We start from the raw sequence: 51,941 nt of genomic DNA on the forward strand, positions 1-51,941 counted from the left end.
ACCAGCCATTCCTTGGAACCCAGGGTTCTACCCCCTGTGGGGCCGTAAGGATGGGGACCTGATCATAAGTGGGGTCACGCCTTGCTTTTCCTCTGCAGGTGAAAACAACACAACCACTTAAGCAGCAGTCATGTTGAAACAGTTTCGAACACAGTAGCCTTTCAATAACACATATCATATCTACAACCTCCAACCACACAGTGAGTTGAGCCTTGCCGTGCTTACCAGCAAGGGAAACAGAGTATGACAAGGGCGGGCTCCAGGGTCAGTTTACCACCCATGTGGTCGGTAGGGGGTGCCAAAGGGCAGGAGACATGGCTTGCACTGGTTGTCACCTCCCAGTCAGCCAGCTGCAGAGTCCTTCTGCTGCCCCTTGGAGTTGCAGCTGTGCAGGAGGGGGGGAATGTGCTTCCCAAAGCCATTGGGAGCAAGCAGGAACAGCCACCCCATCCTCCTGCTGCTGCCATCCACCTCCAAAACAGGCCATCTTGGAGCTGAGTGAGTAGCAGCACAAGTGGGGTGAGGGAGAGAACACCTCTCCCTATGCCCCTTGGAACCACAAAATGAATGGAGCCTGGTTCTGGCTGGGTTCTCATGTGGTTAGAGCTGCTTATTCTGTTAAGTAGGAACAACGTGAGCAGGCGTCTGTTTGCACCCTAGGAGCAGAAGAACTTCCAGGTGGTGACTTCTCACATACATTTCTAAGGAGGCTCACTCCACTACATCATGAGGCCTTAGTTAGTACAAGGAAGGGTAGTGCCAGTTCATAGATTGCTTGACAGACTGTGAGTCAAGAACTATCACAGCAGGTATCTAAATTCTCAGGAGAACAAATTTGCTTCTGATTATTTAGCAGAGTAGGAAGCAAGATCTACTTTCTACCATCTTTTTGCTTGCTTGTGTAAGCAAGATACTTTGTGGGGATGGTGAAGCTTCTGGCATTGATTATGTCTCAGTCAGGAAGGCTCATTGCATAAGAATGGCCATGTTGGATCAGACCAAGGCCCATCAAGTCCAGCAGTCTGTTCACACAGTGGCCAATCAGGTGCCTCGAGGACGCCCACAAACAAGACAACTACAACAGCATTGTCCTGTCTGTGTTCCAAAGCACCTAAGATAACAGACATACTTATTTGATCCTGGAGATAATATGTATGAATCATGACAAGTAGCCGTGAATACCCTCACCTCCATGAACATGTCCACTCCCCTCTTAAAGCCTTCCAAGTTGGCAGCTATCACCACATCCTGGAGCAGGGAGTTCCACAATTTAACTGTGTGTTGTGTAAATACTTCCTTTTATCTGTTTTGAATCTCTTACCCTCCAGCAGTACTAGAATTATGAGAGAGAAAAGCTTCTCCCTGTCCACTCTCTCCATACCATGCATAATTTTATAGACCTCTATTATGTCTCCCCCTGAGTGCCTTCTTTCCAAGCTAAACAGCCCTACGCATTTTAACTGCTCTTCATAGGGCCCTGATCATTTTGGTTGCTCTTTTCTGTACCTTCTCAAGCTCTGCAATATCCTTTTTTAGGTGTGGTGATCAGAACTGTACACAGTATTCCAAGTATGGTCTCACCATAGATTTGTACAAGGGTAGTATGATAGGAGCAGTTTTATTCTTTATTCCTTGTTTAATTACGGCCATCATGGATTTTGCCTTTTTCACAGCAGCTGCACATTGGGTTGACATCTTCATCGAGCAATCCAGTACCACTCCAAGATCCCTTTCTTGGTCTGTTGCTGCCAGCACAGATCCCATCAGTGTATGTGTGAACTTGGGATTTTTTGCCCCAATATGCATCACTTTACACTTGCTCACACTGAATCTCATTTGCCATTTTAATATCCATAGTAGCAGGACCCCTAGTTGCCATTGGTGGAGCTGTTCAGATTTTAGGAAGGGCTGGTACAACAATCTGAAAAGGAATAGAAGCTGTGATGTAGGGAAGTAGGACTTTTAAAAAGTAGCAACCCAGGGAAAGCAAAGATTTAGGTCAGGTGGGGAGAGAATGCTCCAGAGAACTAAAGGGACGAGTCTGAGAGGGGGAAAAAACCTGTGTGAATGGGCTAAGAGGTGAAGTGTGCATGGCTGGACACAACAGGGGGTGAAGAACCATCCCATTAATTTGAAATAACTAGTCACATCTTTGGCTTCAAACTCTAATTTTTTTAAAGCTTTACTTAACTCCACATACCATAGTTGTAAATAGTAATCTGCGGTGTTAAAAGAGATGGTTTTTGCCAGTCCCAGCCAGAATTCTGCAACCCATTAGGCCATCAATCCTGTTTATGGCTGGGCAAAAAGTCAGCCAGCAGTACATATTTGGCTGAAGCTCACTGAAGATCTTGATGACAGAATCATTACTTGAGAACTACTAGGAGAACCACCAGGAAACCAGATATGAATTTCTTTATAGCTGGCAAATATATAAAGGAAATGTAAAAGATATTTTGCTTAGACTACTGTCCCAATCTTAAAGACAACATGATTTGTGCTTTACATGTACCACTTTTGTACAGGTATCATAAAAGCATAGAATGTATGGAGCATAATTACACACAAGTTAATTTAACTAAATCACAATAGTCCTGCTTCTCCCCTGCCAGCAGATTTTGGAGAAGGCAGCTTTGAGAAGAGAAGGCTGGTGTGTTAGAGCCCTAAGTTAGTGAGAGATTTCGGTAGAGAAAGGACTGTAACATATTCTCTCCCACCCACCCTGTTTAAAATCAGTGTCATCCCTAACCAATTTACAGTAATACTATTCTGTGCTAAGAAATGCCACTTAATAATCCCACAAGAAAAATGATGTTGTCAAGCTCCTTAGGGACCTCTCCTACAGGTTCCTAGCAGAATTCTGTGCCCTGATGAATGCATCAAGTTCACTTAACACATATCTATGCTGCCTTTCCACCCAATTCAGGGTTCTGAGGGTGACAACCATTTCAAACACCAAAACACATTTAAAATGCATGTGTGTGTGTGTATACACCAAAAAAACAAATGAAAGGCATAAAAACACACAAAGAGGGAGGAGGGCTAATAAGAGGGAGGGAAGACCAAACAAAAAGTCTTCATCTGCTGGCTGAAGACAACAGTAGAAGGAGACAGATGAATCTCCCTCTATCCCTGAGGCAGGAGTTCCAAAGTTTCAGCACTATGATCGAGAGGCCCTTTCTTGGGTTGCCACCTGTCTAGCCTCAGATGGGGGGTGGGGGTATTCGAAGCAGGGCCTCTGAAGATGACTGGAGTAGTCAGATAAGTTCATATGGGAATAGGTAGGTTCTTACATAATATTGATTGGGGGGCATATTATCAAAATAACTTCAGTTTAGGGCAGCTGTGGGGGAAGCCTAACCCATGCTGATTTCCAGCCACCACGTCATGACAGTTTGCGTCCACCAACACACAATGAATCCACCATTTGGCCCCAATCCAATTGCCATTGTTTAGTGGAATAACACCATTGTCATTCAATTTCTGCACATGGCTGGTTTGCTGCTCAAGCCACCCCACGTAGCTGTTTCAGACTGCACAATGAGGAGGGCACCAACATACCACAGGGGCTTTTGCTTGTTTGGGGCTGATGGTGCATAGGAGCAATGGGTGTCCTTTTCTTGTGGCTACAAATGATCTTGGACTGGCCTTATGTCCATACAAATCTCAACAAATGCCAGTACTCCCTTCTCCTCCCAACATCATCCAATTGCTCTCCAGAGCAAAAGTGCTCTGGAATTGCAATGTTCCAGCACATGGAAAAGCACTTACCTGGGAACAAGTTAACATAAGCAGCCGAATGTATAACCTTCCAAAAAGTTATGTTTTTTCGCCCTAGAGGCCCTGGACCCTAATACAAGGATAGCGACGGGTAGAAGCAAGTGCTTAAATTATATAGTAAGACCACAGTTCACATGTGTGTGTGTGTGTGTTAAGTGCTGTCAAGTCACTTCCGACTCCTGGCGAACCTATGAGTCAATGTCCTCCAAAACGTCCTATCATTAGCAGCCTTGCTCAGGTCTTGTAAACTGAGGGCTGAGGCTTCCCTTATAGACTTAATCCATCTCATGTTGGGTATTCCTCTTGTACTGTTCACATGCTTAGGAATAAATCTCCTGTTTTCTCCTCCCATCACCCAAGTATTTCAAGCAAAAAATAGCCTTACCTCAGAATGCAGGTAGGAGGTTGTGTGGTTGGTTGTTTCAAGCAGAATAGAGTTCAGGTTACCTTACAAAGAAGCTTTTGTAAAATGGAAGATTCTTCCACTCCTACCCCCACCCCCTCAAGCTGTTGATGTGCTGCAATTTAAGGGTGCTTTCACACATCCTGAATATTGCACTTTCAATCCACTTTCAATGCACTTTGCAGCTGGATTTTACTGTGTGAAACAGCAAAATCCACTTGCAAACAATCATTAAAGTGCATTGAGAGTGGATTGAAAGTGCATTATTCAGGATGTGTGAAAGCACCCTTAAATGTGTGAAAGTGCCCTTTAATGTAAATATTTGTGGGTAGATTGCTTTGTTTCAGCTGCTACCACCCTCCCTTTCTCAAAAGAACTTAGGGTATGGCCGGTGGATGGCAAGGATTTCTACTTGCTGCCTGAAGCCCCGTTGGCAAGGAAGAACTCTAGACCATCTAGAAGTTCTGGAAAGACATAACGAAGGTTCTGAATTTCCCCTCATTAAGTTGAGGTCCATTCTGAGACGGGCTCCTGCTTTTGAAGCAGGTCTGGCTGAAGCCGATGGTGAGTCGGGCACTCCCGAGTCAGCCGCTCTCTGCCATTACCCCCCCTTCCTTTTTCTTTTTCTCATTTTCTTCAAAAAAAAAAAAAAAACTGCCTGCCAAACTGCACTCGCAAGGACTTAACCCCAGACCATTGGTGAATTGACAGCTCCATAAATTTTTGAATTTTAAGGACCTATAAGTTGGAAGCTGTCTGCGATAAATGGGAGGAGGGTGATTCTGGCAGCCAAAAATGGAGGGACATCAAAATCGAAACTAAAGCTATCGTCTATTCAAGAAGTAACTGCCGGCTGAGAGTGTTTCTGCAAGGTCCTGCAGTTAGAACTTGTGCAAAACCTAACTTCACAAACCAAGGAGAGGAGTGGGAAAAAACAAAAGCTTACTGCTGCCAGGAGCAGGTCCTGGGAATGGTATGCTATGGTTGTGAGCAGCTGCTGTTGTGTTCCTCGTTCAAGGTCTCGCCTGATTCTCTGTTTAGACTTCGTGCTGTGAGAAGCACTGAGTGCCCCGTTGGTCTCCTTTGGTCTCCGGGGGTGGGGGGTGCCCTGTTATCAGTCTTCATTTTGCTACTGTATCTTCCTATCGCCTGCATTAGAGTCCATTTGACTTTTAGGCTTCTGAAACCTGTTGACTTTTCTGAATAAACCTGATTTTCTGGACTAAGCATCTCATGGAATTTATTCATGAAATTATCACGGGGCTAGAGCTGACGTTTGGACTCTAATGCCCTGTTTCTACAATCCTGGCGGGCTCTCGGGTCGGGGCGCAGGATGAGCTCCCCAAGGACTGCGACCTTCTACACACCGTCCTTGTTGAAGCCCTTCGGACTCATGCAGAGGCCGACCGTTTGGGCAGCTTGGCGGTGCGCTAGTGGCTTTGTATAGCTGCTGCAGCTCCTTGGCAAACGAGGGACGCTGACCTACTGGCCCGCAGCGAGCTTTTGTGGCTGGAGAGCTTGCTGGAGGATTTCTTTGCTCTCCTGATTCAGTTGTTCAGTGAGCTTGCCCTCCGAGAGGCGCAGTGCCAGCCCCAATCCAGGACTGCGGGCTACATTTCCAGATGGACGGGGCCCCAGAGGACATCCCCGATCCTCTCCTGTGCCAACGGGATGCACAGAATGTTGCAGCTAGGACTGTCATGGCTCTTATGGACCTGCCGCCGGCCACGGCAGCGGAGGCCGATATGGAAATTTTTTTGAAACCTATGTTTGGCACTGCATCCGCAGATCTTGCCCAGCAAGTTCGTCCATTGTTGGGCAGGCACAAGAACATCCTTCCGATTTTCGAACAGGCGGCTATGCCTCTAACAACTGCTGCCGAGGCAGCCAGACTCACGGCGTGCAAAACGCTCGCTGACCAACAGCGGGCGGAGGAGGAAGCCGCGGCTCGGGCTCGAGGTGCCTTTGGGATGCGAGCGGGGAGCCGCGATAAATCAGAATGGTCCTTTTCTTCATGGTCCCTGGAACCCCGAGATGCGGCCCATATACGGTGACTTGCGGCGGGGCTGCCACGGGATCAAGAGGACAACTACGAGGAGTGGAAGCCAAGCCCGATGAACTGGGGATGCTGAGGAAGAGATCCTTACTTTGAAGTATCAAAACCGAGACTTATTGGATCGTATGGGCCAAATGCAGAACCAAATCGACATCCTAGTACACGAAATTGCGCGACAGCATCAGGGTGGGCAGCAAACCTCTTTGAGCAGGAGTGAACAGGGACTCCGTGGGGCGTTTAACCTTGGTTGGATATTGGGGAAGTCTGGACAGAGCATCAGCCAGGACATTCTGTTTCCCTGGCACATGTTTCAATACGAAACGGAACTGAGCAAAGAAATCCGCCCAGTGGACTTGTTTCGCGGACAGTTTCCGGGCCCCTGTGAGCGCCTCCAGGTTCTTGTGATCACTCCATACTTCAAAAGGGACTTTAGAACCCTCCAAAAACTGTCTCCACACCGTAAGGGCATGGTGGACGGCAGCCGCCTCCTTTTCCCAGATTGGCCAGTTGAGCTGAGATTGCGCGAACCTCTTAGAGAAGTAAGTGCATGGATGCAGAAGACCATCCCTCCCCTGCTGTAAAAGTGCACCCCCCATTGCCACTTCGGAGGCGTCAACCTGAACTATAAACATCTGATCGGGATCGGGGTGCTTTAATACTGGTTCAGAGGTAAACAGTCGCTTGAGAGTATCAAAAGCGGTTTGGCACTGGGGGTCCAGTTGATTTTAGCTGAGGGCAACGTGGCAGCGCTGCCTTTTCCCTTAGTCTTAAGAAGATCCGTGATGGGGAGTGCGATTTGAGTGAAGTTGCGAATGAACCTCCTGTAGAAGTTAGCGAACCCAAGAAATTGCTGAACTTGCTTATGGGTGGAGGGGGGTTCCCAATTGGTTACTGACTGCACCTTGTCAGGATCCATAGTAAGTCCGTGGTGCAAAATTATATAGCCTAGGAAGGTTAACTGTTTTTGGTGAAATTCACACTTGGACACCTTAGCATAGAGCTGATTGTCTCCGAGGCGTTGCAGTACTTCCCTTACCAAGGCAACGTGTTTGTCCATAGTTTTAGAGTAAATAAGAATATCATCCAAATAAGCCACCACGCCCCTATACAACAAGTCATGTAGGATCTCATTAATGAATTGCATGAAGACCCCTGGGGCCCCTTTTAATCCGAAAGGCATCACTAAGAATTCATACATGCCAAAGCAACTGGAAAAGACTGTGAGAGGTACATCGCTCTCTTGAATCCTGATTCTGTAGTAGGCTTCCACCAAGTCAAGTTTTGTAAAGATACGCCCTTCCTTTAATTGTCCCAAGAGATCCAAGATCAAAGGAATGGGATAGGCATTGGATTGGGTGACTGCATTGAGTTTTCGGAAGTCGATGCATAAGCGCAAGTCACCCGTCTTTTTGTGCACAAAGAAGGCAGGGGCCGAAGAAGGGGCGGTAGATGGCCGGATGAAACCCTGCACCAAATTCTTGTCCAAGAATTCACGTAGCATGGTACGTTAGGTAGCGCTCATGGGTAAATCTTACTTTTAGGCAGTTTTTCATTTCCCACCACTTCAATAGCACAGTCTGTCTGGCAGTGGGGGGGCAGTACATCACATTCCTGCACATCAAAAACGTCCGTAAAGTCTCGATACTCAACAGGTAGAGGAAAGGACGAGGGGGGGGTCTGAGACTAAAGCCGAGGCTGACGGAGGTACAACCGCTACCTCGAGACGGTGTTGATCGCAATCAAGATCAGAGGATTTTATAGTTCCAGCCCCCCAGTCAATACAAGGGCTGTGCACCTTGAGCCAGTTAATTCCCAATACCACGTCGTATCTGATAGGGGCTATGGTAAAGTCAATTTGTTCCCAGTGGTGGCCAATGCCCATTGCCAATCCGCGAGTGCGACGATCCACTGGCCCCCCTTTGAAGTCGCTGCCATCCATCTGGGCGAATTGGATGGGAGCTGGCAGGGTCTCTGACTTGGCTTTGAGCACTTTGAAAGTGGTTTTGTTGATCAGGGAGTGGGCACACCCGGAGTCTATGAGTGCTTTAACTTGTAACTGGGGGCCCCCTTTATGGCGCTGTAACACTACGCCTACATACACAGTATCTTTGATCTCACTCACCTTCACTGGAGCTTTGGGTTTTGCAGGAACAGCTGTGAGGGTCCGTGGTGTCGCTCCACTCAAAGCAGACCCTGCCCGTTTTTTGACAGATCTAGAGGAGATTCGAGATTCAAGGCAGGGGAGTCCCAGTCCCTGCCTTCATCCGAAGACAGCGAGTTGTCCCCAAGTGGGGCACTTGTAATCCGGAACCCCGATGGGCTCGCTGGTGCAGGTTCGTGGGGCGCATCTCCGACGTGGAGAGCTGATGGCGCGGTCCGTCCAGGAGCAGTGCTATGGTTGGCCGTGGTGCCTCTGCGCTGAGGTCTCCCCCGATTCCGGAGTGGTCCATCCTGTCGAGAAGGGGCCAACCGGTCCGGCCGAAGCGGGCAGGCGGCTGCAAAGTGGCACATGGTTTCGCAAACGAGACAGGCTTCCCTCTGAAACCGAGACACGCGGTCTTGCGAGGGTAGAGCAGGTCTCTACAGTTAGGAGCTGCGGCCTTAATCAGGGGCTTTTGGTTGCCCCCTTCCCTGGCTCGACGGCGGGCCAGCGAAATGAATTGGCGATGACTCTCCACTTCCTCGGCTAGTAAAATCCATTTTTCAAGAGTGTCTGGGTCTCATTGCATATAAGCCCAGTTCAATATCTCAGGATGTAAGGCTTCCCGGAAATAATGTATTCGGGTAGCCTCGGTCCAGTCCACTATTTTACTGGCGAGCCTTTGGAATTCGTCCGTGAATTCCCGCACTGGTGTAGAGCCTTGTCAAAGTTGCAGGAGGGCTGCCTTGGCCTTTTCTCCCAGGAAAGGGTCCTCAAAACGTAACGCTCGCATGAACTCGTTGAGTGAGCGTATGGATCGGGCCCAAGTGTCAAACTGGAGGACCATCCAGTCGGCGGCTTTTCCAGTCAAGAGGGAGGCAGCGAAGCACACCCGGCTGTCTTCGGTGGGGAAGTGCTGCCCCTGTTCCTGCATATAACTGTCCACTTGGTGTAGGAAACAGGGTAGGGCTTCAACTGAGCCATCATAGGTCACTCTCAACTGAGGTTGTTTCCACTGTATGGGAAGGGGCGCTGGCGGTTGCCCTGGAGGCGGCACAACAGGTGCTCCGGGGACCGGCTGGAAGTCTTGGAAGAGGCTGGGCCGGTTGCCTTGGAGGGGGAGAGTTGGTGCCCTCAGCGGCGGAACTTGTGGCCGTGGAGCCGGCAGAGTTGGCTGAGCTGGCACCGGTTGGACTGAGGTAGTTTGAGCTCGTTGTAAATGTTCATTTTCTCTAAGTAATTGCTCCATTTGGTCTTGCAGACGGGCCACACGATCAGTTAACTCCTGGTTATGGCCCCGCAAAAGACGCATTTCGTCACCAGCTCCCCCCATGCATCTGGACTGGCTAACCCGGAGATCAGTAGCCCAGTGGGGTCCCTCCCCATACAGGTCCTCCTCATCCGAGTAGTCCGGTTCGAACGAGCGAGCTGCAAGCCGACGTGCACATTGTGTGTCACGAGACGGGCCAAAAGTCGGGGGAAATGGGATAAACCCAAATCCTGTGCTGTCTCTGGGATGTGCATCCATGACCGTGCGGGCTCGAACAGCGGCCAAACGTTGCTCCTCTTCTTTCTCTGCCCGAGCAGCCGCCGTATCCGCTGCCCACAACTGTTCCTCGGCTCGCTTTCGATCAGCAAGCACTTGGTCGGCCTCGAGCTTGGCAGTAATCGCCGTGGTGACGATCGGGAGAGCTTCTTGCTCCAGAAGCAGGAGGAAGAAATCTTGTAGGTCCAACAACGGTTGAACCCGAACCGCCAGAGCAGCAGCGTCTGTCCCAAACTCAGGGGTTAGAAGCTTTGTGAGTTCAGCCGCCGTGGCCAGTCCCACAAACAGCAAGGCCATCCAGGCCGCTACATACCGTGCTTCCTTCAAGCACAAGTTGGGATCAGGAGCGGTTGGGATGGAGACCTCTTCCGCCCGTGTTCCCACCATGGATCAGGGCAAAGCAGGGTGGATCAGGGCCATTGCTGGCTCCTGTTGCTTCTCACGTATAGTTAACCCCACTAACAAATGGGTCAAAGCTGCTAAATCCTCCTGCGCCAGTTGAAATTCTTCCACCAAACTGTCCAGTATGCTGAGGTCATGCTAGGCACTTTGATCTGCTTCGGGGGTTGTCCAGGGGGTCGCGTCAGCCAGGCGACGCCACTGAACTTGAATAAGTACAATTAGGCGATTGATCTCTGCATCTGTCCACAGCGCCTCCGGAAAAAATGTCATTCAGCAAAGAAGGGTCGTCGGGGTACTCGTCCGACGGTTCCAACGGAGGGTACCAAGGTTCAGGACCTCCAGGGTTTCGGCCAGAAACCCTCTACTCGGGGAGTGCTGTCTCCACTCCCACCCGGGACCTAGGCGAACCCTCCGAGGCTCCAGCCACAGGTAATTCACTCAGAGAGCACGTCCCCTGCTCCAATCCGAGGCCCCGGCGAACCCTCCAGGGCTCCAGCCAGGTGGATAAAAAATAGAGAAGGGATTCGTGCCAAAATGTAAGCACTTGTCCCCGTGGTAAACCCACAAACAGCATCCACAGACGAGAAGTCCAAAAGAGAGCAGATTTATTAGAAAACCACAGGTATACAGAGCAAACAGGTAAATTGGCACAAATGGGAACTGGGAGCACAGTGCAGGGCCTATAAGGGAAAGCATTAGTCACAATGGGTCATGGCGGGCCCCCTCTAACGAGGAGCCGTTCCCACGGGAGATAGCGCTGGAACAGGAATTCTACAGTTAGCAGGCTCGGCATCTGGTGGAACTGAAACCAAAACATTCCCAGTCTGACAGGTTGCTGAGAGCAGTGGGAAGCAGGCCTGACACAGATACACTGCAGGCTATAAATAAAGAGGAAAGGGCTTTGGCTAAGATATTAACGATAGAGGGAACCTCTCAAGAAGAAGACTTCAAATTGGATGAAGCCACAACACTAGAGTAAAAAGGAAGAATTGAAGATAATTTCAATCAATGTTAATGGGCTAAACTCCCCAGCTAAAAGAAAGAAGACATTTCACAAGCTTATTAAATCTAATTCAGACTTGATTTTTCTTCAAGAAACACATACTAAGGACTCTCACGAAAAAATTTTGAAATGTGACAAATTGGGCACATTATATTCCTCTTCATCATTAACTAAGAAAAAAGGTGTAGCAACATATGTGAAGGGCAACAAATTCACAATAATAGATTCTTTAAAAGACAAAAAGGGGAGATATTTGATTCTTCTAACTCAAGGAGCCAATGGAAGGAAATTCACATTTGCAAATGTCTACGCATCAAATCAGGCAAAGGAAAAGTTCTTCAAGAACTTCTTTTAAAAGTTACTTTGAGTTGAATACTACACTTGGAATATTTCATGGTTGGGTCGTATAGCGACAATCAAAATAAATGTCTTACCGAGATTTCTTGGATTGATACAGAATTTATACTGTACCCTGAACAAGCAAGATTTAGGAGGGGGGTCTGTTTTGAATCACTGTCTAACACTATACCACTTAGCAGATAAATATGTTTCTCAACCAGGCTCTATGCAGCATTTATGGACCTTAGGGCTGCTTTCAATTCTGTCCCAAGATCCTGTCTTTGGCTCAAACTAGCTGATACAACAATAGATAAAAGGCTCTTGTGGCTGATCTTTAAATTATATGAGAACCCAACAGCACAAGTTTGCTGTGGATTGGATGGCCAATTAACTAAACCTATCTCCCTGCTAAAAGCTGTCAAACAAGGCTGCCTATTAGCCCCTCTACTTTTTAATCTCTACCTGAATATCATGATCCCCAACTTACAAAAATTATCTTCTCACGCACCCATATTGGCAGGACGTGAAATTCCGGTATTGTTGTATGTGGATGACACGGTGCTGTTATCAAGATCAGAAGTTGGACTCCACAGGGCATTAAATGCGTTCACTGATTACTGCTCCCAGGAGGGTCTATCAATAAATTAAGTCAAATCAAAAATAATGATTTTTTTTCTAGGTCTTGACCTGGACAGAAGGATTGGAACCTTAAGGGAGGGAAAATTGGGCAGGTGCTGAATTTTAAATACTTGGGAGTCATGTTCACCTACAATCTCAATTGGAAAGCTCATGTCCGCTCAGTAACTGAAGCAGCCAAGATTAACATAAATGCACTCCTAAGGTTCTTCTACTCAAAAGGTGGCCAATATATACCTGCAGCCTTAGAGGCGTTTAATGCAAAAATAATCCCTCAGGTTCTGTTTGGGGCAGGTGTATGGATAGGTGGAGTTTCTGAGCATCTGGATAATACACGTTTACAGTTCCTATGGAAGGTGGCTGGAGTGCCTAGTTGTGTTGCGGGAACTGCACACAGGGTGGAGTTTGCGCAGCGCTCTTTTGAGTCTAGGGCTTGGGCTGCCGCTTTTAAGCTGAGAATGAAGGTTCTTTTTGCAGCTCCAAGAACTCAGGGTGGGCTCTTACACCTCATAAAAGATGATAACTTTAGAAGTGACTGGGTGAGATATGCGGATAATAGGATCGAATCTCTTGGTCTCTCCCTAACCAACCTCAGTAATATGGGTTTCCAGGAATCAATGAAGCTGATTAACACAAGGCTGGCAGACCTTGATCGAGCTAGCACATTGAGTCGGGCAAGGCAAGTATGTTCCACTTTCGCACTAGGAATTACCCCACCAACTATCCTCCCTTCATACATGAGGTTTCTCACAATTCCTAGTCATAGGCGAGCTTTTATGCTCGCCAGATTGAATGTTTCGCTGAGAGCTGAACTGAGAAGCCAATTTGATAAAACTCCATTCTCGGGTAGGCTATGTGCTTGTGCATCAGGAGCAATTGAGACAACAGATCATCTTCTATTACTCTGCGATCAGTGGTCTGCACCCAGGGCCCTCTGGATTACTCCTATGCTATCAAAACATCATCTTCCTGCTGACCCCTGGGTGGTTTCGTTACTGATGGGAGACAAGGACTCAGAAATAACTAGAGGTGTGCCAAATATCTGGCAATAGTCCTGTCTTTAAAGTCATGATAAAGTTAAATCATGTGCTAAACAGAAATATTATCAATGTACTGTCTATATTGCTCCCTATAAAGATATTTATCTATTCTTATATTTGTAACTAGCTGTACCCGGCCACGCATTGCTGTGGCCCAGTCTGGTTAAATGGAAAAGAAAGAAAAGAGAAAGCGCACGTTTCTAATATGTTTAATTTCACAATGCTTGTGGGTATACAATATTTTTTGTGGTTCCATTGTCTGTGCAGATATAGAGATTGTCTGGTTTGCCGACTGTAGAACACGCAACATATAATTGTCCATGTGAGAAGCAATCCGTGTCTAGATCTAAAACGCACAATTCTAAAGATTGGCTCTGAGCGTTGTTGATGGTGATTGCAAACGCCAATCGAATTGGGAATTGCAATCTCTTAAATTGAAATGGCATATCCGTTGGAATCATAGGAATGCGAGGAATGAGGACATCTTCACCTTTGAAAGGTCCTGTCCAGATTTCCTAGTTGCAGTTTGCCACTTCTCTGGTCTCATGCAAGTAAACCGAGGAACAAAATCTAGCTGGCTAGCTAGGACTTGACGTCAAGCATAATGTTTGTGGATTTTTGGTCCAGTCATAGAGCATCCCAACCACATTTGCCCCCGCAAGAAGATGGCAAGACACAACCTCTTTTGAACCACTCCTTTTGCTTGCCTCAGATTTCTCCGTCTTCTACATAAATTGAAGAAAAGTAATAGCACTAAGAACTGATATGAAAAGTTAAAAAGCTGATTTCTATTTGTTGCCATCTTGTGGGCTTGGAGTAGGGGTCACTGGGGATGTGGGGGGGAGGTAGTTGTAAATTTCCTGCATTGTGCAGGGGGTTGGACGATGACCCTGGTGATACCTTCCAATCTGTGATTCTGCAAACTGTGATTCTGCAAACTGTTTTTCTGAAGTCCATGAAAGCTCATGGTGAGATGGAGTGTATTAGAATCAAATTAATGGCAGCTAATTTTATATGCAGGTCCAACAAATAGAGATGCCGCTGATCATATGACATTCTAGCTTGAAACTCAGCTCTGCCACACTCGAGTATTACAAGGACAGCTAACACTTACTTAAGAGCTCTTCTGATAAATAACTAAAGCAGTCCTTTTCATGTGTGCACATTATGCACAGGAGATGGGAGCTTTTCTTTCTGGCAAGAAATCTGATAGCCTCCCTTTCCTTTACTTGCCCTTTAATGCATGAATATTAGAGAGATCCTGCTGGAATATGGGCAAGGGAGGAATATGGAGGAAAAGATAATCAAGGCTTGACTGTGATAGGAAACCCAAATGTTTCCCTTTCCTTGATCTGCCTTAGCTTCTCCTAAATATGAAAATAAGGGAAAGTGCAAAACCAGTGAATGTACCTGAGAGAGTGAGCACCATTGAACTGGGAGGAAAGGTCATTCATAATGTGGCTCTTAGATGCATGATCTGCATGAGGCTGACTTGAATCCAAGGAGAGACAGGGAGCTTGCCCATCTGCAGCCTTGATCCTGTGTATGATGGATGAAACAACATTGAATTCTTCCAATATATTTCTGCTACTTAATTATATTATGGAGATGCAGGCCTGTAGCCAGGAATGTTAGAGTAAAGGAAGGTGAGTACACCAAAAGGGGAGGCTATTTAGTATAGCGTGTGTTGCTTTGACGGCCAACAGATGGCGCTGTATTTGAAAAAAAAACATGTTTTTACCTGTCACAGGTGTGACATCTATATAATATAGGTATATAAAAACACGCGCGTATTCGAATGCAATGTTGTGTCAAAATTTCAAAGCAATCGGTGACGAACTTTCGGAGATTTAAGATTTTGAACAAACGAACATTTACATTTTTATTTATATAAAAGATGTAAGCTTTTGAGTTCAGTTTGCATAATTGCTCTTATGGAAATGCTAGGCCTAGAGTATAAAAGCTGGTTTGGAACACTATGTATTCATGTGCACACACATGAGGGCTTTGGGAAGGTGGCACCCGGGAGTCATGAGTCAGTAAATCAGGCTCTCTGTGTCTGGTACAGCCTTCCACCAATACACGGCCCAGAATTACCTACTGCTTAAGGAATGTTAAGTTTCGGTTCCCCGTCCCAGATCATGTAGCCACCTAACTTCCTGTCTCAACCCCCACTGATAGGCCTATGCTAATCCAAAGGTGTCCATCATTGGGTCTTTGTGGGTCTAGGCTCTGTATTACGTATATTGTAACACCCCTGACCAGAGGTTATAAATGTTGTGGCAATCCTTTGTTCTGGTGTGTGAATTGCCCTGCTTGTTTTTGGGGCAATCACACCCAACTGCATTATCCCCTCTTTCTCCGAGGGGTGCTGCTTGCCAGAAGGGGGGGCAATGTTTTCTTGCCCCCCGGCAGCTTTGAGCCAGAGCACGATCCAACACGCTTCTTGCAGCGGTTCCCCCCTGACCCGGAAGTCCAACGATGAGGAAATTGTTGAAGACTTTCTATTCCTTGCTTCCATCATCAACCACAAGGGAGACTGCAGCCAAGAAATAAGAAGGCGATTGAGACTGGGAAGGGCAGCCATGAAGGAGCTAGGAAAGATTCTTAAGTGTAAGGATGTGTCACTGGCAACCAAGATCAGGTTAATTCATGCCATCGTATTGTATAGGTGCGAGAGCTGGACAATGAAGAAAGCTGATAGGAAGAAAGTAGATTCCTTTGAAATGTGGTGTTGGAGAAGAGTGTTACGTTTACCCTGGACCGACAAAAACAACAAATCAGTGGGTTTTAGATCAAATCAAGCCTGAACTGACCCTAGAAGCTAAAATGACTAAACTGAGGTTATCGTATTTTGGACACATTATGAGAAGACAAGAGTCACTGGAAAAGACAATCATGCTGGGAAAAGTTGAAGGCAGCAGGAAAAGAGGAAGAACCAACAAGAGATGGATTGACTCTATGAAGGAAGCCACGGCCCTCAGTCTGCAAGATCTGAGCAAGGCTCAGATACTTCAGATACATGGAGCTGTGGCTCAGTGGTAGAGCATCTGCTTGGCATGCAGAAGGTCCCAGGTTCAATCCCCGGAAATCTCCTGCTAAAGGGACCAGGCAAGTAGGTGATGTGAAAGACTTCTGCCTGAGACCCTGGAGAGCCGATGCCGGTCTGAGTAGACAATACTGACTTGGATGGACCGAGGGTCTGATTCAGAAGAAGGCAGCTTCATGTGTTCATGTGTTCAAGGCTGTTAAGGATAGGACACTTTGGAGGCCACTGATTCATAGGGTCGCCATGAGTCGGAAGCAACTTGACGGCACTTAACACACACTATGTATAGGACTTTGGTTTTAGTTAGGTTAGATAGCTTTTATATAACCTAACTTGGTCTCTAAAATAATTCAAGTATACATTTTATTTTATTTTGTGATGGTTTATTCGTTATGCTCTTTTTGAGAACATATATTGAAAAGCTGTCAGTAAAATGAATTATTATGTAATCATGAAGTCAGATGGCCCAAACATGCATGTTGATTTTCCTGCAGTCAATGAGCAGCAACAGAATGTGTGAGTTTTTCTGGATTTATGGAAAATCCACTGCATTTGAGGTAATATACAACGTCTCTTTTTATAAGGGCACGTTTATAATTGCAAGACATCGTTATGAGTAAACAAGACTTTTAGGCTCCACGACAAAACTAACATACAGAAGGAAAAAAGGACATCGGTTCTTGTAGGTTCTCCGGGCTGTGTGACCGTGGTCTTGGTATTTTCTTTCCTGACATTTCGCCAGCAGCTGTGGCAGGCATCTTCAGAGGAGGAACACTGAAGGACAGTGTCTCTCAGTGTCAGGTGTGTAGGAAGAGTAATATAGAGTCAGAAAGGGAGGGGGGGTTGAGCTGAATCATTGTCCTGCAAACAGTATCAATTACCTTGGATACTGTTTGCAGGACAATGATTCAGCTCAAACACACACACCCTTTCTGACTATATATTACTCTTCCTACACACTTTGACACTGAGAGACACTGTCCTTCAGTGTTACTCCTCCGAAGATGCCGGTCACAGCTGCTGGCGAAACGTCAGGAAAGAAAATACCAAAGAATTATAATCATTTATATCAATAGAGTATGTTATATGAAATTTACATGAAACTTAAATGAAGTTAAGAATAATCGAGATCAGACTATATCACGTTGGGATAAAATACTTTATTAAGAGGCAGACAGAGGTGATGGGGAAGTCAAAGAAATTTCCTTTATCTTTTCTCTTTTTCTGTAATGTTTATATGGTCTTAGTTACTGTGGAAAATTTCTATTATAAAAACCAATAAAATTTTTAATAAATAAAAAAAAAAAAGGAAAGAAAATACCAAGACTACGGTCACACAGCCCGGATAACCTACAAGAACCGATGAACTCTGACCGTGAAAGCCTTCGACAAAAAAAAGGACAATTCGAAGCAAAAAACTTAGCCTGGTGACGTCGGCGAAACAACTCCTGCGCTAGAAACATCCCTTTAATTTCCTCCTTCCGGATTTCGCAATAACCGTAACAAAGAGCATGTGGAAGAAAAACTACACTTACCGGCATCCTTTTAGCTCTATCTCGAGAACTACGCCTAAAACCATTGGGCCGCGGTGCATTTTGAAACCTGTAGTCCTATTTCCTCACTCCCCCCGGGCGTCGCCGCCATCTCGTCGACTGCTCAGCCCTGCGATGAAGAAAGCCGTTGAAAGGGAACTACAACGACCACGGCGCCTCACCGTTTGGGCTGTCAGGTGGCGGGCATGCGCAGAAAGGCTCTTCCTTGTTGCTATGGGATCCTGGGCGGGGCTTCGGCCGGCTCTGCTTTCCGATTGGTCTTTGGCGGAGGCGACGGTTGAGGGAGCGAAGCGGCGCCTTCCGGTCGCAGCGGCGGCGGCTCCTTCCGGTCGCAGCGGCGGCGCCTGGTTGCCATGGTGGCGGCTGCGTGGCCCATAGTCTGCTAGCGATGCTCCAGGAGAGAGGAGGCGGCGGGGCCTGCGCCGGGGAGGGGGATGTCGCGCCCCCAGATCATCCACAGCGGCCACTTCATGGTGTCACAGCCCCACGTCGAGCCCGGGCCCGACCCAGATCCCGACTCCGAGGGGCCGCGAAGCCCAAGGGGCCAGGTGGGCCCAGGGCTGGCGGGGCCAGGGGGAAAGAGCGGCCCTGGGCCGGCTGCAGCCGGGGAGACCGACGGTGGGGCGCCGAAGGGCTGTGGGGCGACCTACGACTCCGGCCCGGTGCGCGAGGGCGCGTGCCGGATCTACCGTTACGGGCCGCGAAGCCCCGGGGCCCTCAGCATCGACCCCTCCCTCACCAAGCTCTTGGAGCGCATGACGCTCGCCTACAGGTGAGGAAGCGGGGGGGCAGGAAACATTAACAATTTGAGAGATATGCTGATGATACTACATTACTGGCAGAAAATAGCGAAGACTTGAAACTACTACTGCTGAAAGAGAATTACACACCTTTAAGGTGGACAATGAGGGAATTGTTGAAGACTTTCTGTTCCTTGGTTCCATTCCTTGGTGAGGAGGGGGGGGGGCAGGAAAGCAGACGAGCCTGGTTGGGGAAACAGGGCTGGTCCCAGCAAGCCCAACATGCAGGCGAGGGGGAGTGGAAGAGTGCATTTTGCAAATGGTTCCCAGCAGCTTAGGGTGCCTGCAAGTTCAGCCGCTCAAAAGTGCTGGTGAGGGTTTGCTGAGAAGGGTTGCAGAAGAACCAAAGTCTTGATAGACGTTCAGGTAACTAGCACCATTGAATAAAAGTGACACTAGCCAAGCTGCCTTGCGCTTTAGGTAAAGCTGAAGTGGAGTCTACATTGGCCATTTCCATTATTTATGTTTTATTGACCCTGGTTGTCTTTCTTAATGTTTGAATTGAAATCCGCTGTCAAACATCATAAGCAGTTCTAGAGCAACCTCAACCCATTAGTGTCATGGTCTCAGCAGGGAAGCTGGTGTAGCAGTTTTCACAGTGTCTGCACAGTTGGTGGGAAATTGAGGTATGACTGAAGAAGGAGCCTGTGGTAATAAAGTCAGGGTAATAAAGTCAGGTAATAAAGTCAGCTTTTGCCTGGTTCTCCAGCCTTGCACTGTTCTCTGATTCCGGCCTCAGCAGGTTAGAAATATAACCACTCTGAGAAATGGGGGGGGCTGCTTTGCACTTCATTCAAAAGTAGCACTATTTCAGGTTTGGACTCATGATGTACTTGCCAGGAGGAAAAAAATAGGCCACCATTCTGTTACCAGGTCATTGGTGTTACCATGTCTTGCTGCTTAGATCTTATCTCTGACCCCTGCACATTCCTTACAGCAGATCAGTTTCTTCTGCCCTCGCTATATTTGAAACTCTGTTTGCCCTGGGCTGTAAGCACGTCTCAAGTCAGATCCTTTTGTGTGAAAGAGATCAAAAGTTTTATAAACAGGGTTCTTATTGTATATTGTAATGGTTCTCATGACCATTTTCAAATAGCAATGAAACGACATCTTATACATGCACTTGCTACTTGTTATTACAGAAGTAAAACATGCAAGAGAACAAAGTGTTAAAGTCCACGCAAGTGACAGTTTCTGCAGATTACTTCTTTGCTGATAACAGAATGGGTTTGACTACATCCTTACAATAATCTATGTTTTAGAGACTGTTGTTAATGAAGAGTTGTTTACAGGCATGTATTTCTCCCCATGTCTGTCTGTCTGTCTTCCAAATCAAGTTCTTATGTACATGTTTGAACTCTTGTGAACACTTTGAATGATTAGAAAGCCATGTTTGTTCTAGATAATCTAGTTTTAGTTATTATTTCTGCCATCCTTTATAATTGTGTTGGAAATTAAGGCCTACCCTAAAGTAATGTATTAGATTTGGTTGTGTGTATCTTTTTCTTTTTTAACATTTCTATGAAGCTGTTGAACCATGAGTCAAGTAGACCAGAGCAATTGTGCAATGTTCTTCCTTGGAGATTTTTAAAGAGGGGCTGAATAGGCAACTATTTGGAGTATTTTAAATTATCATGTCTCATAGTGATTGGACTCAATCAGGGTGGAAGCCCTGCAATTGAAATGAAAATAGCCACAATGGCAATGTTTGCTTTAACTAATATCCTTTCTCCAGCACTTTGATTTAATGTACATGAGCTCTGACTTAACTTTCAACTGAACAAACCATTACTTATGTCCTGAAATCAAGCTATTAGTGGTTTTCCACACAATCAAAGGTTGTCACAACATTTTGTGTGTCTGCTTCCCAACCCATATAATTGTAGCAAAATAAACACTTTACATCAACTTTACATCTGACAGGGAACAAATCCTTACATGATATTTTCCTCTACATGTTGAGAATCTTCATGTTTTGGTTCCGCCAAGAAAAAACTTGCAGCATCTTCAGCTGCATCTAATTGTCAGGCAGTTGGCTATCATAAAGCTTTCCTGGCACTGTTCTGATTGCTTAATGGGAGTAAAGAAATGGCAGATTTTTGCTTGGGAAGACAAACTTGTCCCCCAGCTCCAGATTAAAACTTGAGGTGTTTTTTTGTAGTAAGAGAACATTTCTGATGTTCTTTCCTCCCCCAAAAGAAATCAAGCAACTATTGAGAGGAAGGGAGGACACAAGGCTCTGATCTCTCCCTCTTTGTTTTTCAAACAACTGCCCAGTAAAGCTGCTGCCAGGTTTAGTTGCAGGGCAGAGTGCAAGGTAGCAGTCTGCAGTGTACCCCCTGACACTTGGCATGTGGATTGTCATGCAGGATGCTTGTGCACATTCACGTGGTCCTTAGGAGGGCAAAGATGTCAACTAACATTGCTTTTGATTAGAGAGGGAGCGCCAGCTGCCAGTGTCAGTTTATATTCCTATAAAACAAAAATCTAGGGGCACATTAAAGGCTAACAACGTTTATTTCAATATGAACATCGTCACGAAAGCTCATATTGAAATAAATGTTGTTAGTATTTAAAGTGCCACTACATTTTTGCTTTATTTTTATATGACACTCAGTCAAACTGTGATCAGTTTGTATTCCAAGACATTGTTAGTCTGTCTTTGTAATTACCAGTAAAATGGGGAAAGTGTATGTTCTATGCCGGTCCTTTGGGTGGCAGATGATTTCTGATGGTGCAGTTAAATGGCTGGAAGGTAACATTATGTAAATGTGGCATGTAGATGATGCTTGGTGGGGCTTTTTTTTTACAGTGTATATATATTTTATTTATTTTGTGATTTATAACCTGCCCTCCCCGGCCGAAGCTGGCTTAGAGCGGGTAACATCATATAAAAACATCACTACACCAACAATAAGAATCTAAATTTAAAACATTAAATCCCAATTAAAACCCAAAATTACAAAGTTTCAAATGGCTCCTAACCATACTCGCATTGCTGGGTGTTTGCAGCAGGTTACCCCTCTGTTGACATCAACAATATAACAGGAAGGAGGGGTAATAGAGAGGCCAGCAGATGATATTTTCTGCTATCCTCAGCCATAGACCTGGCGGAATAGCTCTGTCTTGCAGGCCCTGCAGAACTCTTTAAGGTCCTGCAGGGTCCTGATGTTACCAGACAGAGCATTCCACCAGGCTGGCGCCAGGGCCAAAAAGGCCCTGGCTCTCGTCGAGAACAGCCACACACTCTTACGAGGGTCCCACACCATGTAAGGTTTTACAGGTCAAAACCAGCACCTTGAACCTGATCCGATACTCCAGCTGGAGCCAGTCTCGAGGGCAGCCCTACGTAGAGCGAGTTACAGTAGTCTAGCCTAGAGATGACTGTCGCATGGATCACTGTGGCTAGGTCAGGGCGGGAGAGATAGGGCACCAGCTGCCGGCACCAACGTAGATGGAAGAAAGCTGCCTTGACCACGGCTGTGACCTGGGCCTCCATAGACAAGGACGCATCCAGAATCACACCCAGACTCTTGACGGCGGGTGCAGATGTCAGCTGCACACTGTCAAGAGCTGGGAGCCGGCACCCCAAGCCAGCCCAGCCACAGGACCTCCATCTTCGCTGGATTCAGCTGCAGCCAGCTTTTTCTCAACCAACTGGGGTGCAATTTCATCGATGGCGGTGAAGAGCCGGTCATGCCAGTCTCCAACGAGCACATCGAGGGAATCGTCAGGGGCAATAGGATCCTGCAGAGCCCCCTGAAATCCAACCAGATCCATGAGTCTCCGCGGGTGAGCATAAATCAGCTCGCCGCCCAAACAGGTTCGGGGCAGAATGTCAACCCGAGCCTTAAAGACTACATGATCTGACCATGGAACCTCCTCATATATCAACCTTTATTGCTCATTGACAAAGTCTTAAGCATTTACATTGAATGGGAGAAACAGTTTTGTAAGAACAGCAGGATCTCTTAAAGTTTGTTACAAAATAGAACTATTTTATCATGACAGTTTTAAGGCCATTACATGCATTAAGTATTATGCAATTTGGTAAATTTTCTCAGTATCGCACACAAAAATGTTTGCATGAAGCACACACACTCTCCAAACCCTCATCACTGTGCCCCCCATCAACCCCTCCTTCTCATATAAATCAATAGCACTGCATCCCTGTCTTTTATTATTTTTAAAAGACACATGGCTCCTTAGAAAAACTATGGCAGCATACAGCCCCTCCGTCTGGCAGCTGCTCAGTGGTCAAAAAAGGAACTGCAGCCCTGAGCTACAAATAACAGAACAGCTGTGGTCTACAGCTGACATTCTCTAATTTTTTTTATTTTTATTTTTACATAGAATAAGAATAGTAATGCCTGTTTCTCAGCTTGGCCTGTTTGAGAGATAGTCTTGCCAAACGTGTTTTGGGCTCTCTTGCTTTCCTTCGATTCATTGCCTCATCCAACTTGCCTTTGAAATCCAAGTATTGCAAAAAAATAATAATAATCTTTCTCATTTGTAGTGGGAAAATTGTCTCTCCCAAGTGGAAAACCTTCAAGGGGCTGAAACTGCTGCAACGTGACAAGATTCGTCTCAATAATGCCATCTGGAGGGCCTGGTATCTACAGTGTGAGTAGTTGGGAGCAGGGTGATGCAAGGACTTGGCTTTAACCACAGTTCATATGAGAGTTTTCAAAGGGGGACTCCTTTTCCTGTAATGTTGGAAATAGTCTCTGTGACTGCTGCAGCAGAAGAGTGAATTTCCTGCAAAACATCACTTTGACCAGGTTTCTTATGAAGTTGCTTATGGCTTTACAACACCTGAATGCTCTGGTGGATGCTAGGATTGGAGTAGTTTGGGGCTTCTTTCCAACCAGTTATCGTTCCTGCCTTTTCTTTGAGTCTGCATGCAGCTGCACAATTCTTTCTCTCTTTCATCCTGGACACAGATGTGGAGAAGAGACAAAACCCTGTGTGCAGTTTTGTGACTCCGTTGGAGTGCAATGATGTAGATGAGCACCGCATACCTGAGGTGAGCAAGGCTTATGCTTGAGCCTTAGTGCTCAGAAATCCTCTCTTTGCCCCTTTGTCTGTGATCTCTTCCTTGCCTCTTACTTTGAAGGCTGTCATTATGGAGGGAAAGTACTGGAAGCGCCAAATTGGAGTTGTCATTAGGGAATATCACAAATGGAGGACATTCATTCCCAAGAGGAGGACATTCTTCCATACCAGGGTAAGTCCCATGTCTAGTAAGGTGTGCTGTATTCCTTACACCCCTCTTTAACATTTTACGTTTTGGCTGTCTTCACACTTGATTCTTGAAGGGAAGTCTTGTAGTCCATTCAGAGAGTGCATAAGTAATCTTTGCAAGTTGGTGGCTTCTCTAGATTCTTTTTGTCATACCAGACCATGGTAGACTGGAATTGGTAGTTATGAGAAGGCCTAGCATTGAAGTTACTAGCAGATTGTCCTTCTGTCTGATGCTTGCCATGTCCCTTGACCCACAAACCATTCTCAAGGAATGGAATGTTGCAGAGAAACAATATATAAAAAAATGTATTTTATCAAAAGTGAATACAAAATATCTCTGTCTGCATATCAAAACAAATCAGAAATGCATGACCAGACGGGTTTTGAACATTTCTTCAGTGGTCATCAGATATACACATTATACCACAATGAAAATTACTAGAATACAAGAATTATGTACTAAGTAACAAGCCATTTGTTATCTAACGGAAAAGAATACGATTGTATGTTTTTGGAGCCAGGACTGAGCATTATAGCAAGATTTTTTTTCCTGTGGATGCTGTTTGCTACATTAACATTGCTTACAGGATGAGGTCTGCACATTGCTATTCAGAGCAGCCCCGGTTCTTTACTTATTACATATTTCTTGTATCCTAGTAATGTTTCATTGTGGTATATTTTGTATATTTGATGACCACTGAAGAAGACATGGTCAAAACGTTTCTGGTCATGCATTTCTGATTTGTTTTGATATTTTACGTAGACCAGAATATTTTGTATTCACTTTTGATAATATATATATTTATATATATTGTTTCTCTGCACCTTCCCATTCCTTGCTTTTGATTTTTGTTATAGTTGTTCCTTTTTTGTTCAATTCACAAATCATCCTCCCCAGCTGTTAAAATTCATTGTCTTATTCTGGCGTGTGCGTATGCTGATCACCCAGCCATCCTTCCTGATGACTGTTGCCTGTGATGGCTCACTGAACTCCCAGTATGTTTGGAAGGGCTGGCCATTGCTCTTCCTCTGCTTAAAACAATAATACATTACCTTCAGAACTTGTTCTATGTCTTTGTTAGTTATAATAATCCTGTCTGTTTTGTTTTAGGCCCAAAAGAAGATAGATAAACCTGTTTATGGCTCCACTCAGGTGCTGTTTTTATACTTCCTTCTGCCCCTTTCTGAAATAAGGGTCCTACACATTCCCCTTCCTATTTGGTGAAAGCTGGAACTAAAGTAGCTTGGTTGCTGTTGCCATTTGGCATTCTTGTCTTTCATTTGAGTATGCCCAAAGTTATACTGGAGTTCACAGCTTTTCCTTCTTGTTCTCAACAGGAGGTAGTGGATGATGTTTCAGGGGTCCAACAGTACAATGAAATGGCTGGTGGATACCCCATGGACCTTGACCCCTTGCATGATCTAGATGCACTCCTGGACACCATCTTCTCCAGCAGGAACCCTTATGGTGGCCCCAACCTACGTGGCTTTGGTGAGAGTCAGTGCTTTTGCCTGTTCCATCCAACTCATGGTTCTGCCACCATTTTCCAAGAATCCTATGTTTAAATCTTTGCTGTGCCCCAAAGCTTTTTAGTGGGCCTAACTTCTTAGTGCAGATTGAAGGACCGTCTCCTTCCATAAGTCCCTGTATGCCAACTATGGCCATCAAGTCATCAAGTCAGTATAGATAACCACACTAATACATCATATTCTTAAATGACAATATAGATTTTCTAATTCTCAAATACATAATCCAAAAGGTATTAGATATCAATCATAGACATGCATGCAGTCCAACTACGGTCATCAGGCAGCCATCTGTTGGCTATCCCACCACTTAGGGTGGCCCGTCTGGCATCAACCAGAGCCCAGGCCTTTTTCATTGTGGCTCTGGCTCTGTGGAATGGGCTTCCTGAAGAATCATAGAATCATAAAGTTGGAAGGGACCACCAGGATCATCTAGTCCAACTCCCTGCACAATGCAGGAAATTCACAACTACCTCCCCCACACACACCCAGTGCCCAGAAGATGGCCAAGATGCCCTCCCTCTCATCATCTGCCTAAGGTCACAGAATCAGCATTGCTGACAGATGGCCATCTAGCCTCTGCTTAAAAATCTCAGGGAAGGAGCACTTACCACCTCCTGAGGAAGCCTGTTCCACTGAAGAACCTCTCTAACTATTAGAAAATTCTTCCTGTCTAGATGGAAACTCTTCTGATTTAATTTTAACCCGTTGGTTCTGGTCCGATCTTCTGGGGCAACAGAAAACAACTCAGCACCATCTTCTATATGACAGCCCTTCAAGTACTTGAAGATGGTTATCATATCACCTCACAGTCTTCTCCTTTTCAGGCTAAACATACCCAGCTCCTTCAACCTTTCCTCATAGGACTTGGTCTCCAGACCCCCCACCATCTTTGTTGCCCTTTTCTGGACACGTTCCAGTTTATCTACATCTTTCTTAAATTGTGGTGCCTAAAACTGAACACAATACTCTAGGTGAGGTCTAACCAGAGCAGAGTAAAGCGATACCATCACTTCACGTGATCTGGACACTATGCTTCTGTTAATGCAGCCCAAGTTCCCATTTGCCTTTTTAGATACCCCATCACACTGCTGACTCATGTTCAGTGTTTGGTCTGCTAATACCCCAAGATCCTTTTCGCTCACACTACTGCTAAGATAAGTCTCCCCCATTCTATAATTATGCATTTGATATTTCCTACCTAAATGCAGAAATTTACATTTATCTCTGTTGAAATGCATTTTATTGGTTTTAGCCCAATTCTCCAGCCTGTCAAGATCATCCTGTATCCTGGCTCTGTCTTCTACCATATTTGCTACCCCTCCCAATTTAGTATCATCTGCAAATTTAATAAGCATCCCCTCTATTCCTTCATCCAAATTATTTATAAAGTTATTGAACAACACAACAAATTGGGAAAATGTGATTTTCCACAGAGAAGAAGAGTGGAAGTAAGAAAATGAAGAGGTGAGGGGGTCTCTCTTTGGAGATCTTCAGAAGGCGCTGCAAGGCCTGCCTGTTGTCAGGGTATTTGAGGGGGTTTGAACAGCAAGCGTCCTTTAAGGGGGGGGGTTGGGGGCTTGTTTTTTATATTTTGTTTCAGCTGGGGATGTTTTAATTATTGTAAGTTGCCTTGAACCAAGAGGATAAATGAAAGAAATGTTTTAATAATAAATTAATAAATAGTATGTAAACATGAAGCCTGGTCCTGGGTTGTGTGACGAAGGACAATGTCCTCTTCTGGATCAGGCTGACTGGTGCTTAATCTTTCTTCCCATTTTGTGCCTTCAGGCCACCAGGGCAATGCTGACGTGATCCAACCCACCTTGACTCAGTTGCACCCCATATTTGGAGAGGAGTTCATGGATACCTTGGACCCTATTCAAGGTAATATAACAGAGTCATTGTATTTGTATGACTAAATTAAGCTTGGTGATTGGGTGTTTCAGCTCATAGAGGGAATATATTGTCCCTAAAAAATTTGTATAATTTCTTAGGTTTGCTGCCTACAGTTGTTTGTATTCTATCACTGTATTCAGCGTTAAGCCTTTTTCCATTCTGAGAAGCATTCCTCCAACAGAAGTGGCTTGTCCTTCAGCAGTATAGTCACTTCTGTTGTAGATTAGGCTACTTTGGCTGAAGGAAGGCGGCAGACTTTTGGAGTGGAATGGTAGGGTACAAGCCACTATTTTAAGTGCATGGTCATATTTTTTAAACATGAAGTGTCACATTTGCATTCCAGAACAAGAGTACATGCTGCAAGGAACTCCTGATTAGCTGTAATTCCCTAAAGCATATATTCATGAGGAAATGCATTTTGCTGCCATAATCTGTGTAGTATCCCTTAGAATTGTCTCATTCATATTGCATTGCTCCCATGGTTAGAGAGCAATTTAAAGCAACTGTTAGAGAGATAATGTGATAGGTGTGTCATCAAGTCCTAGAATTTTTTTTTTTAACTCTTGCTTATTTTAAAAAGCCACTGGTGAAGACACTGGGTTTTGAAAGGATGGCTCGTGATCTTGAGAATCAGAAATTATCAGAGCTCTGGTTGGAAGATGCAGCTGGCGAGAGCAAACACAGCCTGTGTTCCTACCTGCCATTGATTGTAGTTCACACAAGACTAGAATAGAAATCTGACAGAGCGAACATTATATGTCCAGATAGAGCTCTGCCAGTCTGCAGACAAGTTAAAATATACTAAATTAGTCAACATGCACATAACATTATAACTCTCTTCTTGGCAGTTCATATATTTGTGTGTTAAGGTTATCTTAGCTGCATTTTGAAAAATCATAATTGAGTCCTTGATTTAACTGATCACTTTAAACATCCTACTATCTGCTTCTCTGCCTTGTGCTAGAAATTGTACAAAGGTAAATTGGAAAGATGTTAGCCTTGCTTTTCCATTATATGTGTAGAGTGTGTGTTTAGAATGTGTAGGTATGATATGATTATCCAATTTGTGTGTTTTTATAGTGGCTGTTGTCGCAGAACAAATCTGACTCCAGCCACTGTTCCACATGTGTCTCAGTACCACGGCTATTGTATCTGATCCAGTATGTTCTCATACTCCTTTTTGCTTTATTTCCTTTTATTTCTCTCTTTTTTTCTTTGCCTGGACCTTTACAGGCAGCCCAGCTAGCTCTCCCTCAGTCTGTCATGGTCTCCAGTGGTTCAACTCTGCTTCCTGTGCTATTTCTTCTGACTCCTTCAAGCTCCTCTTATCTATTCCAGCAGCTAGGAAAGGTAACCAAAATAGTTGCTGCTTCTCTACTTCTCAGAGCACATCCTGAAACCTAAATGCCATCACAGATGTCACATGAACACATGAAGCTGCCTTATACTGAATCAGACCCTTGGTCCATCAAAGTTAGTATTGTCTACTCAGACTGGCAGCAGCTCTCCAGGGTCTCAGGCAGGGGTCTTTCACATCACCTACTTGCCTAGTCTCTTTAACTGGAGTTGCCGGGAATTGAACCTGGGACCTTCTGCATGCCAAGCAGATGCTCTACCACTGAGCCGAGACTGCTGTGAGAGTAGGAGAGTAGAAGAGATTCAGAGTAAAAGAGTGGAAGTAAGAATCTGTTGTCCCGTTGGCCAGCTTTCTCCTGTTCAGCCAGAGACTGTCCTGATGTTTTAAGGTGGTCATCAAATGTACTTTGATAGTGGATTAGATCCAGACACCTTTTGCATTTCTAGCATCAATTTTTTTCAAGTATTTGTTGGGCTGTTAGCAGAAGTAGTGAATGGGGCATCAGATTGCATTGATATTATGGTCCCTCTTTGAAGTACTTTGAATTGAAGTACTGTACGTGTTTTCTGTGGTAATAGTTTCTAAACTGCTTGAATGTTATGCCCCGTTAGTCCTTTAGCCCTAATTCCTGATTTTGAGAGAGGTGAGGATATGGGCTTGATAGTGGTTATTCATTGGTAAGGAAAAGGCATTCTGCACATTCTCAGCAGCGCACATTCTTTTATACATGCAGGTTATAGCAAAGTGGCTTACAATTAATGATCAGGACAGAGCACTCCCTGATGTCATGTTGCCCCCACCCTCCCATTGTCCCATCTGCTTCGGCTGCAAATTCCCTACTACAAGTAAAGGACACTCTCCAAAAATGGTATAGATTTCACAGAGTTTTCTGCTTAGTGCTCTCAGATGAAAAGAAGGAAGGAAAGGGATGAAAGATTATAGGACAGGGCAGCTGAGAGTGAAATCAGTCAGTAAATGCGTTGACTGGAAAACTGCATGCATGGTTTCTCCTTATATTCAGAGAGGGGGTCTGGTGTATTTCTATAATGGGACATTCCCACCCACCCCCATGTCCCTCTGTATTGACGGGCCTGCTTTTTGGCTTCTTCAAGCCATGTACCTTTGCTTCTTCTTTCTTCTTCACAGACTTCATCACTTCTTGTCGTTCTCAGCCAACTGTGCAGGTAAAGAACAGCAATTTATCTAATACCACTGTCCCAACTCTTGGACTTGTCTGGTGGTCAGTGCCTGATTTGGGGGTCTGAATTGCCTCTTTTTAGCATCACAAAGAGCTGCACAACAGGAGCTCTTGCAGTTGCAACTGGAATGGTTTGTGTATGCATGGTGATGCCTAGTGCAGACTTCTCCAGGTGGACCCAAGCCTGGACTAAAGAACTGTACCTGACTCGTCCCCTCTTTTCCCCACCCCAGGCTCACACACTACTAACAGATGCTACTGCCTTGAGTCAGTGTGACGCAGATGTGTCTCCCATTACCACTGACCTCAAGGAACTTCCACCACCTGGAGACTCTCTCATGCCCATTCCCATCTCCCTGGACGTGGAGCCACCTGAACCTCTGAATGGACAGCAGACTTTCCTGCCATTCTTCCCCAACTCTCCAGTGAGGATCAGTTCCCTGCCTGCTTCTCAGGTCCTGCATATCCAACCTCAAGCCACCTTGGTCTTCTCAGTCATCAACCACACAGGGTCAGAAAAGCCCTCCTCACCCTCTTCATCCACATCGTCAGGCACCTTTGCTGTGCCTACTGCTGCTCCCCCAACCAAGATTGGAAGGGCCAGACGGCTACCACGGATTGCTCCAGCACCCTCTTTTCATCATCAGGCAGCACCTCCCAGTGCCTTTCTCACCTGCCTGCTTGCATCTGGTATGTTCCTACCAGGACAGGCTGTCAGTTTAAAAGGAGCAGTTGAATTGGGGAAGTGCTGATGGAGATGTAAAAGGGTAAGGCTTGGGAGCAGTGGGGCTTCCCTTGTGGATTTTGACATCCTGGGGGCTCATATACTTTGTTCTTTTTCTTTCTTTTTTCAGGGGTGGGGTGGAGTGATTTTCTTATTCCCAGATTTGTTGTCTGATCTAGCCTGTCTCTGGTAGTCTTTGGGAAGATTAGGGAGGTTTTAGATTTTTTTACTTTGGGAATGTCTCTAAGAAACGTTTTAAACAAATTCATGAATTAATAAGGAGTTTAATTTTGTACTCATGAATCAAGAAAAACAGAAGCTATTTTCTATACAGAAAGTGGACAGGTCTTGTCGCTGACTAGGGGGAGCGTTTTCTACTATTTATAGCTATTGTAACCCTTGAAAATTATCTGTGGCTTGATCTTTCATGCACTGAATAGCAATGCCTGCATTACCTACAGATTTAGATTCTATCTATAGAGACCAAGGCCACTATCCTAACTTTCCTGGGAGTAAGTCCCACTGACAAGATGGAACGTACTTCTGAGTAGACCTGCTTAGGATTGCTCTCTGAGTTAGGTGTGTATCAACAGTGCATTGCACTGACTGATAATGTATATTAATATATCCTCATACAAAGGGTGTCTTTGCAGAATCATCGCCAGCAACCATCCTCTTGAAAAATAGGCTAGGCCACCGAATAACAAATAGTTCCATTTCTTGCAGGTTTCAGAGCAACAGGTGAGATTTTTGCAGTTTAAGGCTGATGTGTGAAGCAACTTTAACTATCTTGATAAAACCTAACCAAGAATGAGAATGTTGTTCCAAATGTAGTATAGGTTTAAAAACAACAACCTTAAATCACTGGATGAAATGAAATAAAAACTTAGGATGCAAAGTTTTTTTTAGTTATGAACTTTTTTCATTTTTAAAATGTATATTCTTATTCAAGACGCAGTCTCAGGATTATCAGAAGCTATACAGAACAAGCTGTTCTTAGTTGGTTTGAAGTGGAAGAGCAGATCTGTATTGCTTCTTTTCAGGGTAAAGCTTTCGAGAGTCAACTCCCTTCTGGAGGTGTAGCTTCTCATTTCATAATGCTTCTTTTAAGAAAGAAGCATTATGAAATGAGAAGCTACACCTCCAGAAGGGAGTTCTGACTCTCGAAAGCTTTACCCTGAAAATCTTGTTGGTCTCTAAGGTGCTCCTGGACTCTAATCTAATTGTTCTACTGCAGACCAACACGGCTGCCCACTAAAACTATCTCCAGAACTTTGTTCTCTAGTCCATTTCTGTACTACTAAAGGTGCAGAAGCCCAGCAATGGTAAGTGGATAGTGGAGTGGTTGCCAGGCTGGAACAGGATGGTGCATGCAGGAATTTTAGGAGAAGCTTTTATGTGTGGAGAAGCTAGACATTCTGGATACATGTTATAAGAGATTTGTATATCTCTCAGTCAGGGATGTTCATTAGCTGCTGCATTAGGTAAGATGCCACTGATTTCACTAGAGACTCTTGGCTTGGGCTATATTTTCAGTTATTTGGGGTACTTTCGTATTTAAGAGCTGGGGAAATTTCTTGGTTGATGAAGTAACCAGAATCTAGTTTATCAAAGAGCAGCTAGATTGGACCTCAATAGTTGCCTGGCATGTCTCTTTAGTAACCAGGTTTTGTATGCACATGGTGAAGTCATAGAGGCTCAGAAAGCAAAAAGATTTTTTTTAAATCCTCAGGTCCAGCCTCACTGCCCCTTACTCCAGCCATGAACTCTGGACAGGTGAGAAAACTATCCTGTGCCATCTACACACATCCTTGTTTTCCACATTCTTATCCGGCTCCTCTCATACCCTTATTTTATGCTCTTCCACAGGTATGTGACACCCCAGAACTCCCTGCTAATGTCATGTTGCGCTCAGTCTCTGGAACAGAGAAGTCTCCGCCTGCTGCCAATGCAGCCTCTCCTGACACTGGTAAGCAGGCTAGGGAGTGTGTGAGGCTGCTTAGTCCCCTTTCTTGGAAATATCTCATCCATCCTCAATGGATTTGTCAGTATGCCATGCCAAGGGGAATGATAGGGTGTGTTCTTAAAGGATCGCCTACCTCTCCCAGTATTGTTGGGTTTCTTTTCAGGTTCCAAAACCAAGGAGGAGGTTGAGGACAGGACTCTCTGCAGCCCGCAGGAAATGTCCAGGTGTCCCACTGCCAAGGTAATGGGGAATGTCTAGACTATATTTAAAAGCATGGAGCAAGATCAGATGTATAGCCAGGGATCTGGTTGGTGTCTGAAATCCTGTGACTTGGTTGGCAGTTGCGGGGAAGCCGAAGGTCCACTTTTGCCTCTTCGGATTACACCCGGCGTATGGTCATTAGCTCTGGCTTCAACACTCTTGCCATTCTGGTGCTGCCAGGATCTGATCATACCAGTGCAAAGGTACATATTCTCCTCTTTCCTGGCCATTGGCTCTGTGGCTGTGCCAGGCCTGTTCCTGTTCTCTTTGCTCTTCTGCCCCCTCTTACATATCTACTCTCCCCCCAGCTTAGCAAAGCAGTGCTTCTGCAGAAGAGTGTGACATATGTGGGGAGACTGCAGCGGGAGCACCGACAAGCTCGGGCAACAGTAGAAAGATTGCGCAGTGAAATTGAAGAGCTGAGCACAGCCATCGAGTGAGTTGCGGAGTGGCCTGCCAGGGCCAGCATCCCCTGAAGTGGGGCAGCTGCCAGGGTTCTTGGCCACCTGCTGGGCCTGCCGCTGTTCCCCTATGAGCAAAGGGGTGCAAGCAGCAACAGCAAGTGCACAAATGGGGAGTGGGCAGAGGGTGGGGAAGGGGCAGTGTTCAAGCAGTGGACCAGGGAGGAGGCAGGTGTGATTGTGCCAGGGGGACAGGGGGCCTCCAAGCACTCTCTGCCTGGGGCCCTCCAAAACCTGGAACCAGTCCTGTGGCCTTAAGGGGTTGAGGGTTGTCATAGATCGAGAAGACAGGTAATGTGGATGGGTTGTGCCTGTCCTGTTTTTGTTTTTCCTACAGTGAGTTCCAGCATCAGCTTCCACCCAGTGGAGCTCCTGTTTTACCACCACGATCAGATCAGGCTTCTCAGCTCTATGAAGAGTATGTGCGCCAGCGCACCTCACAGGACTGGCGCTTCTGGCTTGTATCCACTGGCAGCTGGGAACAGAGAAACTTGGCAGGATGTGAGGGTGCAGCAAAGTGAGCAAATTGTGGGGTTGCGAGGCTTGATGCTGCAAAAATGCCCCGCTGAGTGCTTAAAAGTGGGGTGTGGAGTGGGAGGCTTGGCTGTGTAAGCTCCTTAACTCTTTTCAACCTGCAGTTTAGTGTGGTAATCAAGCCACTGTTTGAGAGCTACACCAGGACAGTGAGCACAGGCGGCATCAAGGAATTCTTCCAGTCGGTGTTGAGTTGGTTGGAGCAGCACTGCACCCTGCCCATCTTGCGCCCTGGTATGCCTTAAGGACTTTCCCCCTTCCTGTTCAGGGGTGCTTCTTCTGCTGCAATATTTAAGAAATTGCTTTTGTACTGTCTCTCACTTTAAGTATAGGTGTCCTGTGTGTCGCCTCTTGATAACTGAGGACCAAAGAGGAAGTGAGAGCCACAGTTGCAGTATGCCCATGCTCCAGCTGAATGGAGCTCAGAATTATTGACTCTTAGTCTCTTGATCAGTCAAGTTGTTTCCCAGCACTTTGTTCCTTTCCATGCCTTGCATCCAAGGCTCCTGGGGTCCCAGGAAAGCCCACAATGTGGCACTGGAATGCTAGGCTGTATTGTTGGTTTAAAGAGTCTTCCATGCATTCTCAAAACAGTTTATCTTTTCTGGACGCATGCTCAGGACTCACCAATATCCTCTTCTCTCTCTCTCCCTCTCCTCTCCATTCAGCTATCTCTGGCTCGCTCCTGCAGCTTAGCAAGATTACATCCATACTGACGCAGCCAGCCCAGTTGCCTGAACAAGCTCTGCAGGCCATCTCTTGTCCTCCACTGGTTCCTGTTATACAGCCTCATGTAGCCCCTGATGCTACTAAGAATGCCAGTAGCAGGAGCTCTAACTCAGGAATTCCTCTGTCATGCAAAGCAGAGCACTAGCTTCCATGACCGTATGGGGGCCGAGCTTTACAAAGAAGGGAATCTCTGGGGATTGCTGGCCAGCTAACTCCCTCTTTGACAGAACAAAATGTAGACTTCAAACCTTAGGTGGGGGTTGCAGAGCCGCAAAACAAGGCTCAGAGCTACAAGTCCCACTTAATCCCCTGAGGGGATGCTGGACAACACTTCAGTCCTTGGAACTCGGTTAGGAGGTAGGCTACAAACGAGGTTGGTGTGGTTTCCATTTCCTCGTTTTTCCCACCAGAGGGCAGTGATGTTATTTGGACAGAGTCTTGCGGTTTCTTTTAGGTGCCTCTGAACTTCGTTTTCTCTCAGTGTGACCCAGGGATGTTTCCTCCTTTGTATGACTTAGTGCTCTGTTCCTCAGTGAATTGGGATGTTTAGTCAACTGTTCCTGCTTGCAAATTCCATGTGTTGTATGCTGGTAGCAAACTTTACCTATGTAAGTACATCCACATACACTCTTCTAGCACAAATACTCAGTTTTCCCCATCTTTCAGTCCAGGTCAGAAATCTTATATAAAACTAAATAAAACAAGAGTCCATGGCACCTTAAATACTAACAGTAGTTATAGGGCTGGGGATTTTTTCCTGTGTATCTGCTGGATTTCTACAGGACGGAATCTTGTTTCTAGCACAGAATTCACCATCTTGAGAGTCTGCTTCCAGGGGGCTGAAATGAAAAGGCTGAAAAGCATGGGGAGTACATTTGTAAAATGGGGCTACCTGGGAGTTTTATCAAGTTAGGGCTGTGAGAGATCCCCCTCTCTGAGTTTGCTTCTCCAAATCAGTTGCTCAGACGTTGATACAGAAACAATAGATTTATTGAAGCCTTCAGGAGATGAGACAGGCACAGGTAGAAAGTTGCAAGTGAGGGGCTATACGGGTTTACAGAATATATTGACTCCAGGGCACTGGGGCACTGGGGTTCACACTTATTGTTATGGGAAGTTACAAGCTTGGCATAATACAAAACATCAGACGGATCCCAGGAAGTCTGGTGCGACTATCACACTTCCAAGGCCGCACCGGCCTGAGGGAGTACTGGCAGGAAGAACAGCGGGGGGGGGAAGATACATGGGCCATCAGGCCTGGCGCCTGAGACCAGAAGGTGTGAACTGCTTTTACGAGTTCACTGATAACACCGCAGGTGATGGAAAGCAGAGACACAAAGACAGAGACCCTCACATTCTGCCCCCCTTAAGGCCCCCCTCCGAGAGGACGAGGCTTATCGGGATAAGCGAGGTGGAATTCTCGGACCAAGCGAGGAGCTGCCATGTGGGGTGCGGCCACCCATTCGTCATGAGCGGAGCCAAGGTTTTTCCAGCGAACAAAGTAAAACAGTTTCCCTTTCTTCCATTTGGAATCTAAAACCTTGGATATTTCCAAATGGGTATCCCCTCCTACTACGGTAGGAATCTCATGAGCGGGAGGGGGGTGGAACTGGGGAGCTGCTACATAAGGTTTGAGGAGGCTTATATGGAAGACTGGATGAACTCCCTTGAGAGTCTTAGGGAGACTCAGTTCCACGGTAACCTCGTTGATTACTCTGGTAATGGGGAAAGGTCCTACATAACGGTCGCTCAGTTTTTTGCAGGGGCGAAGAGAGCGGAGGTTTTTGGTGGACAGATAGACTTGCTCCCCCACCTTGAGTTCCCACCCCGGAGACCGGTGTTTGTCTGCTTGTTCCTTGTACTTGCTTTTTGCCCTTTCCAGATTTTTGAGCAACCATGGCCAGGTGGATTTAACCACCTGAATCCACTCCTGAAGATCAGGGGTAGACTGGAGCTCTGGCGAGACGGGGGCAGAACCGAAAGGGCCAAAATCCGTCCCGTATATAACTTGGAAGGGACTAAAGCCGGTAGAGGAATGAGGCGCATTGTTGTACGCATATTCGGCAAATGGCAGCAGGTCGACCCAGTCGTCCTGGTGGAAATTTACATAGCAACGCAAATAACATTCTACTACCGCATTTACTCGTTCTGTTTGACCATCCGTTTGGGGGTGATAGGCGGAAGAAAGGCCCTGTTCCTCCACTCCCATTAACTTTAGGAAAGCCCGCCAGAATTTGGCAACAAACTGGACCCCCCGGTCGGAGAGGACCTTCCTCGGGATCGAGTGTAGCCTGAGGACGTGCGTGATGAACAGTTTAGCTAAGCCCTGGGCTGAAGGAAGACCTGCACATGGAACGAAATGAACCTGTTTGGAAAAAAGGTCTGTGATAACCCAGAGAACCGTTTTCCCCCGACTTGGAGGTAGGTCGGTGATAAAATCCATGGCGATGACTTCCCAGGGACGGGAGGGGTTCTCAAGCGGTTTGAGAAGCCCCGGGGGTTTTCCCATCCGTTTCTTGGCTGTGGCGCAGGTGGGGCAGCTGCGCACATACAACTCTACATCAGATCTCATACCGGGCCACCAGAATTGCCTTCGAACCAGGTGAAGCGTTTTTATGAAACCAAAATGACCCGCTAGCCTGGCCCCATGTACAAGTCCCAATACTTCTTTGCGAAGGGAAGATGGGACATATAATTTCCCCCCTTGCACCCACCAAGTGTTGGTTCGTTCCAAGCCAGTGGGGAGGAGATGGTGCTCCTCCTCCTGTAAGGAGGCGTCTCGGAGTCGCTGTTGGAATGCTTCCGGGATACCTTTGAGCGTAGGGGGGGTCTCCGGTTGGCGGGCTTGGGATCGGGTGGTGACGGCCAAGTCAGGAACTTCCCCTCGCTGTTCGGGAGTGAACAGGGAGTCGACGGGGCGATCGAAATCGTTGCGATACTGGGGAAGTCGTGACAAAGCATCAGCTAGGGCATTTTCTTTGCCAGGGACATGTTTGAGGGTGAACCGGAATTTTGCAAAAAATTGGGCCCACCGAATTTGTTTGGCATTGAGTTTTCTAGCTCCCTTGAGAGCTTCAAGATTCTTGTGATCTGTGCACACTTCGAACGGCAGCTCGGCCCCCTCCAAGAAGTGTCTCCATATGGTAAGGGCATGTTTGACCGCTGCTGCCTCCTTCTCCCAAATGGCCCAGTTGATTTCGGACTGGGAAAACTTCTTGGAGAAGTAGGCGCATGGCCTCAACCGTCCCCCCTCATCCCTCTGCAATAGGGCCCCGCCCATGGCTACATCCGAGGCATCCACCTGCACCACGAAGGGCTTGGTGCAATCCGGGTGAGCCAAAACGGGTTCGGATGAAAAAAGTAGCTTTAAACGTTCAAAAGCTTGCTGGCACTGGGGAGACCATTGCAGACGGGCTGAGGGGAGTGCGGCGCTAGCCCCCCTGTCCTTGGTACGCAACAGGGCAGTGAGGGGAAGCGCAACTTGGGCAAAGTTGGGAATGAAATTCCGGTAAAAGTTGGCAAACCCCAAAAACTGTTGAAGTTGGCGGCGGGTAGTGGGGGTTTCCCAGTCCCGCACCGCCTGGACCTTGGCGGGGTCCATTTCCAACCCTTGGTGGGAAATCACATACCCCAGAAATGTAATAGAAGGTTGGTGGAATTCACACTTGGACACCTTAGCATACAGTTTGTGCTCCCGCAGCCGCTGGAGCACTTCTCGCACTAGGCGCACATGTTCTTCCATGGTTTCAGAGTAAATAAGAATGTCATCGAGAAATACCACCACCCCCCGAAACAGTAAATCATGCAAAACTTCATTAATTAATTGCATAAAGACACTCGGAGCCCCCGAAAGTCCGAACGGCATGACCAGGTACTCAAACATCCCAAAACAACTGGAAAAGGCCGTTTTGGGTTCGTCTCCTTCTTTGATGCGAATGCGGTGGTAGGCTTCTACCAAGTCCAGTTTGGTGAAGATTCGGCCCTCCTTTAATTGTGCTAGAAGGTCAGGAATAAGAGGGAGGGGGTAAGCATTAGACTGGGTGACTGCGTTCAGTCTGCGAAAGTCAATACACAGTCTTAAATCTCCCGTCTTTTTCTTTACAAAGAAAGCTGGGGCTGAATAAGGAGCCTTGGAGGGGCGTATGAAACCCCTCGCCAGATTGACATCCAGATAGTCTCGCAATACAGTCTTTTCACTAGGGCTCATGGGGTAAACCTTCCCCTTAGACAGTTTGCCTTCCCCTACAATCTCGATGGCACAGTCCGTTTCTCTGTGGGGAGGCAGTTCGTCGCACTCTCTAACATCGAAAACATCAGTAAACTGCGAGTACTCAGAGGGTAATTGAGGAGAGACTGGGGCGGGGGACCCTACCAGTGCGGCGGCTGGAGTTCTGAGTACCCGTTCCTTGTCATGCAATCCACAGGGGTTTTCGGGGAAGGACAGCACCCGTTTAACCCAATCAATGGAGGGATTGTGTCCCCGTAACCAGTTCATCCCTAACACCACAGGGGTTACAATAGGGGCGATGGTGAAATACAACCGTTCCCAATGTTCCCCCACGGACATAATCACGGCTGCAGTTCTGTGGGTCACAGGGCCCCGTTTAAAGTCACTCCCGTCCATTTGGGAAAAACGGAGGGGTCCCGGAAGCCGCTTGCGCCGGACACCCAACTTCTTGGCAGTTTCCTCATTTATCATGGTGCGGGCACACCCCGAGTCGACCAACGCGGGGACCTCTAACGGGGGACCCCCTTTGGGTAGGGACAGATGAACACGCACAAATACATTGTCCTCTTGGGCGCTTACCATCGGTGGAGCTCCTTGCACAACGATAGGGACGGTCTGCTGCGGAGCCCCCTCTACAGCAGACCGACGGCGTTTTTTGCCGGCTGTTCCCACTCTTCCTCCTCGCTGGAAGAGGGGGACGGGGTGGTGGCTTCCGGGGAGCCGTCCGAATCAAAGACGGTATTTGTAATCCGGGACCCCGATGGGACCGTAGAGTCGGATGCCCCATCCTGGGGGCGCGCGTGGAGAGCGGAGGGTGCGCCGGAGCGCCGGCTCAGTGGTCCACTTCTGCGGCGAGGCTGGCTGTCGGCGGCCGGTTTCGTCGGCTCGGCCTGGGTTTGGCGGGGGGGGGTCGGACGGCCTGAGCGAGAGGGGCATTGCGATGCAAAGTGACCCTTTCCCCCGCAGATCAGGCAGACGCCGGCCTCGAACCGCTTGCGGCGTTCCGCCGCCGAGAGACCCCCGCCACCCCCTTGCCGGAGTTCCCGGCCACGGTCACCTCGGGGCCTGGGGTCTCGCCCAAGCCGTTGCTTGGACAAGTTCAGGAGTTGTTTGCGATTCTCGATGTCAGCAGCATGGCGAACCCAACCTTCCACATCCGGGGGGTTCCCTTGCATGAAGGCCCAATGTTGGAGGTCTGGGTCGAGACCCTCCCTGAAACATTGTACCAAGGTAGCTTCACTCCAGTCCAGAATTCGGCTAGCCAGTGACTGGAACTCACTTGCATACTGCGCCACCGACTTAGTCCCTTGGCGCAGTTGCATCAGGGAGGCTTTAGCCCGCTCACCCAGAGTCGGGTCCTCAAAACGGTTTCGGAGTGCTACCATGAACTCGTCCAGGGTTCGCAGCACCGGCGAGCGGAGTTCATACTGCAACACCATCCAGGCAGCCGCCTCCCCTTGCAGTAAGGAAGCCACGTACTGCACCCGGGACTCCTCAGAAACGAAGGTTCGGCCTTGTTCCCGCATAAAAATGTCTACTTGGACCATAAAAAAGGTCAACTGGTCTCCCGACCCGTCATACGTGACTTTCAGGTCCCGACGGGCCGGGGGGGCAGGGGTTGCGGGCGGAACTACCGGCGCCCCGTCCGGGGGAGCACCGGCTGGAGGTTGCAACTTCAGCGCATCTAGGGTCGTGGCCATCTCACCCATTACGCGTTGCATGATCTCCATCTGCTCCTGCATAGCCCGGCGGTCTTCCTGCCACTGCTTTCGTTCTTCCTCCATGAGGGCCTCTTTGCGGGCCGGGTCCCCTTCGAGTCCCGTGCTGGGGAAGGCCAACCGGCGATCCTTCGCCGCAGTCCGCGAGAGCGACCAGCCCTTGGGAGAGTCCAGCCAATAAGTAAGCCCCCGGGGACGTCCGTCCCGATCTTGGTCGGGGGCGCGATCCTTCGGTTTCTTTGGCTTGGCACCCTCCTCCTTCGGGTCCGGCTTCTCCGGCTCATCCGGTTCCTTGGGGGCATCGGGGTTAGGGGTGGTGTCCTCGTCGGCTGACATTCTGTCCAAAGCGGTACAGCTGCAGTCCGAGAGGCAAGGACTTGCAACTTAATGTGAGAGATCCCCCTCTCTGAGTTTGCTTCTCCAAATCAGTTGCTCAGACGTTGATACAGAAACAATAGATTTATTGAAGCCTTCAGGAGATGAGACAGGCACAGGTAGAAAGTTGCAAGTGAGGGGCTATACGGGTTTACAGAATATATTGACTCCAGGGCACTGGGGCACTGGGGTTCACACTTATTGTTATGGGAAGTTACAAGCTTGGCATAATACAAAACATCAGACGGATCCCAGGAAGTCTGGTGCGACTATCACACTTCCAAGGCCGCACCGGCCTGAGGGAGTACTGGCAGGAAGAACAGCGGGGGGGGGAAGATACATGGGCCATCAGGCCTGGCGCCTGAGACCAGAAGGTGTGAACTGCTTTTACGAGTTCACTGATAACACCGCAGGTGATGGAAAGCAGAGACACAAAGACAGAGACCCTCACATTGGCTTTATTATTGCTTATGGCTACTGTTCCCCAATTTTAGAGCCTCCAACTCTGTGTTCCTTCAGTTAACTTTTTATAAAATACTGTCTATACTTGATAATTCCAGTCCCAGAACTTGGATTACCTTGGAGTAGAATTTGGAGTTCATTGTGGCTGGGCACAAACAGTGTTGACCACACATCAGCCTTGGGTGTGGTATGATCAGGGTTTCATCACCTCCTGTTGTATTGTAGACTCCCTGCTATGGTCAGAATCCTCCAACATTTAGTGGCAAGATAGTGTGGGGTATGGGGGAAATGCCATTTACCACCAGCACTTATTCCTGCTCCAGTCCATACTACTGCTTCCACATAGAAATAGCAGGAGCCTATCTATATACTTCTGTCCATCTACAATAGGAAGCCAGCGTGCCTAATTCCTAGTTTTATAGAGCTGATACCTGCTAGAATAGAAAGGAAATAAGGGAGCCTACCACACTGTTTCCCAGTGCTTCGTAGTAGGTAGCGAGAACCTTTTCTCTCCCATGGGGCACTCGAAGTTGATGGGCAATATTTTCAGGATGGATAAAATAAAGTACTGCTTTACTCAGCGTCATTGGACATATTGATGGCGACTAGCATAGGTGGCTTTAACAGAATTAAACAAATTAATGGAGAGAGGAACCTTGATATTCAGAGGCAATAAATCTCTGAATACCAATTCTAGGCAGCAACATCAAGGGAAGCCCTTGGCCTCTACACCCTTTTTGTTGGCCTTCCAGGGTGGCTATTTGGCCACTGTGTGAAACAAGATGCTGGACTAGATGGATTACTGGCCTTATCCAGCAGGGCTGCTCTTGTATTCTTAGGGAATCTCACTGAATTCTTAGCTATGCTTGTCTGGTGATCCCTTAGTGGCAAAAATGCTCATCCAAAGATTTCCAATAAATTGTTTTTTCCTGGGATCTGGCAGACACCAGGGAACTTTAGCAAAGCCATGGAGGTACTTTTCTTGCAATAACTAAGTTGTGGAAATGTGGACCCATGGCACCTGGAACTTTCCCCCCTCTATGCCCACTGAGGATGGAATGTGGGGGGAGTCTGAGGGAAGGACCAATGCATTCCCTCTTTCCTCCTGGGATTCTTCTCCTTAAAGTTTGTGAATTTCCAACAGAAGATCTGTGGAGTAAATCTGAAATGGAATGGAGCTGGGGGAATCCAATAATCCTTGCTTGTTTTTATTCAGACTTTGGTAGAATCATAGAGATGGAAGGGACCACCAGGGTCATGTAGTCCAACTCCCTGCACAATGCAGGAAATTAACAACTACCTCCCCCCACATCCCCAGTGACCCCAACCCTCCCCCCGCCATGCAGGATCCCACAATCAAAGCACTCCCAACAGATGGCCATCTAGCCTCTGCTTAAAGACCTCCAAAGACAGGGACTCTGCAACCCTCCGAGGCAGCACATTCCACCGTCAAACAGCCCTCACCGTCAGAAAGTTCTTCCTAATATTTAGGTGGAATCGCTTTTCTATTAGTTTAAATCCATTACTCCATGTCCTAGTCTCTGAAGCAACAGAGAACAAGCTAGTTCCCTCATCATGACATCCTTTCAAATATTTGAACATGGCTATCATGTCTCCCCTCAACCTTCTCTTCTCCAAACTAAACAAACCCAACTCCCTAAAAACTAAACAAACCCAACTCCCAGCTGAGAACAAGCCACCTTCATATCTTTTGAGGACGTTGCTTTTGTGCAAAGAGTGTGGTGAAACTCTGTGTATGCAGCCATTCTTGTTCTCTACATATATACTCTCTCATCACTTACACATATGGGTATGGAGAAAACCATCTCTTCAGAAAGCTGCATAGATGAATTGGTGTCTTTCAGATAATCAACTGACTGCTTTTGTAGTGTTTATTTGTGCATTGTAATATAGGCACAAGAACATCCACAATTAATTATCCATTATCATGGGTGGGGCATGTAAAGGTGGAGTGACTAGCCTACATTTTCCCCATTGTCCCCTTCAAGCTAGGAATGTATAATCTGTTGATGCCCTTGGGAGGCACAGATATACTAAAGCCCATTGCGAATCCAGATGTTCCTGCCTGCTTGAGACCTGATATGAGACAACTGCCCTTGTTGGGATATCAGCTGGTTCTGCCCACTTGTGTACCCTTTGCTCATGTATGGAGGTGGTGCTGTTGATATTTTTAGAATTTTGCATCAGCCAAAGATAGTATCATATCCATACATATTGTTAATAGCCATAAACGGACGCAGCTGGTCCATTTGCTGTTTGGAAGGCTTCCAGCAATGGGGAAAATTGCCACAAGACAGAGTGTGGTGAGCCACATGTTGCCCACCTTAACAGTAATTATTGATGGCACTTTAGCTTCCAGTCCTATGGGATTTCCCCCAGTAGTCGAAGTTTAGCTGAATTTTTTTCTTTTAAAATAAGTGCATATGGATATTGGTGGATTTTTCCTACTTAAAAGAAATAATGAACATTTTGGGCTCTCCCTTGTTTCTCTTTCATTTTGCAGTTCCAGAATTTATAATTCTGTTTTATCAGTTGTTAACTGATAATGCATTCATCCTTGTAGACTTCTTTTTTCTGCTATATACCTACCTGAACTGCTGATTTATATACACTGCCATCAAATTTTCTTTGAAAAAATGTATACAGAGATTTTTTATTTTGTATTGCTGCTCTTGCAGGTTTTAAACAAATACAAATTTTATACTGATTATACAGAATAATGACTTGTGGCTTTTGGCTCCCAGATTTGTCATTATTATGCTTTAATTGTTGCCAGTTACATTCTCAGTTATGCCAACCATCACTTTAAGGTTTAGCAAGCCAGCGCTTCTCATGCTTTTAAGAGGTACAAATTACGTGGTAAAGCTGTACCCTGTATGATGCCAACAACGGGATCTTGACTTCTTGTGTCTCATCAACTGCAAATTCTTCGCTATGTCAGAACATGTTTCAGTGTGGAGTTAAACTAGTCTGTATCCCAAACTCTATTTTTAAGGGATTAACTATTCTTAGACTCGCACTTGAGAAAATGTTGCTGCTGACCAGAAAAGGAATTCAGGTATGGTAACATTTCTGTGTCTTTATTAGATGTATAAACAACTGTGTTTCCTGCTGTGAAGCAATGTATGATTCTGTCTTGTATTATGGGCCCTTCTTCAATAATAAGCATAAAGAAGCATTTAATCTGTGCCATTTTAAATAGGGAAGGAGGTGATGCATATATAGCTAGCAGTTATATATTCAAAGAGTAATGGGATTTTGAGAGAAGCAGCTAACTGTTCATATGTGGGACTTCTAAATACCTGATCAGTATAGGTATTGCTTCAGGAAACCATCTATTCCTAATCTTCAGTGGGCTTTGTTGCTCAATAATAGAGCATAGTATAGCAATATGCCAGACTTTGATTTGCTAGCTAATTTATGACTATTCAAATCTATGTAATTCTTAGTTTTCTAGGAACAGCCCTAGTATATAGCCCTAATGTTGTTTGTTCTTCGTGGAGTGTTTCATGTATACACCCCTATAACATACAGGGGACCAGAGGAAGTCCTATCACTTCCTCTGTGCTGGGAGCGACAGACCAGGAAAAGGATCTTGGGGTGGTAGTGGATAGCTCAATGAAGGTGTCAACCCAGTGTGCGGCTGCTGTAAAAAAGGCAAATTCCATGCTGGCCATAATTAGACGAGGAATTGAGAAGGAAACTGCTGATATCATACTGCCCTTGGCTAGATTTATAATTAATTAAGCAGCAGACAATACATGCCAGCAAAAAGAATGGTTGTTGACATTTGTCTGCTATCCATTTATAGGCACAGTCAATGAGGTAACAGCCTGTACTGCTACTATTGCATGTTGTAGGATTTGGCTTTACATGCAAAAGACTTTCCCTTCACACTTAGTGCTGTTCAGAGTGTGTTCTTTCCAAGGTTGTCAAGTGATGTGAAGATAGGAAACGGGGGGGGGGAGTAATATCCCTAGTGTATAGAGGTCCCTCTGGGTTGAAATTCAGATGTGATTTGGATGAAAGCCTTTAATGAGTGCCATCTTAGGCTATCAGATTGTATTGACTAAAATCATCGTTGATGATTACTTTAATAGGCAGGTGGGTTTATTTTATTGTTTTACTTTTATTTGTTTCATTTGATGTCTGCTAAGACTGCTAAGCAAACGTCTTAGTCATGGGATAAGAGGACAAGTCCTCTTATGGATTGAGAGCTGGCTGAAAAATAGGAAACAGAGTAGGAATCAATGGTCAGTTCTCCCAATGGAGGGATGTGAGCAGTGGGGTCCCTCAGGGATCTGTGTTGGGGCCGGTGCTTTTCAACCTGTTCATCAATGACCTGGAGTTGGGGTTGAACAGCGAAGTAGCCAAGTTTGCAGATGACACCAAATTATTTAGGGTGGTTAAAACAAAATCGGACTGTGAAGAGCTCCAAAAGGATCTCTACAAACTGGAAGAATGGGCATTAAAATGGCAAATGAGATTCAATGTGAGCAAGTGTAAAGTGATGCATATTGGGGCAAAAAATCCCAACTTCACATACACACTGATGGGATCTGTGCTGTATGTGCTGGCCATAATTAGATGAGGAATTGAGAATAAAACTGCTGATATCATACTGCCCTTGTACAAATCTATGGTGAGACCACACTTGGAATACTGTGTATAGTTCTGGTCACACCTAAAAAAGGATATTACAGAGCTTAAGAAGGTGCAGAAAAGAGCAACCCAAATGAAAAGGGGACTAGAGAAACTGCCTTATGAGGAGCGGTTAAAACGCTTAGGGCTGTTTAGCTTGGAAAGGCAGCGGCTGAGGCTCCCCTCTTGATAGAGGTCTATAAAATTATGCATGGTTTGGAGAGAGTGGACAGGGAGACGTTTTTCTCCCTCTCCCATAATACTAAAACGCTGGAGGGTGAGAGATTCAAAACAGATAAAAGTATTTTTTCACACAACGCATAGTTAAATTGTGGAACTCCCTGTCCCAAAATGTGATGGCTGCCAACGTGGAAGGCTTTAAGAGGGGAGTGGACATGTTCATGGAGGAAAGGGGTATTCATGGCTACTAGTTAAAATGGATACTAGTCATGATGCATACCTATTCTCACCAGGATCAGAGGAGCATGCCTATTATCTTAGGTGCTGTGGAACACAGGCAGGATGGTGCTGCTGCAGTTGTCTTGTTTGGGGGCTTCCTAGAGGCACCTGGTTGGCCACTGTGTGAACAGACTGCTGGACTTGATGGGCCTTGGTCTGATCCAGCAGGGCTTTTCTTATGTTCTTATGTAATGTCTGCCCTTCTTGCTGAGATTCAAGGTGGATTACAAACAATAAAAAAACAATTTAATTGGAATATATACCATAAAACTGCCTGATATTTTCCTGACAGTAAAATCATAACCCTATTCCCTTTTATAAAGGTTTTTTTTATAAAAATACTAGTTTGTAGTATTTACTCTCCAAGGTACCTTCATATGGCTGTGTAGATTGCAAAGATTGGGGCATGAAGAAATTGGCTATTCTGGAATTACATAATTTTGGGAAGTAAGCAGTTTCATGGGGGAAAGGGCTTAGCAGGGAGGTTGGGACTTGAGGTATGACTTGAGGGGTTTTGGCAGACAAAGCATGATAAGGTCACATACTGTGGTTGAATTTTTTTTGCTGGGGAAAAAAGCTATTGATTAGTCACTGAGTATCTTGCAAAGTGGCTGTTTGGCCATCCAACCCATTTGAGCCTGGAGGCCCTGCAATATACTAAAGTCCCGGTTTCAATTTAAATCTCCCAGGGTCACCTGCAACATACAGTCATCTCTTCAACACTGACCTTTTGCAATAAAATGGCACAGGGTTTGGTAGTCCAGTGGAATAAATATGACACAAGGGGGATGTTAAAATTGCTGTAATGAATCTCAGGCATAGCCTTGGTTTTTCTTGAAGGGGGAGGGGAGCAGCATTTTCAGCATTTAGTATTACTTTAAATAAATCCCAAATCACCTTAAAGGTTTATGGACAATGTCCTAAAGTTATGTGCCCCAAAGCTGAGAAACAAGTCAGGGGCTGTTACTAACTAGACTCCCAGTTTGCTAGAGAAAGGGATGGTTTTCTTTCTTAACAACTGTCTGATAATATATATGATAAAACTAAGCCTAGTGGTACTTGAACCTGCCAGTCCTTCTCATATTTCTTTACTGAAGCATTCTTTGGAATACGCTACACCACTTCAAGCCTAGCTTCAAGATCTATTCATGCTGCTCTTCGTTAAACCCAGCAAGTTGGCACAAATCAATCACTACCTTTATTTGGCACAGACTACCTCCATGCTCTCTCTCTCTTAACAAGCTTTTATTTTTGTATCCATGTGACGACAGAAATTTCCCGGGAAAGGTCCAGACTGGCTACCGGCAGCTTGGAGTCAGCATTCTCTCTCCAGAAGCCAGCTGGGGTAGGCCTTTGTGAACTCCTCAGCATCTTCCCAGGGCCTTTCCTCATACTATGGACAACTTGTATTATAGGAATGAAGGAATTATTCAATTGGCAGCCACATCAAAGCAGCAGGGACTCCTTCTCGGCTTGAGGTATTGCCAGTTGTTCGTCTCAGAGTGAATATTCATGCCACAAGCTGCAAGGGAGGCATTCAGAACATGGTTATTCTGTAAGGATTCCAAATCTGGCATCTTAGTTGCCCTCTCTACTCCAAACTGCTCTCTACTGCCAAACAGCTGGACTGGACTGGGCTCCCTCCAGCGCCACAATGGCGGCACCCCAGCAGACACAATTTTACGGTCCACTTAAACACATGATACGTCTGGAGGCGTAGCATCCCATGGCTCTCAACTTTCAAGGCCAGTGAGCTCTTGGCCAGCAGGAAGGAGGAGACAAGAAAAAAATTAAAATTAATTAAAAAAATTAAGAGGAGCAAAAAAGGGCCCTAGAAAAAATAGAATAAAGGTTACTTATTCCCTCCCATCTAATGTTCTAAGAGACTTTGTAGCCACTGATATCCCGATGCTGGCTCCACTCCGGCAGTCAGATGCAGGACTGGATAAGGCATGCTGTGAACTGGAAAGAAGGGAAGCCAGACAGTTTGGTCTATATAGCAATGATGAAACTCATAGATCTGACCAGTGCCTCAAAGGAAGAGTACTGGAATAATCCGTTAGCAATTCTGAACTTTCTAAAGGAAGATAAGGACAATAACACATGCAGTTGGATTATAATACAAGACTAATAAAGGAAACTGCAAAGCTTCAAGGCTCAGATACGCTCTACATGGGGCTGTAGTGAATGTACTGACTGGAAATTCAGAATAGAGTAGAATGAGGAAGTGATACAGCTGGGGTGGGGCAGTCCTCCAACGTGCATGATCTTGCCTGCAATGAGCTTTTTAAGTGTCACGGTGCATGCACCCAGTGTGCTGTAGTTGGGAGTGCTAGACTAGGATCACCTGGTTTGAATTCCCCACTCTGCCATAAAAGCTTACTGACCTTGGGCCAGTCACTTGCTTTTAGCCTATCCCACCACACAGGGTGGTGGTTCTGAGGATAGAATGGAGAAGGGGTGAACACTAAGCTGCTTCGGATCCCAGTTGAGAAGCAATGCATTTAATAAATAAATCATAATGATACAATCATAGCCACTGGGATTTTCTACCATGATGAACCCGCATGTGATTTTACTATGCAGCTCCTGGAACAAGCTCCATGGGGGAAAAAAAGGGGGGGACAAGATTGCCCGTGTCCCTTCAGGGAGGACCCCACTCATCTATAAGAATTATGGATTCTTCTTTCCTCCTCTCCCACGTCCTTGCTGCATTTCCTCCAGTTCACCTTGAATCTAACCCCCTGGGGTGTCCTGCTCATTGATGCAATGGTTACAAAAACTGCCCAGCCCTTAGCCAAGCAGTCATGCTGCCTCTCTCCCATTGGCTAAGGCCTTCCACTGATAACCCAGCCTCCTCTTCCAAGCAGATTCCTGTACAGAACCTGGTATCCACCCTGGGGCTGAGGGAGTTGGAAGCAGAGCTGTACAAACCTGTGCATAATGGTGGGATTCCCCTTGTACTTCAGCAGCAGCTCTTGCACGGTGGTGGGAGGGTTGAGCCCCAGTAACTCCGCTCGCTCCCAACGCTGCAAGCGGGTGATTCCTGTCAGCAAAAGAAAGCACAGTGGTATGTCAGAAGGAGTGCCTCTCCCAAGAAGCCTTCTTGCAAGGCCAGCAGCTGCTGAAGTTGAGGCGGTCCAGGCAGACTATGCCCCCTCTCCTTTTCTTTTTCACATGTCTTGTCTGGGAGCTCTTACCAGTGCAGGGCCCAAATTCCCAGCTGAGATCAAACTGCTTCAACACCTCTGCCTGGTCTGGGTGCACAGCATCTTGCAGGAAGGCTTCGACCTGGACTGTCCCTGCATCTGATAAAACAAATGGATCAGAAAAGCCTCTGGTTTCCCTTCACTCCCTTCCAGGAGTTCACAGCATGCCTTATCCAGTCCTGCTAGCACTCCTCTGACCTGCTCTCTTCAACTCAACCACAGTCATGGTTTTTTTTGTATCCATCTCCTCCCCTCCACACACACACACTTTGATCTTGTGTGTGTGTGTGTGTGTGTGTGTGTGTGTGTGTGTGTGTAAAGTGCCATCAAGTTGCAGCAAGTTTATGGTCACCCTATGGGGTTTTCAAGGCAAGAGACTAACAGAGGTGGTTTTCCAGTGCCTTCCTCTGCATAGCAGCCCTGGTATTCCTTGGTGGATTCACATCCAAATACTAAGCAGGACTGACCCTGCTTAGCTTCCGAGATCTGATGAGATCCGGTTATACCATGCTGCCTTCCCTCCTTGATCTCATATACTGACCAAATACTCCTGTTACTTGCTGTATAAATAATGTATGCCCTTGTTAATGATTAACTTCTGTAGGTCATAACTAGACTAAGGCGGTGGGAATTATTAGGTAGAAAAGAACTGTTGGTACTCTTCGACATAACGAACGCAGAAAAGATATTAGGATTCTTCTAACTCCTGGAATGTTATTACTATATCACTTTACATTACGCAAGACCTCAATCACTCATTTTCACAACTATACTATCAGGCAAGTCATTAATATTTGCATGTTATAAAATGAGGAAGGGAGCAGGTGATTTGGTGCTCAGTCACCACGGTGGCGCAAATTTCCTAGGATGTTAGTATATGGTATTGCCCCCCCCCTTTTCTTCTCTTACTGCTGTGCATGGAACCCCTAGAACAAGCAGGACCCACCTGCCACATTACTACTGTACAAGTCACATGGTAAGTATCTTGCTGCTCAGCAATTCTCTCCAGAGCACCAGGAAGCTGGGACAGTGGGCTGAACAGAACTGGGGGATGTAGGAAGTGGTGGTAGCTGTCTTCTGCAAAGGAGCACTGCCATGTAACCCCTATCAAAACGAATAATTACACTGTTGTTTCTGGCATGGGTAAATGGCTGTAACTGTTTATCCATGCTAGAAACAAACACATTTCACCTTCCTTGTCAAATATAGGTAATCTCATTCGGTGTTCCTCCTGCACTAAGTGCAGATCTGAAAAGAAAGCTAGCAGCAGAAGACAGAAGTAGTACCACAGGACTCTTACATGTCATATATGTAGGACTGTCCCATGGGGAACTGCTCCCAAGAACCTGCATTTCTCAAATGGGGAGCCACTCCTTTGGTAACTGGCCTATGTTGTACTAACAGCTTGGACTTTAAAAATTGACTACTGATCATAGATATGTAAATAGCAATTACGAGCAGCAGGCAATCATAGAATCATAGAGTTGGAAGGGACCACCAGGGTCATCTAGTCCAGCCCCCTGCACAATGCATAGACAGTGCTTAATAAGGACACTTCATCCAGCCTTGCCAATACTCACCACAGGGAGGGCTCTGAGTCTTTACTTCCTTACTATCTCTTTTCTTCTTCTTCACCACTTGGAAAGAGTCTGTGATGAGACGCTTTCTGCCCATGGCTCCAGGAACATCAGCAGGCTTCTCCAAATGGGAGGCTGAGAAAAAGCAGAGCTAGTCTGAGCTTGTGGCTTTAGGTCCTGTTCCATCTTGGTCTGCCAACCTCCCGGGACTAGCTGGAGATCTCCTGCTATTATGACTGATCTCCAGCAGACAGAGATCAGTTCACCTGGAGAAAATGGCCGCTTTGGCAACGGCTCAATGGCATTGAAGTCCCCCCCCCCCGCCGCCTTCCTCACCTGTAGGTGGTGAAGACGGACCTGGCAATCCTAGTTCCACCCAATCTCAAAATGATAACCAGATCTGGCTCATCTCTGAAAATAAGGCTAGCTGAACACAAGCCTACCTAGAGGCGACCTCTGCGGATCTGAAACGTCTGCCTCCTAAACATTTGAGAGAGCCTCGGTTTACTAAGAGGGGAGGGAAAGGCAAGGTGTGCATGCTCAGAGGCCCTGCTCCAGGATGGCTTTCCATCTTCCGCAGCTCCGTGCTGGCGCCGACACGGCT

At 46.4% G+C, this 51,941-nt stretch overlaps 2 protein-coding genes across 2 annotated transcripts; one reads left to right on the forward strand and one right to left on the reverse strand.

The window, feature by feature from the left end:
- Positions 1-18,357: 18,357 nt before the first annotated feature.
- Positions 18,358-34,792, forward strand: LOC130479806 (MLX-interacting protein-like). Its single transcript, XM_056852243.1, has 16 exons — positions 18,358-18,719; positions 23,264-23,370; positions 23,691-23,773; positions 23,864-23,974; positions 25,103-25,144; positions 25,330-25,483; positions 27,310-27,405; positions 29,921-29,958; positions 30,206-30,662; positions 32,429-32,665; positions 32,826-32,902; positions 33,004-33,126; positions 33,232-33,359; positions 33,722-33,845; positions 34,023-34,152; positions 34,587-34,792. Exons 1-16 carry the CDS (start codon positions 18,382-18,384, stop codon positions 34,790-34,792), a joined length of 2,451 nt encoding a protein of 816 aa, XP_056708221.1. The 5' UTR covers positions 18,358-18,381.
- A 13,118-nt stretch (positions 34,793-47,910) lies between these two features.
- POLD4 (DNA polymerase delta 4, accessory subunit) lies at positions 47,911-51,462 on the reverse strand. Its single transcript, XM_056852244.1, has 4 exons — positions 51,341-51,462; positions 49,752-49,859; positions 49,486-49,597; positions 47,911-48,073 (listed from the first exon to the last, which is right to left on the reverse strand). Exons 1-4 carry the CDS (start codon positions 51,432-51,434, stop codon positions 48,049-48,051), a joined length of 339 nt encoding a protein of 112 aa, XP_056708222.1. The 5' UTR covers positions 51,435-51,462; the 3' UTR covers positions 47,911-48,048.
- Between the last annotated feature and the right edge of the window lie 479 nt (positions 51,463-51,941).

The sequence above is a fragment of the Euleptes europaea genome, chromosome 6 (genome assembly GCF_029931775.1).
Source record: "Euleptes europaea isolate rEulEur1 chromosome 6, rEulEur1.hap1, whole genome shotgun sequence".
Taxonomy (NCBI): Eukaryota; Metazoa; Chordata; class Lepidosauria; order Squamata; family Sphaerodactylidae; genus Euleptes; species Euleptes europaea.

Bases quoted from the DNA above. Each gene is read 5' to 3' on its own strand.
- LOC130479806 (XM_056852243.1), top strand. From the start codon at position 18,382: ATGTCGCGCCCCCAGATCATCCACAGCGGCCACTTCATGGTGTCACAG. The intron at 23,774-23,863 runs GTGAGCAAGGCT...CTTACTTTGAAG, and splicing joins ATGAGCACCGCATACCTGAG to GCTGTCATTATGGAGGGAAA. The intron at 33,846-34,022 runs GTATCCACTGGC...TTCAACCTGCAG, and splicing joins AGGACTGGCGCTTCTGGCTT to TTTAGTGTGGTAATCAAGCC.
- POLD4 (XM_056852244.1), bottom strand. From the start codon at position 51,434: ATGGGCAGAAAGCGTCTCATCACAGACTCTTTCCAAGTGGTGAAGAAG. The intron at 49,860-51,340 runs GTGAGTATTGGC...TTGTTTTATCAG, and splicing joins GACTCAGAGCCCTCCCTGTG to ATGCAGGGACAGTCCAGGTC. The intron at 49,598-49,751 runs GTAAGAGCTCCC...TTTTGCTGACAG, and splicing joins GGAATTTGGGCCCTGCACTG to GAATCACCCGCTTGCAGCGT.